A 65,482-nucleotide genomic window follows, 5' to 3' on the forward strand; every position below is an offset into this window, starting at 1 on the left:
CCAAAATGTCCGCCGCTTTGAACGAAGCCCCGGCGTCCGTTGCATCCGCGCCGGCACTACCGCGCGTTGTAGGCGAAACGTAACAGACCGCCCCGCCGGGGGAAGGAGATCCCGATGGTCAGGGGACTGCATCCGCTGTCCGGAGGGATGTCGCTCGATGATGCTCATAACCGAAGTTGGGCGTCCTTTGGCGTTTCTTGAGCGCAGCGCACAGAGAAGGCCTCGTTCTCACGTTCAGGTGCACACAGGACACTGCAAAGTGACTTCGGGAGAGTTGACATTTTTGTTCGCGCTTCCGGCAAGCGTTAGAACCACGCCTGAAAGTCAACCGCTCAGTCAGCAAGCACGGCACAACCCTCACTAAGCCCTGCCAGGCTCTTTCCCCTTTTATACTGCTGCCTAGTTCCTTACAGTAGTTTAGCAGCACTCAGAACGCGTCCACAAATCGGAAAAATTGCACTAGAAAGCACATCATCACTTTGAAACACTACACAAAAGCAATAGGTTAAAAATCCTGCCTCAGGAAGAAAAACATCAGTAACAAGCAATTTTGAGGCTGATTCCCACGTTAGGGGCTTCGACTTAAGCCATCGGCGTTACCGTTGAGACTCCCCTTTTTGTAACGCGCCTCAAAGGAATATTGTTGCAAAGCGAGGCTCCAGCGCAGGAGGCGGCCATTTTTGGGAGAGATGGTCTGCAGCCATTGGAGAGGGCAGTGATCCGTTTCAATGATAAACCTCGAGCCGGCTAGGTAACATGACAATTTCTGAACGGCCCACACGATACACGCACACTCTTTCTCGGTGGCGCTATACGCCTGCTCACGACTCGTCAGCTTACGACTAGCATACAGGACGGGGTATTCTACTTCTCCATTTTCCCGTTGGCACAGTACAACGCCCATGCCTCGCTCACTAGCATCACACTGAACAACGAACCCTTTTGTGTAGTCGGGCGATCGTAGCACAGGCTGGCTTGTTAGGGCGCTCTTTAGGGCGCTAAAAGCTCTTTCCTTTGTCTCATCCCAGACGACTGTTTGCGGCTCTGTCTTTCTTAGAGCATCCGTTAGGGGAGCCGCGATATCAGAGTACCTGGGGATGTACCTCTGATAGTAGCCGGCGACACCTAAGAACGACCGAATATCGGTCTTCGTGCGCGGTTGCGGCAAGTCTCGCACAGCGGCCACCTTTATTTCAGAGGGGCGGCGACGACCCCGACCAATCACGTGTCCGAGGTAGACAACCTCGGCCTGTGCTAACTGGCACTTGGGAGCCTTGACTGTCAAGCCCGCATTGCGCAGGCGGGTTAGCACTGCCCGCAAGTGCGCCATATGCTCAGGCCAGGATGCGGAGAATATCGCTACGTCGTCTAGATACGGTAAAGCGAATTCTTGCTGTCCCGGCAACACTTTATCCATGAGGCTTGAAAAGCAGTATGGCGCGTTCTTCAAACCAAAACTCAAAACTTTAGGACGGAATGTCCCCATTGGTGAAATAAATGCCGCATACCTACTCGCCTCTTCTGTAAGTGGAACCTGCCAATAACCCCTGACAAGATCTAGGGTGGAAATAAACTGAGCGCTACTCACTCTCTCAAGGCGCTGCTCGATGTTAGGGATCGGATAAATTTGATCCTTAGTGATGGAATTAAGCCTGCGGTAGTCGACGCAAGGACGAGGTTCCTTGCCCGGTACCTCAACTAAAATCAAAGGGGAGGTATAATCACTCTCACCTGCTTCAATAACACCGAGCTGTAGCATTTTCTTTACCTCAGCCTCCATAATATCGCTCTGGCGGGGTGACACCCGGTACGCCTTGGATCGTACTGGCTCTGGGGAGGTAAGTTCTATGTCATGATTAAGGACAGAAGTCCTACCAGGCCTCTCAGAGAACAGACCTTGAAACTCTTGTAAGAGCTGGCGTAGTTCGGTTTTCTGCTCAGGCGACAGCGATGCTTTACTTATTAAGTCACTAATGACTTGATCGGTGTCTTTCCTGTTCGTCACTGAGCCTAGTCCCGGAAGCTCGAGCGGAAGCTCTTCTAACTTTCCCGCATCGGGAATTTCCTCTCCAGTATCTGGTGCCTTTAACGCTACAGGCTCAATTTTATTCCGTTCGGGCGTGCTCTGAATACCAGCTTGCTGCGCCTCTGACCCTTTCTCATCGTTCAACAACGTCGGCCACGCAACTACCGCCTTTGCAGCGAGCTCCCGAACCTTCGATCTGGTTAAGGCCTGAACGCTAGCCTCACCAAACAAAAGCCCCTTTTCGCGCAGGAGGTGATCGGACCTGTTCGAAAATAGGTACGGGTACTGGGGGGGCAGCATAGATGACACTGCGGCCCCCGTCTCAAGTGCTCCGAAAGGTCCTTCAATAAGCACTTTTGCTACCGGCAGAAACACGCTATGAGCTTCCACTGCTTGCTTGATCCATGCGCACTCGCCCGTGAACATATCGGGTTCTACGTAAGAGGGGTGAACTACATCCATTGTAGCTGCGGAATCGCGAAGCACTCGGCACTCTTTCCCGTTCACGAGGAGGTCTCGCATGTAAGGCTCGAGAAGCTTCATGTTCTCGTCAGTGCTGCATAAAGAAAAAAACACGACTTTTGTTTTTGTTTCTGGACACTGCGCCGAAAAGTGACCCGGCTTCTGGCACGTATAACAAACGCGCGCTTGCCTCGTCTCGAACCGCTTTCTGCGTTCGGCTTCGGTTGCCGCCGTCTCCTTACGTTCGGTCGGACACTGCGCCGAAAAGTGACCCGGCTTCTGGCACGTATAACAAACGCGCGCTTGCCTCGTCTCGAACCGCTTTCTGCGTTCGGCTTCGGTTGCCGCCGTCTCCTTACGTTCGGTCGGACTGCTTTCACTCGCATCCGCACTACGTGTATCCCCCTTTGCTCTCATGGGTGTGAACTTCGGCCTCTCAAACTTGGAGCCAAATTCACCCTTTTGACCGTCCTTAGCTCCGCGAGCCCGACGCGTCACAAACTCCTCGGCTAGCTCAGCGGCTCTAGCCACCGTACTAACGTCTGGCCTATCCAAGACCCAGTACCGCACGTTCTCAGGTAACCGACTATAAAACTGTTCTAGCCCGAAACACTGCAGAACTTTCTCGTGGTCACCAAACGCTTTCTCTTCTTTGAGCCACTCCTGCATGTTTGACATAAGCCTGTAGGCAAACTCTGTATATGACTCACTTTTGCCTTTCTCATTTTCCCGAAACTTCCGACGGAACGCCTCCGCTGACAGCCTGTACTTTTTTAGCAGACTCGATTTCACTTTGTCGAAATCCTCTGCCTCCTCTCTCTCCAAGCGAGCGACTACGTCGGCCGCCTCGCCGGGTAACAAAGTGAGCAAGCGCTGTGGCCACGTTTCCCGAGAGAACCCCTGCTTCTCGCACGTTCGCTCAAAGTTAACCAGGAACAAACCAATGTCCTCTCCAAGCTTAAACGGCCGCATCAGGTCAGTCATTTTGAACAATACTCGTTCTCCTGCACCATGTGCCTGACTTCCATTACGAGCGCGTTCCATCTCTAACTCGAGACGCTTCATTTCCAAAGCGTGTTCACGCTCTTCTTTTTCTTTCTGTTCTATAAGTTCGCGCTCATGTCTTTTTGCCCGCTCCTCAATGGTCTCAAGGCAATCCGACAGCTCGTCATCCTCAGCTTCTAACTCAAGAATAGCCCTTAGCAGTTCTGGTTTTCTGAGTTTGTCTGAGACATCCAGACCCAACTCTCTTGCAAGCTCCAGCAATATCGGTTTGCGCAACGACTTCAAATCCATGGCTGCTCTGAATGCTGCTTTCTCTACTGCCTACTATTGTCTTGCCGCAAACTAACCCGGCAGCAACGACAACCACAATTACCAGCTCTGTTTCTAACACTAACAAAAGCCTGGCAAAACTCAGAAGAAGAAAGTCCCGCACTCACCAAACCTCGCAGCCAAGACTTCAGCGCAGTCGTTCCGCTGCAGGCAACCAGTCATCACACAGGGCTCGTTGCGCTGCTCCCGGATGGTCGTTGTGCTGCTCAGCATACATTCAACCGCATCTCTTCGCTGCAGGCCTCCGTTGTCGCGATCTCACCGCTGGCAACCAGTTGTTGGGGTCTCGGTGCTGACGCCCGTTATTGCCAATGGGTTGCAAGCCCCAAGGGTAGCGTTGGCCTGGCGGCCTGGGGCACTGGAAGCATCCGAAGGTCCCGGCAAAGCAAGAGTAGACTGGTAACAGAACAACTTGTTTATTCTAACATAGCAAAAGAGCGGCCGGTCAGGTCGACCGAAGTGGAGAGACGGGAGAGCACGTAACTCAACAGAACAAATCGGAGCCTCTCTCTCGGCGTCCGGGGGCAGCTGCTCTTATACTCTCGGCGTCGTGGGCAAGAAGGAAGGTCACGGGATGAGCCCACGCGACGGCGGAGCACGGAGCCCACGCGACGGCGGAGCACGGAGCCCACGCGACGGCGGAGCACGGAGCCCACGCGACGGCGGAGCACGGAGCCCACGCGACGGCGGAGCACGGCCGAGCTGAGAGACATGTTGAGACGAGTGTAGTGACGCATCGCCAACCCGCCGACGGACAGACCTCCTGGCTCCTCACTTGGGGAGCTCCGCTCCCCGGCTGCCGCGCTTTGACAAGCGTGGGCACACACACACACACACGAAGACACGTGGCACTGAAACACGCCTGGACACGCTTGGCGGGGAGGCGTTGCGGCGGCGTCGAACGGGCCAAAATGTCCGCCGCTTTGAACGAAGCCCCGGCGTCCGTTGCATCCGCGCCGGCACTACCGCGCGTTGTAGGCGAAACGTAACAGTGCGCTGCTGTGACCATAGGATAGTAAGAACTCGAACTAGCCTAAACTTGAGGAGGGAACGGAAGAAACTCGTACATAAGAAGCCGGTCAATGAGTTAGCGGTAAGAGGGAAAATAGAGGAATTCCGGATCCAAATACAGAACAGGTATTAAACCCTAACTCAGGAAGAGGACCTTAGTGTTGAAGATATGAACGACAATCTTATAGGTATCAGTAAGGAATGTGCGATAGAAGACGGTGGTACTTCCATTAAACAGGATGCCAGTAAGCTATCACAGGAGACGCAAGATCTGATCAAGAAACGCCAATGTATGAAAGCCTCTAACCCTACAGCAAGAATAGAGCTGGCAGAACTTTCCAAGCTAATCAACAAGCGTAAGACAGGTGACAAAAGGAAGTATAATATGGATAGAATTGTACATGCTCTCAGGAACGGAGGAAGCCTAAAAGCAGTCAAGAGGAAAGAAGGAATAGGCAAGAATCTGATGTATGCGTTAAGAGACAAAGCCGGCAATATCATTACTTATATGGATGAGATCGTTCAAGTGGGTGAGTAGTTCTATAGAGATTTATACAGTACCAGTGGCACGCACGGCGATAATGGAAGAGAGAATAGTCTAGAGGAATTCGAAATCCCAGAGGTAACGCCGGAAGAAGTAAATAAAACCTTGGGATCTATGCGAAGGGGGAAGGCAGCTGGGGAGGATCAGGTAACAGCAGATTTGTTGAAGGATGGTGGGCAGGTCGTTCTAGAAAAACTGGCCAACCTATACACGCAATGCCTCATGACTTCGAGCGTACCGGAATCTTGGAAGAACGCTAACATAATTCTAATCCATAAGAAAGGGGACGCCAAAGACTTGAAAAATAATAGACCAATCCGCTTACTGTCGCTTGCCTACAAAGTATTTACTAAGGTAATTGCAAATAAAATCAGGAACACCTTAGACTTCCGTCAACCAAAGGACCAGGCAAGATTCCGTAAAAGCTACTCAACAACAGACAACATTCACACTATCAATCAGGTGATAGAGAAATGTGCAGAATATAACCAATCCTTATATATAGCTTTCATTGACCACGAGAAATCGTTTGATTCACTCGAAACCTCAGCTGTCATGGAGGCATTACGGAATCAGGGTGTAGACGAGCGGTATGTAAAAATACTGAAAGATATCTATAGCGGCTCCACAGCCACCGTAGTCCTCCATAAAGAAAGCAACAAAATCCCAATAAAGAAAGGCGTCAGGCAGGGAGATACAATTTCTCCAATGCTATTCACAGCGTGTTTACAGGAGGTATTCAGAGACCTGGATTGGGAAGAATTGGGGATGTGAGTGAATGTTTAATACCTTAGTAACTTACGATTCGCTGATGATATTGCCTTGCTATGTAACCCAGAAGACCAACTGCAATGCATGCTCACTTACCTGGAGAGGCAAAGCCGATGGGTGGGCCAAAAATTAATCTGCAGAAAGCTAAAGTAATGTTTAACAGTCTCGGAAGAGAACAGCACATTACGATAGGTAGCTAGGCACTGGAAGTGATAAGGGTATACATCTACTAAGGGCAGGCAGTGACCGCGGATCCGGATAATGAGTCTGAAATAATCGGAAGAATAAGGATGGGCTGGCGTGCGTTTGACAGACATTCTCAGATCAGGAACAGCAGGTTGCCATTATCCCTCAAGAGAAAAGTGTATAACAGCTGTGTCTTACCAGTACTCACGTATGGGGCAGAAACCTGGAGGCTTACTGTAGTATAGTGTCGCCCCCGGTCAGATCTCTGTGTCATCGTACATGTATGTTTTGTAGTTGTTTAGCTAGATGGCGCACCCCCCTTCTGTCATGTGACGAGCTTGGACCAATCGGGAGGTGTCTTCTGGCGTGTGAAGCCTTTATTAGTAATAAACGGCCGCGGGTCGGCTGAGTCTTCGTTCCGGTTTTCATCGGGAGCAGTTAGCTCCGTATCTCCCTCTCTGCATCGGCACTCACCGCGCGTTCGCTGGGCATGGGCCCCCACTTGCCTGCCGCTGCCGACACAACATCTTTTGGCGACGAGGATGGGATTCCCGCAACGGTTCCGACCGAAACCCCGGGAAACCAAAGAGCTTCGTAAGTGAAGCGTCCCTTCCTGTGTCCGCACGGCAGGCAAACGCCACCGACGCACTTGGCGTCTCGAGGCTTCCGAGCCTAGGCCTTCTCACCCCCCTTGTTCTTCCTTGCCCCATTCCTGCTGCGAGCTCCGGCTTGTTTTCTGCACTGTCTCCTGCACGCTACCGGGCATGGCGTCTTTCACGGCGAACCTTCCCGTTTTTCTGGAATTGCCCGGGCCACCGTTAATTCCATGGCATCGATGGAAAAAAATTTTTCAGGCCCACCTCGAAGCGGCAGGCGGTGGCGCCTGGACGGACGCGCGACGAGCGTCCGCACTCGTCAGCGCTCCAGGGCGTGAGGGACAACGGAAGTACTTTGCAGACAAGGAGCAGGAAGCAGCAAGACAGTTAACCGGCGCAGCGTCAGCGTCAAGCGAAGCAGCAAGGCAGTCGACCGGCGCAGCGTCATCGTCAAGTGATGCGGTCCCGCCAGTGTCAGAGTTCCAGAAACTCTTGCAGCGGCTTGACCGGCTGTTCGCCGCGTCAACAAATGTTCTGGCGGAGAGGCACGAATTCACCAGTCGAAGGCAGTTCGAGGGGGAAGGATTCCTGGAATTCGTGACTGCATTGAAGGAGAAGGCGGTACAGTGCAACTTCGGCACAGCCTACAACGAGCGCGTCCGAGACAAAATTATACATGGGGTAGCGAACGTCAGCGTTCGCGAAAAGTTGCTGGCCCATGGCGAAACCTTGTCCCTGGACAAGGCAGAAGCAATTGGACGTGCTCTAGAAGCCCTGCATCGAGCGAACCGCTCGTTCGACTCCGCAAAAATACAAAGAATTGAGGCAGCTGAACTTGGCGCTCCGTCGACGAGCCAAGATGGCCGACTTCTTCCGGGGAGCCGCCAAGATGGCCGACGTAGTCCGGGAGGCCATGAAGATGGCCGACGTCTTCCGGGAGGCCGCCCAGATGATCGACATTTTCCGCGAGGCTTCTCCGGGACCCGCAATGAAGCACAGGATGCGAAGGACACTAATTTCGACCGTAGTTCATGCGACCAGTGTGGCAGCACGAAGCATATTGCAACGTACAGGAATTGTCCCGCAAGGAACCGGCGGTGCAACGCCTGCCACGCGTTGGGCCATTTTGCATCAGTATGCCGAAAAACCCGTACTGTTCAGCACGTCTCTTCCGCAGAGACGCGGTCTTCGTCAACTTCCGCAGGACAGCCGTCCGCGTCTGTCTTGACGGTGAGCACTTTGGAAACTAAAAAGGATTTACAAGTCCCGGTCGTGGTTAGCGACGTCGCCATGCGGCTGCTCGTGGACACAGGAGCGTCTGTTTCATTGATGACGGCCGAGGATTTGGGAAAGCACTTTGGTCGACAGCACAGACTGTCAAAAACAGCAGTGGACTTGAGGAATTTGTCCAAGCAACGCATCGACATTCAAGGCCTTTTCCAAGCCACTGTCGAGTTTCTTCAAAGGTCGTGCTCAGTCACGTTCCATGTAACGTCTACAGGAACATCACTGCTGGGTCTTGACGCCATCCAGCGGTTGGGGATACAAATCGACGGTACGTGTGCTGACATGCTGCCTGGCTACGCTTCCTCCAGTACAGAGCCCCACAGGTGTGCCTCCGGGTTTTGATCACCTCTTCAGTGGCGAGTTGGGACTCGTCAAAAAGTTCGTGCATCGAATACATCGGCGGCAAGGTATGAAACCAGTATCTTCAAAGTTGCGCAGACTACCCCTGGCTCTCCGTGACCAGGTGACAAATGAACTGCGACGTCTCGAGGACTGCGACATCATCGAGCACGTCGAGGCTTCTGAATGGGTGTCTCCACTCGTCGTGGTGCGCAAAAAGGATGAAGCCATCCGGCTCTGTGTAGACCTACGGGAACCGAATAAGGCAATTGTCATTGATGGGTATCCTTTGCCGCACGTAGAAGAGTTATCGCAAATGTTTCATGGTGCCACATATTTTTCTAAGCTGGATCTAGCATCTGCTTACCACCAGCTGTTACTGGAAGAAGGTAGTAGAGATCTCACTACATTCATAACTCATGAAGGCTTATTCAGGTTCAAGCGCGTCTGTTTTGGCTTGGCATCCGCACCAGCAGTGTTTCAGAAAATGATGTCACAAATCTTGCAGAGTTGTAAGAATGTTGTCTGTTACCTTGATGACAGTTTGGTATGGGGTCGGACAAAACCTGAGCATGATGCTAACTTAAGAGAAGTCTTGCTTTGCATTTCAAACAGTGGTATGAAACTGAATGAAAAATGTGTCTTCTCTGTGAGAGAACTGACCTTTCTAGGCCATAAAATTTCAGCTGAAGGCATTTCGCCTACAGAGAGCAAGGTAAAAGCAATCCTGAATGCGCCTGCTCCTACAGATATTAGGTCATTGCAATCCTTCTTAGGATTAGCTGGTTACTATGCCAAGTTCATTGATCATTATGCAGAACTTGTAGAACCGCTTCGCCTCATGCTCAGGCAAGGGCAAAATTTTGCTTGGTCTGATGATGCACAACGTAGCTTCAATCAGCTGAAAGCTCGTCTTACATGTTCCCCTGTCATTAAGATTTTCAACCCTGAATTGCCTGTGGTAGTCACGACTGATGCATCTGATGTTGGTGTTGGTGCTGTGTTACAGCAACCGTATGGTTCCAAGCTAGAAACTGTAGCTTTTGCATCTAGAACTTTGTCTGTAGCTGAACCAAAGTATTCTGTAGGTGAGCGTGAAGCGCTAGCATGTCTGTTCGCATGTGAAAATGGCATGTTTACCTCTGGGGTAGACGGTTCACTCTTCGAACTGACCATCAAACAGTAGTTGCATTACTGCCCGCTGGCGACTCAGGTCGTCGACCTCTTCGCATTTCAAGATGGTCAGCCAGGCTCCTGTATTACAACTTTCATATTGAATATTGCAAAGGATCAGAAAACCTAGTAGCTGATGCCTTGTCTAGACTTCCAGTAAAGGATTCGCAGAATGTAGTTCAGGAGGGAGAAATAGTATCCTTAGTCACATCGGTCGTTGACAAGGAAACAGTGCAACTTGCAACGAGTACAGATGAGACGCTTCAGAAGGTCAGTAAATGCCTAGCAGAAGGTTGGCCTTCTAAGAAAAACATAGACAATGCTTTAATAGCTTACTTTCATGTAAATGAAGAATTGTCCTTTGTAGATGGATTACTCATGCGTGGTGATCGTGTCGTAATACCCAGTGTTCTAATACCGACATTTCTACAGCTTGCACATGAAAATCATCAGGGCATAGTACGTACTAAGCAGCTTCGTGAACGCTATTGGTGGCCCCAGATGGATAGCACTGTTGAACAGTATGTAAAGCATTGTCATGTATGTAAGCTGGTAGACAAGTCTGCAAAGCCTCATGTAGCTCCATTGCAGCCAGTCGAATGGCCAAACGGGCCTTGGCAGAAATTGGGAATGGACATCATTGGCGCACTAAACACGTCCTACCCTAGGTATCTAGTCACTCTAGTTGATTACTACTGAAAGTGGTCAGAAGCACTTGGTACTAATTCCATCTCCACAGATGATGTCATTAAGCTTCTTGACTGGGCTTTCAGCCGTGAAGGGTTGCCAGACTCTATAGTTACAGACAATGGTCCGCAGTTTGTCTCAAAACAATTCCAAGATTACCTAAAGGAAAAGGGAATCGCTCATTTTTTCTCCTCCAACTATTATCCTCAGGGAAATGGTCAAATAGAAAGGTTCAACCGAGTCATTAAGGAACACCTGCAGGTAGCAAGGCTTGAAGGTCGAGATGCTTCGAAAAGCATTTCAGAATTCTTGGGTTCTTATAGGATTACGCCACATGCTACAACGGGTCTCTCCCCAGCTTTCCTACTTTATGGTCGTCAACCCCGTTCAAAGATAGATATTAGCAAATTCAGGTTGCATAAGCACATACCGGTTCAGGACAGTTTTCTTCCTCAAGTTCGTGAGAGAGTCTCGCGGAAACAGCAGCAAACTAAACAGTATGCAGACAAACGTAGAGGTGCTCAGGCAACTCGTATCAAGGTGGGAGACACCGTCAAAGTAAAACTTGCCAAGAAAGGATTCTTTAAGTACAGTAAACCTCGTACAGTTAAGGCCCAGGTAGGACCATCCTCTTTTGTACTCAGTGATGGGAAGACGTGGAATGCGTCTAAGTTAACCACAGTAGTAGATACTTCAATACATTGTACATTGTCCACAACTGATAAAGATTTTTTGTACTTGTATTCAAACCTGGATAGTCATTCCGATGACTCATCTGTCGTGACATTGTCCTTTCATAGGCATCAGTTAAGTAGTGCGTCTGACTGTATCACTTCCGAGTCTACACAGTCAGCAATCGTTCCGGATTCTGTGGGGGAATCGGTAGCATCCCAGGACTTGTTGGGACGTCGAGAGGAGCTTCCTGGGCAACCCTCTCCAGTTTTGAGCGATAACCACATTCAATTGTCCAACCAGGAGGAGGGAAATAGTAGTGGGACGACTGGGTCTTCGAAGTCGACCGATACGCGTCGCAACCCCCAAAGTTCTTCTGAGGTACGCATGCGTCCTCATCGTGTCAAAAAACGGCCTCCGTGGCTCGATGATTATGTTTCTTGAATGTAGAGCGTTTTGCAGTCTTCGAAATGCCACGGCTAGGGGCCTCACTGTGACATTTAGGAGGCAGTTCACATTTTTTCGTTCACACAGGTAAAATGTGTTCCTTGTTGCGGTGCAGTGAGTTTTGTGCCGTGTTCCTTGTCGGACTTTCAGTGACTGCCTGTGTTTTGGTGCCCAAGACTGGTGCGCGTGTATGTGAACTTGGGCGGGGACAGACTGAATTTGTTGTGGACTTAAGTGCGTGCTTTGTGTGCGACTGGTGCGCGTGTGTGAACGTGGGGGGAACGAACTGAAATTGCCCTTGCACTTAAGTGCGCGTCTTGTGTGCACGTTTCACTGTATGCTGGCTTTGTTTTCAGGGGGGGATGATGTAGTATAGTGTCGCCCCCGGTCAGATCTATGTGTCATCGTACATGTATGTATTGTAGTTGTTTAGCTAGATGGCGCACCCCCCTTCTGTCATGTGATGAACTTGGACCAATCGGGAGGTGTCATCTGGCGTGTGAAGCCTTTATTAGTAATAAACGGCCGCGGGTCGGCTGAGTCTTCGTTCCGGTTTTCATCGGGAGCAGTTAGCTCCGAGTCTCCTTCACTGCGTCGGCGCTCGACGCGCGTTCGTTGGCCGGGGGCACCCGCTTGCCTGCCGCTGCCGACACAACACTTACGAAAAGGGTTATTTTTATATTCAAGACGACGCAACGAGCTATGGAAAGACGAATGATAGGTGTAACGTTAAGGGATAGGAAAAGAGCAGATTGGGTGAGCGAAACAACGCGAGTCAATGACGCCTTAGTTGAAATCAAGAAAAAGAAATGGGCATGGGCAGGACATGTAATGATGAGGGAAGATAACCGATGGTGATTAATGGTTACGGACTGGATTCCAAGGGAAGGGAAGCGTAGCAGGGGGCGGCAGGAGGTTAGGTGGGCGGATGACATTAAGAAGTTTCCAGTGACAACATGGCCACAATTAGTACATGACCTGGGTAGTTGGACAAGTATGGGACAGGCGTTTGCGCGGCAGTGGGCGTAACCAGGCTGAGGATGAGGATGATGATGATGATGCGCTTCTCGCCCCAACGAACACAAGACCCGAGAAAATTGTCTTTCCTAAAGGAGCCACTTTAGCTTGCGTTGTTGATTCTGAGCCTCTCTATTTCGTTCCCCTTAAGGCGGCTCCCCCTTAAATCACTCATGCTGGACATTCTCCCTCTACCTCCGCTCTTGCAGCCGTAATCAGCCCCGACTTGACCCCTTCGCAGACGCAACAGTTACCCACTTTGTTGAAAAGGCATGCAACTTCAGTCGACGCCCTTTCTTCGACATTGGGTCAGACTTCCGTCACAACGCATCGCATTCAGACAAACGGCAGATCCATCGTACGTCGCCAGCCATATTGGGGGTCTCTATCCGAGCGCAGGATTATTGAGGAAAACATCGTCGACATGCGGCAACGTGAGATAATCCGCCCTTCTGCTAGCCCTTTTTCGTCTCCCGTCGTTTTGGCCCGAAATAAAGATAGCTCCGTGCGATTTTGTGTCGAAAACCGAGCGCTCAACAAGATTACGGGCAAGGATGTATACCCTATGCCTCGCATTGACGATGCCCTCCATTCTCTGCAAGGTGCCGAATACTTCTATAGCCTTGATCTGCGTTCAGGTTACTGACTAATTCAGATCCACGAAGACGACAAAGAAAAGACAGCGTTTGCAACCCCAGATGGCCTTTACAAGTTCAACACTATGCCCTTCAGCCTCTACAATGCGCCCGCAACGTTTGAGCGCATGATCGACACTGTTCTGCACGGCCTGAAGTGGAAAACATGCTTGTGCTATCAGGACGATATCGTTATTTTCTTTTCGACATTTTCCCAGCACCTGCATAGTCTACACGAGGTTCTCACATGCCTCGCTAACGCAGGTCTTCAGCTCAACATCAAAAAGTGCCGTTTTGCAAGCAGTACTGTCAAGGTACGTGTTAGGTCACATTGTGAGCAAGGATGGTGCTCAACCTGATCCTGACAAAATTTCGTCGGTGCTTTGCTTTCCGCGACCAGAAAAGAGCAAATAGAACTACGCAGTTTCCTTGGCATCGCTTCCTATTTTTGCCGATTTATACGCGACTTCGCCTCTATAGATGCTCATTTACACAACCTACTTTGTTCTGGTGCTCCCTTCGTGTGGTCATCGGAATGGGAATCCGCCTTTGACCAGTTGAAGGGTGCCCTCACATCTGAACCAGCCCTGTGTTATTTTGATGAGGTTGCACACACAATCTTGCACATGGACGCTAGAAGCCATGGAATTAGTGCTGTTTTTCTCCAGCGAGACACCTCTTTGTGTGAGAGAGTCGTTGCATAGGCAAGCCGCGTACTCGCACCTTCCGAGAAGAACCATACAATCACCGAGCAGGAATGACTAGCTGTCGTATGGTCGTTCCAGAAGTTTTGCCCTTATCTCCACGGCCGTCATTTTACCATTGTTACGGACCATCAAGCCTTATGTTGGCTCTCCACACTCAAGAACTTGTCAGGACGTCTTGGTCGCTGGATTCTTCAGCAGCAAGAATATGACTTTGAGATCACCTATAAGTCTGGTAAAAAGCACCAAGACGCAGACACTCTTTCTCGCTGCCTGCTTCCTACAGCAGCGCTCACCAATGACTCCGAATCCACCTTCAGGGACGGAATCCCTGACGACTCTTCAACGGCGATTTTGTCCTTTGCACTCTTGACGATCTCACCTTGGACTACCACGAATCATTTTCGTCTCAACAACTCGCCGATTCGTACTGTCGACGTATTCTAGACCACCTTCGTGGATCTTCGCGCACGCCTAACGCCAGGATCCGTAGAAAGCTGACACAATTCAAGCTACAAGACACCGTGCTGTACCGCCACATTCATTGTACTGACCGACAACGCTGGGTGCCCATACTGCCTCGCTGCATACGTGCTAAGTGTCCTTCAGGCCTTTCATGACAATTTGACTGCTGGCCACTTTGGCATTCAGAAAACTTAGGACCGCATTAGAAGTCGCTTCTACTGGCCTGGCCTGTCTACCAGTATGGCGATATACGTTTCTTCCTGCGCCATTTGTCAGCGTCGAAAGCGGCCAACATCAGCTCCTTCCTGGCAGCTACTACCGGTCTCGTGTCCTACAGAACCGTTCGAGGTTGTGGGCATTGATCCCTAGGGCCACTCTTCGTCACTCCCGCCGGCAGTCGATGGATACTTACAGCCGCCGACCACCTCACCTTCATTCTTAAAGCCATGATCCTGCGTCGCGGCACCCCTCGTGTCCTTCTGAGTGACTGCAGAAAGACATTTCTTTCAGAACTGTTAAGCAAAGTTCTCCGAGACTCTGGCACAACTCACAAGACTACTTCAGGTTACCGACCTCAGACCAATGGCCTGACTGAGCGGTTTCATCGTACGCTTTCTGACATGATAGCTGCCAATATTCAACCAGATCAGAGAAATTGGGGTGCAGTTTTGCCATTCCTCACCTTCGCGTATAACACCACCGTTCAACGCACAACCGGTTACTTGCCATTCTACCGTTTTTAAGGCCATTCGCCCAGTTACTTTCTGGACGTTTCTTTCTGCCCCTGCCAGTCCATATCCATCTTGCGAAGAATATGGTTCCCGCCTTGACCATTGTCGCTAGCATGCCCACTTCAACACCGAAGCCAGACAACAGGACCGCAAGGATCATTATGACGCATCTCATCGCTTAGTTTTCTACCAGGCCGGCAATGAAGTGCTGCTCTGGACACCCGTTCACATTCCAGGGTTGTGTGAGAAGTTTGAGTCCCGCTTTATTGGCTCATACATGGTCCTGGAAATGATTTCTCCCTTTAATTATCGTGTGACCCCCGCTGTTGCCGTTCTACCGAAGTGGTCTACGTTTCTCGTATGAAGCCCTTCACGCGGCGTTTCCCTTACCTTAAGGCTGCGTCCAGAATGGCAGCTCTTGCGCGGAGGAAGTTAGTGTGGGCATTTATTGTGCACTTCTTTATCATCTGTACATTATTATCGCCATGTGTGTGCATTTCTTCATCGTGCGTGTAGTCACATCATCATAGTGGACTGCGCCCATGGTTCTTCACCGTGTCTCTCAGGCTCAATCAAGGTCGGCCCGTACTGTGACTGACGTACGGGCCGACTGCGATATATATATATATATATATATATATATATATATATATATATATATATATATATATATATATATATATATATATATATATATATATATATATATATATATATATATATTTACGGGGATGTTGCGAGTATAGAACGACTATACTTACAATATATATAGGATGAATCAGTAGTCAAGATGGCAGACCACCAACAAGACGCAAAAGCCAGCGTCTCCGTTCTTCCTGTCTCTCCTTTCATCCTTCCGTAACAGGACCCCCGGGTGGCAAAGCGCTGTCTCGGTGCATGGTAGGCGAAGAATTGCAAGCTAAGTATGGCCTAAGCAATACTATAGAAATGCCAGCTAAGTTGGGCTAGAGCTTTAGCTCTGGCCCAACTCCGACGCGGCCTATTCAAGTACATGTAAAACGCAAGAACGTTTGTATGCGATAACCCTTGGACCAATTTTAATTAAATTTGTTGCATTTGACAGAGAAAGTTAAATTCTAGTGCTTTTTGGAAGCGGAATTTCGATTCAGCGCTTGAGTTTTGTTACTAAGAGTTTCAAATATTTGACCGTATGAAAAAAAATAGAAGCACGAAGTTTACAAATTCATAGCTCGCCATCAAAAACAGATATCGCGGTTCTGTAAACGGCATCCATTAGATCATTCATAGCGAACAAATTCCTAATGTCATTTTACGTTTTATGTGAATTTGTTACGTTGGTTACAAGGGTTTTGCAAGACTTCTATTTGCTTACTATTAAATTTTTTTTATATTCACGTGTCACATATTGATTTTGTCCGCTTTGGATGTACTATTAGATGCAATTCAATGAATGGTATTATCGTTTTTAGTTGTTCAGTTACAAAGTTCTAAACTTGATAGTTTCGTTTTCTGAAATTTTTTTATTTTTGCCATTTTTTAATAAAAATTTACGACCTAACTGAATAATTAGAAACCAACAGTCACTAGATTTTAAGTTTTTCTTTTTAATGCAACAAACCTCGTCAAATTTGGTGCAGTGGTTGCAGAGAAAAACGAATTCTCCTTTTGCATGTATTTAGATAGGAGCACTTGAGCTAAAGCTTCCTCTTAAGCCGCGATACGTGCACGACGTCAACAGGCGTCTGATTTGAGGATGCATTTAAGTGTAGCGAAGAAATCTCGTAATTTACATCGTTAACTTCGCGTAGGACTTCATAAGGCCCTGTGTAGCGAGAAAGAAGCTTCTGGGAGATGCCAACCCGACGACATGGTGACCAAAGCAGCACCCAAGCACCTGGGGCTAACTGAACATCGCGATGGCAGCGGTCGTAACGCTGTTTTTGTATATGGTGCGAGGCTAATAAACGAGATCGGGCGACTTGGCTTGCCATGTGAGTGTGATCTATTACTTCACGAGCGTACTCAGTTGCAACACGTGGCAAAGCAAGGAGGATGGTGTAAAACGGCAGTGTGGGGTCGCGACCATACGAGAGATGACAGGGTGAATACCCTGCGGTGTGATGTCGAGACGAGTCATACGCAAACGTCACGTAAGCCAGCGTGGCATCTAAGTCGCGGTGGTCGTTGGAGACGTACATCGACAGCATCTCTGTGATTGTTAGGTTGAGACGTTCCGCAAGACCGTTCGTTTGTGGGTGGTAGGCGGTGCACAGATTGTGCTCAGCGGCACAAGAGCGGAGGCGGTCGTCGACAACTCGAGATAAGAACGAGCGGCCGCGATCTGTGAGTAACTGTCGAGGTGCACCGTGGTGGACAATGACGTCGTGGAGGAAACGCCACGCAACTTGTCGGCAGCGCCTTTGTTATCGTGTAGCGTGTAGCGTGTCGCGTAATCCGTAGCGAGAGCGATCCACGTGTTCCCTCTAGTCATTGTCGGAAAAGAGCCGAGCAGGTCGAGGCCTAAGCGAGAGAACGGTTCAGAGGGAACTTCAATTGGATGGAGTCGTCCGACATGTTCCAGGGTAGGTTTCTTCCGGAGCTGACACAATTCGCAAGTTGCGACATAACGACGCACAGAGCGGTAGAGACCCGGTAAGAAGAACCGGCGTCGTACGCAGTCACATGTACGCAAAACTTCAAGCTGTCCCACCGTTGGTGCATCGTGAAGTTGTTCGAGGACGACGCATCGCAGATGACGAGGAAGGACAAGGAGCAACTCAGGGCCGTTAGGGTTGATATTGCGGTGGTAGAGGATGCCGCCATACAGCACGAACATGCGGCATGTGCCGTCGGTGCCACCAGATTGCACTCCGGCGATGATGGACTGTAAAAATTCGTCGCGTTGTTGTTCAGCGCGCATGTCAGTCATGTCAGTCAAAGCCATCACGCTGGTCACCTGGTCATTCGAAACAGGGTCGGGAGCATCCACGAGGTAACGCGACAGGTGGTCAGCGTACTTGTGGAGGCGTCCAGTCTTGTCAGCATCATCATCATCTTCAACATCAGCCTGGTTATGCCCACTGCAGGGCAAAGGCCTCTCCCATACTTCTCCAACTACCCCGGTCATGTACTAATTGTGGCCATGTTGTCCTGCAAACTTCCTAATCTCATCCGCCCACCTAACTTTCTGCCGCCCTCTGCTACGCTTTCCTTCCCTTGGAATCCATTCCGTAGCTTTCAATGACCATCGGTTATCTACCCTCCTCATTACATGTCCTGCCCATACCCATTTCTTTTCCTTGATTTCAACTAAGATATCGTTAACTCGCGTTTGTTCCCTCACCCAATCTGCTCTTTTCTGGTCCCTTACCGTTATACCAATCATTCTTCTTTCCATAGCTCGTTGCGTCGTCCTCAATTTAAGTAGAACCCTTTTCGTAGGCCTCCAGGTTTCTGCCCCGTACGTGAGTACTGGTAAGACACAGCTGTTATAAACTTTTCTCTTGAGGGATAATGGCAATCTGCTGCTCATGATCTGAGAATGCCTCCCAAACGCACCACAGCCCATTCTTGTTCTTCTGATTATTTCAGTGTTATGATCAGGATCCGCAGTCACTACCCGTCCTAAGTAGATGTATTCCCTTACCACTTCCAGTGCCTCACTACCTATTGTAAACTGCTGTTCCCTTCGGACACTGTTAAACATTACTTTAGTTTTCTGCAGATTAATTTTTAGACCCACCCTTCGGCTTTGCCTCTCCAGGTCAGTGAGCATGCATTGCAGTTGGTCCCCTGAGTTACTAAGCAAGGCAATATCATCAGCGAATCGCTAGTTACTAAGGTATTCTCCATTAACTCTTATCCCCAATTCTTTCCAATCCAAGTCTCTGAATACCTCCTGTAAAAACGCTGTGAATAGCATCGGAGAGATCGTATCTCCCTGCCTGACACCTTTCTTTATAGGGATTTTGTTGCTTTCTTTATGGAGGACTACAGTGGCTGTGGAGCCGCTATATATATCTTTCAGTATTTTTACATACCGCTCGTCTACATCCTGATTCCGTAATGCCTCCATGACAGCTGAGGTTTCGAGTGAATCAAACGATTTCTCGTGGTCAATGAAAGCTATATATAAGGATTGGTTATATTCCGCACATTTTTCTATCACCTGATTGATAGTGTGAATATGGTCTATTCTTGAGTAGCCTTTACGGAATCCTGCCTGGTCCTTTAGTTGACGGAAGTCTAAGGGGTTCCTGATTCTATTTGCAATTACCTTAGTAATACTTTGTAGGCAACGGACAGTAAAGTGATCGGTCTATAATTTTTCAAGTCTTTGGCGTCCCCTTTCTTATGGATTAGGAGTATGTTAGCGTTTTTCCAAGATTCCGGTACGCTCGAAGTCATGAGGCATTGCGTATATAGAGTGGCCAGTTTCTCTAGAACAATCTGCCCACCATCCTTCAAAAAATCTGCTGTTACCTGATTCTCCCCAGCTGCCTTCCCCCTTTGCATAGCTCCCAAGGCTTTCTTTACTTCTTCCGGTGTTACCTGTGGGATTTGGAATTCCTCTAGACTATTCTCTCTTCCATTATCGTCGTGGGTGCCACGGGTACTGTATAAATCTCTATAGAGCTCCTCAGCCACTTGAACTATCTCATTCATAATAGTAATGATATTGCCGGCTTTGTCTCTTAACGCATACATCTGATTCTTACCAATTCCTAGTTTCTTCTTCACTGCTTTGAGGCTTCCTCCGTTCCTGAGAGCATGTACAATTCTATCCATATTATACTTCCTTATGTCAGCTGTCTTACGCTTGTTGATTAACTTCGAAAGTTCTGCCAGTTCTATTCTGGCTGTAGGTTTAGAGGCTTTCATACATTGGCGTTTCTTGATCAGATGTTTCGTCTCCTGCGATAGCTTACTGGTATCCTGTCTAACGGAGTTACCACCGACTTCTATTGCACACTCCTTAATGATGCCCACAAGATTGCCGTTCATTGCTTCAACACGAAGGTCCTCTTCTTGAGTTAAAGCCGAATACTTGTTCTGTAGCTTGATCTGGAATTACTCTATTTTCCCTCTTACCGCTAACTCATTGATCGACTTCTTATCTACCAGTTGCTTCCGTTTCCTCCTCAGGTCTAGGCTAATTCGAGTTCTTACCATCCTATGGTCACTGCAGCGCACCTTGCTGAGCACGTCCACATCTTGTATGATGCCAGGGTTAGCGCAGAGTATGAAATCTATTTATTTCTAGTCTCGCCGTTCGGGCTCCTCCACGTCTACTTTCGGCTATCTCGCTTGCGGAAGAAGGTATTCATTATTCGCATATTATTTTGTACCGCATACTCTACTAATAACTATCCCCTGCTATTCCTAGTGCCTATGCCATATTCCCCTACTGCCTTGTCTCCAGCCGGCTTCTTGCCTACCTTGGGATTGAAGTAGCCCATCAGTATACTGTATTTTGTTTTGACTTTACCCATCGCCGATTCCACGTCTTCGTAGAAGCTTTCGACTTCCTGGTCATCATGACTGGATGTAGCGGCATAGACCTGTACAACCTTCATTTTGTACCTCTTATTAAGTTTCACAACAAGACCTGCCACTCTCTCGTTAATGATATAGAATTCCTGCATCTTACCAACTATAACCTAATTAATCAGGAATCCGAATCCTAGTTCTCGTCTCTCCGCTAAGCCCCGGTAGCACAGGACGTGCCCGCTTTTTAGCACTGTATATGCTTCTTTTGGCCTCCCACCTTCACTGAGCCCTATCATATCCCATTTACTGCCATCTAATTCCTCCAATAGCACTGCTAGACTCGCCTCTCTAGATAGCGTTCTAGCGTTAAACGTTGCCAGGTTCATATTCCAATGGCGGCCTGCCCGAAGCCAGGGATTCTTAGCACCCTCTGCAGCGTCGCAGGTCTGACCGCCACCGTGGTCAGTTGCTTCGCAGCTGCTGGAGACTGAGGGCCGGGGTTTGATTTTTGTGTTCATATAGGAGGTTGTCGCCAAGTACTGCACCAGGGTGGCCAATCCTGCTCTGGTAAGGGAGTGCGTTACCGGTTCTGGTCACCGGGATCAGGCCACACTCCAGGCCTGTTTATGGAATTTTATCAAAAGGGGAATTTTTTTTTTGAATATGGTGGAAAATTGCGCGGCACCGGGATTCGAACCACGGACATCTTGCACGCGAGGCGGGTGTTCTACCTCTACGCCACCGCCGCACCTTCCAGTCTTGTAATGGAGACTAAATGAAAATTCCTGGAGGCGCAAAGCCCAGCGACCAAGCCGTCCAGTCGGGTCCCGAAGGGAAGACAGCCAGCAGAATTGGTGGTGGTCCGTAACGACCGAAAACGTGCGGTCGTACAAATATGGCCGGAACTTGGTGACAGCCCAAACTAAAGCCAATCGGTGATGGAGTAATTTCTCTCCGCAGGTCACACCAGGTGGCTGGCGTAAGCTATCACGTACTCGGTATCATGCTGTTGTTGGGCGAGAACAGCGCCGATGCCGTAACTGCTTCACTTAGTGTGGACTTTGGTCGGTGCAGACGGATCACAGTGGGCAAGTATGAGAGGGGTGGTCAGAAACCCGATGAGAGCAGCGAACGCGTGAGCCTGTTCCGGGCCCCAAGAGAATGGCGTGTTCTTCTTTAGGGGATCTGTCAAAGGCCGAGCAACGTCGGCGAAGTTTTTGACGAAACGGCGAAAGTAAGAGCACAAGCCGACGAAGCAGCGCACGTCAGAAGCAGAACGTGGCAGACGGAAACTGCGTACAGCACGAACTTTTTGCGGATCTGGTTGGCCATCGGATGCGTATACGAGGTGTCCCAACACGGTGATCTGATGGCGCCCGAACTGAAACTTTGTGGAGTTCAGTTGAATGCCCGCTTTTCGGAAGGCCGAAAGAATTGCAGTGAGCCGGGTAAGGTGGCTGCCGAACGTGGGAGAAAAACAATGACATCGTCAAAGTAACAAAGACAGGTGGCCCATTTGTAGCCTCACAAAAGTGAGTCCATCATACGTTCAAATGTCGCAGGAAAATGCATAGGCCAAAGGACATGATTTTGAACTGATATAAATCATCCCACGTGATGAAGGCCGTCTTCTCGCGCTTCATTTGATCTACTGAAATCTACCAGCAGCCGGATGGAAGATCGATGGACGAGAAGTATTTAGCTCCGTGCAAGCAGTCCAAGGCGTCATCGATGCGTGGTAGTGGGTAGACGTCTTGTCGTGTGAAGCTTAGAACGACAGAAAGCTGAGCTAGTTGGTAAAGATTCATTATGCAAAAGGGGGTGAGGCGTGCAGAAGGGACACAAGAGTAGGAAAGTGGAAAACACGAATGCCGACTATCAACTGAAGGAAGCACTGAGGCGAAAAAAGAAAGAAGACACTAAACTCACCTGCGCAAACTCTGGTATGGTATCACCACGTGTCAGTCGGGTACATGTGCCGTTCTACGTGAGAGATAACAGGCATAGCAGGCATAAAAATGAAGTTACGCGTCTTATGATAGAGGCATGGCATATCTAGAATGGTGGAAGTGCGTGCGTGAGTCAGCCTTCAATTACTTTACGTAAGGGAGAGATTAAGTGCCTTAACAGTTATCTCTCACGTAGACCGGCACATGTACCCGATTGACACATGGTGATACCATTCCAGAGCTTGCGCAGATGAGTTTTGTGTCTTATTTCTTTTTTCTCCTAGGTGCTCCCTTTAGTTGATAGTCAGCGTTCGTGTTGTCCACTTCTCTACTCTTGTGTCCTGTCTGCACGCCTCACCCCCTTTTTGCATAATAGTTTAGTGTGATTTTATTTAAGGGGCGATAATCGACGCAACAATGCAAGGTAACATTTGTTTTTTTCATAAGGGCAACAGGAGGACCCTTTGGTAGCATTTTGTCCACTTCTGATTGGATGACTCGACGTTCAGCATGCGATACACGATGGGAACGCCGACGAATAGGATTCGTGTCTCTAGTGTTTATACGGTGCTGAACAAGAGATGTTTGGCCTAAAGGCCCGTCGCCAAAATCAAAGATGTCACTGTACGAGTCAAGCAGGAGACGTATGTACGTGGGCTGTGCAGAGGTGAGGTCAGTTGCAATCATTTTTGCGAAGTCATCCGTTAAGGAACCAGAGCTGGGAGTTGCAAGTGGTGATAATAAACCACTCTCGGCATTCAGATCCTCGATATTAAATTCGGAACCACTAGAAACACTGGCCAAAAACATGCCGGCTGGAATCACTTGAGGGCACAAGCTTATATTGAGAAGCGGTAGAACGACGTCGTTATTAGTAACAGAGACTAGTGTATGTGGAACGGCAACGTTCTTGTTCAAAAGCACGTCGATGATGGGGCGAAACACACCGTCAGGAACCTGTGGCTGGGCGGTCAAAGCGACGTAAGTAACTGCCTCGGGTAACAGACGCATATCGTGAAGCCAGCACAAGTGCGGTGGGGTGGTTCTCGAAGCATCGGCGAGTTGAGGCAGTTCTAACTGAAGAACGCTGGCGCAATCTTTCCTAAGCCCTGTACGGCCTCACGAAGGCGGAGGAGCGTTTGCTCCTTCGCTTCTATACTAAAACACTGTTGTGCCCGGCAGTCCTAAAACATTTCGACCCTGCGTGCACAGGGAAGTGCCGGCACTGTGAGGAAAAATCTTCGGACATTTTGCACATGGTGTGGGCATGCCAGTCAACCCCGCACCTTCCCCCTATACCTAACCCTACCCGGGAGGGCAGGGAGGCGGCTCTGCTCGGCTGCTCCGACCTGGCGAGCCAGATGGCCCTGGTCGGCCGTGTCCGAATCGCGGCTACAGCCAATGGGCTACTGTAATGAGGAGCCCACCTGGTCTTAATAAGGAACGGCCCCTTAAGGACTGCTGCACCCGCTCTCTATCGATACTTCGACCAATAAAGTTTTTCAGTCAGTCAGTCAGTCAGTCGATGAGAGCAGAATGAAGGGATAAAAATTCCAATTCAAGGATAACGTTGTGAGGGCACTTGTCGATCATGGCAAAGAGAACAGAAGTAGGGCGGCCGGCTATACTTAAACGGGCAATACACATTCCAAGAACAACCAAAAGCCGCCGTCCTCCACACGAAGCACTGGGGCAGCCGCTGTGGTGAGGACCTTTTTTAAACGTCTGCATAGGTTAGCGCTGTTTACAGACACTTGGGCTCCAGGGTCGACGAGTGCTTGGACAGGTACGCCGCCTATTTTAGCGTCAATTACACTTCTCCTCGTGGGCACAGACCGAGGATTTGCTGCAGTAGTCGGCAATGCAGCACCACCTCGGAGGGCTGCATTTCCTAGTTTTCCGAAACGATGCGGCCAAAAGCCAAAGGGGACGAAAGGCGACAAGGCAGCGGCGAACGGGAAGATGGTCGACGTGTTTGCGGTGAACGAGACTGGTGTCCGTGCGGCGATGGTGAGCGGCTGGACCACCTGTTCCGAGCAGAGTTGGCGGCACCGTTAGACTCGGCGGTGGGCAATACATTGCGGGAATTTCTATCAAAACGGCTCGGGTGCGTCGGCCTTCGAGGTGTTGAGAGCCACGAGTTGCGACAGTATCGGGCGACATGACCAATGCGGCGATAGGTGAAACATATCGGCTGGTCGCCCGCAGTTCTCCACTCAGTCGGGTTGCGATAACGAGGAGAGAAGCGTCGAGGTGGAGCGAAAATAGTAGAAGAGCGTTCGTTAGCTCTGGTATAGGCGACAGCACACACAGACTGCAAACCAATGTTTTCAAGTTCCTGGCGAACGACGGTTTGTACGAGGGGAACTGAAAACGTGGTAGCATCAGAGCTACGCGAACAGAAAGTTCCGGGCGCCATCGCATCCAGTTCACGTCTAACGGTTCGCATCACGTCCTCTCATGGCGACGCATGCTGCTGTGCAGGTTGATCTTCACACGTCTACGTTGTGGCAGTATTGGGAAGTCTAGCGAATGGTTGCTAGACGCGTTGGCTTTTGGCCTGCTCGAATTGTCGGTACTCTATAATGACTGCGTCAACTGTAGAGCTGCTCTTAGCACATGAGCAGATTAAACGCGTCGTCAGCAATGCCTTTAAGCACATTTATGCCCCACCTTCTCAGCTTCTGTCATGTCGTGATAAGGTTGACGACAAAGTGCCAGCACGTCCTGGATGTACGAGACATAGGACTCCATGGGGGATTGGGCATGCGAGGCCAGTTCCTGCTATGCGGCAATATTATGACCGGCCGGTTTGCCAAACAACTCTGTCATTTTCTCTGTGCATTGGTCCCATCAGGTTAGGCCCTCTTCGTGGTTTTCGTACCACACCTTTGCCATGCCTCTTAGGTAGAACAACAGGTTGGTTAGCACGAGCGTAGGGTCCCATCTGTTGATTCCACTCACGCGTTCGTACATGGCCTCCCACTCTTCAACGTCGGCGCCATCGGTCCCGCAGGAAGTTCCAGGATCCTTGGGTTGCACAACGACAACCAAAGGTGACGGTGGCGTAGCATGCGACGGTGACGTAGGAGGCGGCAACGACGTTGATCCTGAGGGCTCACCGTCATTCATGGTGCGGACGGTAATGCCACGTCCCCTGCGGAGCTCAGTTTCCAGCCGTGGTACTTCGCACCTCTCACCAATATGTTACGGGGACGTTGCGAGTGTAGAACGACGATGTTTAGAATATATATGTATATATATATATATATATATATATATATATATATATACATATATATATATATATATATATATATATATATATATATATATATATATATATATATATATATATATATATATATATAAACGAGAAGGAAGGGGGTTAACCGAGGGGCTCGATTTTTATTAGTCATATCATAAGAAGCCAACAAACCCTGACACCAAGGTCAACATAGGGCAAATTACTTGTGCTTAATAAATTAAATAAAGAAACGATAAGTTAAAGGTAAATAAAGTGGATGAAAAAACAACTTGCCGCAGGTGGGAACGGAACCGAAGAAGCGAAGGTTGTGAGTTCGGTTCCCACCTGCGGCAAGTTGTTTTTTCATCCACTTTATATACCTTTAACTTATCGTTTCTTTATTTAGCTTATTAAGCACAAGTAATTTCCCCTATGTTGTCCTTGGTGTCAGTGTTTGTTGGCTTCTTAGGATATATATATATATATATATATGTATATATACCACTGGTATGATTTTTTAAAGAAGTATTCAAGCTATTAAACTGGGAAGGCTTAGGAGTAAGGATCGACGGCAAATATCTCAGCAACCTTCGATTCGACGATGACATTGTTCTATTCCACAACAATGCAGACGAGTTACAATAATTGATAGAGGACCTTCACAGAGAGAGTGTAAGAGTGGGGTTGAAGATTAATATACACAAGAACAAAGGTAATGATGAATAGCTGGTCAAAGGAACAAAAGTTCAGGATCGCCAGTCAGCCTCTAGAGTATGTGAAGGAGTACGTTTAACTAGGTGAATTGGTCACAGGGTATACCCTGATCATGGGAAGGATATTGATAGAAGAACAAAAACGGGTTATATTGCATAGGACAGACATTGTTAGCTCTTGACTGGAAGCTTGCCATTATCATTGGAAAGGAAGGTGTACTATCAGTGCATTTTACCAGTGCTGACTTATGGGACAGAAACTTGGAGGCTGACAAAGAAGCATGAGAACAAGTTAAGGACCATCCATTGAGCCATGGAACGAACATTGCTAGGCATAACGTTAAGAAACAGAAAGAGAGCGGTTTGGATCAGCGAGCAAAGGGGTATAAACGATATTCTAATTGACATCAAGAGAAAAAATGGAGCTGGGCAGGTCATGTAATGCGCCAGTTAGTTAACCGATGGACAATTGGGGTTACAGAATGGGTACCAAGAGAAGGCAAACGCAGTCGAGGACGGCAAAAGAATAGGTGGAGCGACGAAATTAGGAAATTCTGGAGCGCTAGTTGGAATTCGTTGGCGCAGGACAAGGGTAATTGGAGATCGCAGGGAGAGGCCTTCGTCCTTGCAGTGGCCATAAAACAGGATGATGATGAGGATGATGACGATGATGATGGGTATATACTTTTATAGTGAATAATGTGTAAAAAGGAAACGCATATACTCTGGGAAGTCTGGAAAGGAACTCCTGATACTGGGTTCGATGTGTGCCGTACAAGCGCTTCGCTACATGGGTAAATGTGGTTCTACGTGAAAGTCGGTTTCCTCAAGTTTCATAGGCCACAGAAGTTGTGTTCGCGGCATATACTTTTCGTTTACTTCACTGGCGCTGAAGAAACCCAACTTCAAGCAGTGTAATGAAGCCGACGTTCTCTAGAGTTAAACAAATTTTTTTCGGTGTTCTGAAAACAAAGATATTATTTCGTGTCATTTATTACATGCCCATATTTAGTCAAGCACTTTGAAAAAAGTGGGCATTTTGGAAACGTTTTTCTTTTTCACAAATACCTCGGAAGGTAAAGGGTTAAAAATATGTGAACTCAAAGGAAATTAGTCTATCTAAAACACAGCGCATGAGTTGCATATATGACAGCCTCAGGCACCACTAAACCATTATATGTTATGGTTTGCACACATACCTACTTACGAAGCTAGACAAAATTCATGCGTCTTTTGTGCAACACAGTAGTCAAGAAGCCCAACTAAACGAAGGAAAATGAACTGCTAACCTAAGCAAACTAAGCTAAACCTTCACCAATTCACGAACAGGTAGCTTCACGGTAAAGTGGCTCAAGGAACAGTATGCTGTGCCACCATTCTTAGTCGAACAAGGGTGGTGACCATCATGTGCTGTTCCGCAGGGAAATGCATGCAGCAGTACGACAATACCTGTTTTCCTGTTTTTGATAACGCCACATTAACCTGTTATGAGCAATAAATCATTAACCGAAAAAAATTGAAGATATAATTGCCACGCGCAAGGCACTACTCTTAATAAAATGGCCTGCAGCGCTTTGTGAAATGGGTATCAAGTTGACCTTCCGAGGGAGGGCCTTGGTTCTCCTCAGAAAATAAAGCCCTCCACCCCCCCCGGGCCCCCTATGACTTTAAGCACTGGCAGTTCTCCGTTAAAGGGATCACGGCATCTACACGTACCCTGTTGTTAGCTTGGCGAAGTGCGTTCAATGCCACTGCAGTACGGTAAAAAGTGCTTTCGCATGCGAAGGCGAAACCGATTTGTCGTGACTGAAATAAAAACGCGCCATCACCTCAGCAGTTTTAACGTTTCAATGTCGAAGGTCGAAAATTTCCTAGGCTCGGACAAATTTCAATTTTCTCCTAAACAAGGCTTAAAAAAATTCCGTAGAGTTCACAGCATTGTGCCCAACCATAGTTATACATCAAGGAAAATTCGAAAAATATTGTCCACCTTTATTTTTGGCCACCGAAAGGATGTCTCTACAAGCCAGTCCAACTAAATATTGAGTTAAAACCTAATTAGCGTAGTAATTATTAGCAACTGGTTTGTTGGGCTACTGACACGCTGAAAACATAACTCAAGCGTATAAAAACACAACTAATGATGTTAGGCTAAGCTTCTGACGTCTAAAATGGCCATTTAAGGCATGGAATTCGGCGTAGCTGATACGGTACGTTGGCCGTTACACGGTTAAAACAACCAGCACAGGTGTCTCCTCCATGGTCCGCCTCCAAGCAGCTTCCGCGCCCCGAGTTACAGAAAGATTAGTAATGGACAATGAGTAGCCCCTCCTTCCTTCTCTGGCTCAAACGATCCCTAGTCCTAACTGCACTTCACGAAGTTGGCGAGACGCTATGCATTTGAGTTGAATGACATGCATGCGGAAATGTGGAGGCCATAAGTGCTTGCGCTTAGAAACAGGGCCGTGGAGTGGGCCACTACACAACTGTGTGTACAGCTAATGTTCTTGATCAACCTTATTGCCACTACAGGTGCAAAATTGGACGCTTTATTGTTTAAAGACTGAACACGATAAATGAAACATTGAGGCTCAATAATCTAATACAACGAAGTATAATACATTGCTCTCGAATATCAGCGTCTAACGAATATTGATGCTTATAATGAACGGCGGTTACAACGAAGGTTTTTTAGGATACGACATTGTTATCGAGAGGTTTGACTAAGTACTAACCAGTGCATGGCCAGCACTACTGCCATGCATCAACTGTTATTTGATGTCACACTAACAAGCCTGCTTCGTACGGTGCGAATTGTCTTCAATTCCAGCCGCTGCGGCCGCAGGCACTAGGCGTTACATCGTATTACTAATCCTGCAAAAGACTATAAAGCTTTCACACAACACTGAATAAGACCGACTTGTCTATGACGCACCTTTTTCAAAATTATTTCATTGCTGCCAAAGATGCCGCAGAATGACGACTCTGGGGGAGGGCCATTTTCACTTGGTGCCTAGAATGCAAGAGATCACAGAATAGAATAATGCACAGTTATAAATTATTGATTCTGGAACTGAATGTGCTTGTTACAAGCTGCATACTGACTGCATTCAATCATTCAAGAAGGATGATCTCTAATTTTTTTCAAGGTTTTGTCGTTATAGTTTTACTAAAAATGCTCTGTGAACCAGATAAATAATGTTGGTCTTAAAGGTGTTCTATGCTGCTTGGCAAACACGAGTGCGAACACTTGCCATTCATGTGCGCATTTACCCATAATTCGTTAGATTTGATTAGTGGTTTTGGTGCACACGTTATTAACCAAAAAACTGAAGCCCGCAATCAGCAGCAAGACTCTCCTACTTAGTATAAATGCCGAAACTAACCCAATGTTTCGTGTTGCATGTTCCCAAAATGTGCTGTGAATATTTACATTGATACTCCACAAAACTCTGTCCCACATTGTTCCTAGGAAATGCACATATGAAAGCGATACACTGATTAGTTCGAATAATCCGATAGCATTCAACAATTCGGTAATCCGACAGCGTACAGATTTTTATAGAAATGCTTGCCAGGGCTGCGCTCTACTCTGCAAACGGTCGCGAAATGTTACACGTCAGTGATAGTTGTACTGTCCATCTGTGTTTGAACTATGTCAGCATTACCGAGTACGCCCCTTTGCCGAGTAAAAAAACCTGCTGTCACTGGGCTCATGAAATAACAAAATAGGAAAGTTCACCACATACGATGTAATAATTTAGCCCATGGTCAACATTGTTGTCGAGTATATGACTAGTAAAATCATTTAGGGTGTCCGACTATTGGATAATTTCGAATAACGAATCGAATATTCACTATTTGCAAATGCGAATATTTTTCGAATCTGTTCTAATATTTGAAAGCGTACACTACGCCCATATAAACGGAAAATTGGACCGAAAATACGGTAAATTTTAACCCCCGCGGGCACAATGCAGACATAAACCTGAGAACGCGCGTAGTGGAGCAGGCTAGGTCACTTATGTCGCCATACTTTACAGGTTGTACAGCGATCATTCGCACTCACTGAAAAGCCCTCTCCATGCGAAGAAACTACCTGTTTGCTTCTAATGCTCCATTTGCGTTTTAATAACAACCGTACATAACGCATCATATAATGACAGAAACTTGCTAACTTTAACAACACTGGCATGTGAACATGGTCTTCTTTAGCGAGGTGTTGGCACTTTTTCGTATCGGGTTTCCTGTTTCCAGCCTATTTCGTGGGTTGATCCTGAAGATACTGCAGTGTAAAAATGTGACTAAGCTTATGATGATGACGATTACGAACCACTTTGTTCTGAGGGTCACGCTGATGATTATTACAATGGCAATGATGCCGGTGATCATAATTGATGCAAAAAAAATCAGATGGCGATTCACCCTTTACATGGCACCGATCAAAGGTTGTCGCTAGACCATGGCTCTCATCATAAATTATGAGCACATTATCTTTAAACAACTAGCAGTTTTTCCTGAGCTTCATGGTTTTCTCAACCCCTGGCAGCATGGACTTCGTAAATGGCTTTAAACCACTACTCAGCTTTTAGAAACCATTCAGGATTTCGCAATTATTCTTGATGAGCAAGGGCAAATTCATATTATTTTTCTAGATTTAGAAAAAGCATTTGGCCGGGTATCACACACTAAATTCATGATAAAATTGAAACTTATACTTAAAAAATCAGTCGCTTCTATCTTGGATTCAAGCATGCCTTACTTCGAGATGGCAAACTATTAACATAGACGGAACACATTCACCTTCAGGGCCTGTACTATCCGGAATCCCACAGGGCTCAGTGCTTGGGCTCTTATTTTTCTTAATGTTCATCAATGATATTGCACAGGAACTGCCAACTAAAAAAAAATTGCTTGCTGACGATTGCGTTTTATATAAAGAAATCCGTAGTCCTACTGACCAATCGCTGTTAAGTGCCTCGCTGTCTACAATGCAGTCATGGTGCAGCACATGGCAAATGAAAGTAAATGCGCAAAAAACGGTAGCAATGACCGTGACGCGGAAACGACACCCTTAAACAATCAGTATTCGATCGATAGCCAATTTTAGACGGCGTGACAAGCTATAAATATTCGGACGTAGTTAGCAGCTCGGACTTAAAGTGGAATGAGCACGTGGCATACATAGAAAAGAAAGCCATGCAGAAACTTGGTTACTTCAGGGGTTGCTTCACCCCGTGAGATAAAGATACTAGCTTACAAAACTTTCGTCCACCTGATTCTCGAGTATGGGTCCGTCGTCTGGGATCAACATAGCGATATTAACATAAAAAAGGTGGAAAAAATTAAGAGAAAGGCGATAAGATTTCTATTGAATTCCCTTTAGCCGATAGGCATCACCAATTGATATGCTCGAAACAGCAGAACTAGTTACCCTACAAAAACGGAGATATAAAGAACGATTAAAGTACATGTATCTGCTCTATCATGGAAAATTAGGCATCGACAAAGACATGTATACCGAGCCTCTCGCTCTTCGATCAACTCGGTATATCCGCTCTAAGCAGCTTAAAGATTACTACTGCAAAACAAAAGCGTTTAGAAATTCATATTTTCCCTGAACCTTCAGGGAATCGAATGTACTTCTTGCTGCGGTGGTTGCTTGCGACACCGATAAATCATTCTTAAAACTGCTTAAAGAAATTGTATAAATGAGCGGGGTAAATCAGTGCCCTCCTTTCCTTTTTTCACACCTTTGTTTCTTTTTTTTCGGCCTCTCCTTCCACGTAACTGAACGCACGTACTTTGCGATGCGTTTGCCACTGCTACACATTTTTATACATGCTACTACGTTTTGTTTGATAGGATATATGTTCTGAAGTCGTTTGCCACGCTTTGTATATATATTCTTTTTTTGTTTTTCTGTCTCTTAAGTGTTCGTCAACTTAGCGCCAAGAGCACTTTACACTTTCTTCTTCTGGAATCGTTGTACATTGTTAGCTCTAAATGCTACGTTTTCGAAAATGACACGCTGTTCACATTTTCAAATTCAGTGCTATTTCATTTTGCTCACGCTTCACACCTTGTACTCAATTATTGTTCGTCATGTATATAACCCCTTCTGCTTAAGGCCTCTAATCAGAGGCTGGCAGTAATCTTTTAATAAACAAACAAATAAATAAATAAATAAATAATACGGTTAATACAGCAAATTTTCACCAACGCCTGACCTAGGAAGACAGCGGCTTTCATGAACTTTAACTAGAGGCTGAAACGAATTCAAGCATTTTTACAGTCTTGCCACGCACCTTCAACAAATTTAACTCACTTATCGCGGAACTTGTAGCTAGTGATAGTAATGAGAATTTTCGCGATGCAGTAACTCATATAAAGAAATAAGAATTCGTACAAACTGGCGTTAACTGCTTTCCATGCTGCTTATGTTATGATGCGTCACGATGCAGCGCTTAACTTCAAGCAAGATTGGGCAACGTGCGCACTACCACAACTAATGCGTGCAGCGTAACATCATTTTTCCGTGTTGTTTCTTCCGTAGTCCACTCCCATCTCCATGCTGAAGTGCAAGAAGATAAATTAACCGAATAGACATAGCTCACCCCTGTCACTATTATCTCAACAATGAGGCTACCTAAGTGACCGTGAACAAGAGTATTTCTACAGCAAGGTGGCTCTTTAAAATACCGGAAGAAATGACGAAATTATCAAGAGATACGATTTCATTTTGCGGAAATGAGTCCGGTTGCTAAAATATGCGCACTGACGCCAAGTATTGCACATAAAATGAGTTGTACACAGCTAACCTCTGCGTCAACCGCGTCAGTATTATCCAGGATGTCGTCGTTCTCAACGGGAAGTGTGCCTTCACATGGTTCCTAGAATGCAGAAAAGACAATCCACCAGTAATTGCAAGATTTATACCAGCAAAAACATAGTTTGTCTACTGTCACCAAGCATAAACAGCAATTACCTCATGAGACGTGCAACCACTGAACAGACCCTGAATGATAGGCCCGGTTCGATCATAAAACAAAAACAAAAAGACAATCTAGCAGTTATTTTGGTGTCTCGTAACAACCAATCTTGCCTATGCTATAATATAGTGGTGCCAAGTAAATATGTATGGTCGCAGCATACGTTGATAACTGTTATACATATGCATAAGCGACGCACTATGAACAGATAACCTCTGGCGCAATCCTTGATTATCTGCATAGCCCACATTGTCACAACAATCAGTGGAAACAGTACCCTGACTAGGTTACTAACATGCGAAAAAATTCACAATCACTTTAGGATATGCCAAAGAATGTGAAGGCGAAAGCCTGCGCACTCAAAAGGCATCTGCTAAATTACTTGACAGTCTCATTGGAATGCGTTGTTAAAAGAGAAAAGAAGCCACCATGAACGGCAATACTTATTCCAGCAAAAGCAATGTTTGCTTACTGTCACCAAAGATAAACACAGGTAATTACCTCATCAGATGTGGTACGCCTGAACGACAGCTGCAAGGGAGGACTGCGTTCATCCTGCGATGCAAAAGACGATCCATCATTAATCGTGTTTTATCGCAACAACCAATCTTGTGTATGGTGTTCCGGGTGAAAAGAGACCATACAGACGCAGGTACCGGGTGTCCGGAAATTATATTTTGACAGGGCCCGCTCGACGAGGCGGGAGCGGGACCAAACACCACTGGCCCTCGTTTTCATAACCACCGATTCCATTGCTCGTGCACCGTCAGCCTACTGGGAGCGTCGTCATCGTCTTTTGTGATCGGATCCCTGTGGCACATAGTAGTGCGCTACAGGGCCCCCCACCCCCTCCCTTGTAGCGAGGAAGCCGTGACCTGAATGGATGGCGAAGAGCATATGGTGATAGTGCGAAACGCACGCGGCCAGTAGGACTGGCCTGGTCGGGAATGAATGTGGTAGCAGAAGTAGCTAAAGCGTCGGAGTCCAAACAAGCAGGCTTCAGACGGCCGACAGAAACCGTGTCTTCCCAGCCATTGATGAACAATAGAAAGTTTTTAGGTGCACGCTTGAGTACTTTGAACGGACCACAATACGGGGGCCGTAAGGGAGCACGCACAGCATCGTGGCACACAAGTACGTGCGGGCAGCTCTGCGAGCAGTTAGGCCAGGGTTGACGTATACCCGGCGGGAAGAACGTCGTTGTCGGGGAGGAACGACCGTACGCATAGCGCTGCGTAGATGGTAGGCATGGTCGGAACCGCCAGTGGGTACGATGGGCGAGTTGCCGAATAATTCGCCAGGGACTCGATGAGTTGTGCCAAACGTAAGCTCGGCGGCGCTGGAGGCAGATTCACTGCGAAAAGCGGTGCGCATGCCATGCATACCAAAAGGAAAGCGGTCGATGCATGGTAAAGGAAAAGTCAAATTCATGAGTGAAGCCTTCAGTGGGCGGTGAAAAAGTTCGATGATCCCATTGGATATCGGGTGAAAATAGCTAGTCTTGATATTGGCACCGACATCCGCGTCGCTGCTGATAGCCAACGGCGAGCAACGAGCGACCACTCCGCCCCCCCCCCCTTCCCCAATGTCATTGACGCAGAGGAGCCGAGAGAGATTGCTGAACAATGTTGAGGCGAATTGACGGCCCCGCTTAGTCCTAATGGTGGAATAGTGGCTCATCAAGAGTATGATGAGTGCTCGAGCTATCGATTTGGCCGTTATGCCCAGGAGGGGCATCGCTTCAGGCCACCAGGTGAACCTGTCAATGCAGGTTAACAGGTAGCGATGTATCCCGCAGGGAAGAAGGGCGCTAACAATATCGATGTGCAGATGGCTGAAGCGAGCGTCCGTGGATGGAAATGTGCCAAGAGGTGTCACAGTATAACGATGCACTTTAGAATGTTTGCAGTTGAAGCATGCGTGTGACCAGCGACGGACGTCTGCGCTGATACTGAGCCACACATAACGAGAAGTGACGAGTCGCAGTGTCGTGCGAATGACAGGATGAATGGAGGGCATCAAAGACGGGCCGTTGGTATGGGCGAGGCACGTAAGGACGAGGACGTCCGGTTGACGTATCATAAACGAGGGGCACGTCACAGTGAGGAAGCAAGATATATTTAAACAGCAGAGAGGTGCCGCTCGTATGAAGCAGCTGGAGCTCGGCGTCGACACTCTGGGTGGTAGCCACGGTCGTGAAGTGGATGACCGGTCAGCCGTGGTCCGTTGCATGGATGGCGGTGAGAGAAAGTGCGTCGGCAACGGCATTGGATTTTCCACTGACGTCACGAATGTCGCTGGTGTACTCAGAAATGTAGGCGAGCAGTCTGATTTCGCGGGGAGCGTAGGGGGTGCTGCTGGACACTAGGGCGCGTCAGTGGTTTATCGCCAGTGAAAAATGAAATGTGAAAAGCGCTTCACATCAAAACATATGGCAAGCAGCTCTCGGCCAAACGTGCTGTAGCGGCGCTCAGGGGGCGCAAGCGTCTTGGAAAAGAAGGCGATGGGCTCCCAAGCACCAGCAACGAACTGCTGCAAGACTGCGTTGACAGCGGTGTCCGATGCGTGAACTATGACAGAGGTTGAGGTGTCGCATGTGGGTGGACGAGGAGCGTCGCGCTGGCAACGGCTTCTTTGATGCCTCTAAACACACGGTCGAGTGTAGTGAGGCGGCAGTGTAGCAGTGTAGCGGCGGTGTAGTGTAGCGAGTGTTCCAGGCCGCGGGAGGATTCTGTGTCTTGAGGTCAGAGGGAAGTTCGTGGAGAGGCTGCGGTATATTGGCGCAGCGAGGAATGAAGCGGCGGTAATAGCTTGCGAGGCCAAGAAATTCGGGCAGTTGCATGGTGGTGGACGCTGAAGAAACTCACGGATGGCTGTGACGCGGGTCGAGAGTGGACGAAAGCTGTGTGCGTTGATGCAACGGCCAAGAAAATCCAACTCCGTAACAGCGAACTCGGTCTTCGGACCGTTAACAAAAAGATCAAGCTTGCCCAGTCTTGAACACTTGACGTAGATGAAGCTTGTGAGCTTCGGCGGTGGTGCTGTAGACGAGGATGCCAAGATAGGCAATGGCGCACGTCAAGCCACGTAATACCTGGTAAACAAAACGCTGAATGGTGTGGGCCGCATTACGAAGACCAAATGGCATGTGCAGGTATTCGAACAGGCCGAAGGGTCTTATAATGACGGCCTCCGGAGCATCTGAGGGCTCCACAAGAACATGGTTTTAGGCTTTCACCAAGTCGACCTTGCTAAAAATGGTGCAGCCGTACAGTGCTGACGTAAAATGCTGAAAGCGAGGTATTGCACCAGCCCGGGGCAGTGAGAGCACGGCAATCGCTGCAGGGGCGCCAGTCACCGGCCTTCTTAGGCACCATATGGAGTGGCGAGGCCCAAAGACTGGAGGAGGGATGCATGAAGACAAGATCAAGCATGTGCTCAAACTCCTCTTTGCGGACAGCTAGATGATCCGGCGCGAAAAGACGAACCCGAGCAAACATGGTAGAGCCAGTTGTGACGATATCATGTGTCACGCTGTGAGCGACCGAGGACTGAAAGGAGAGGGGTTGGAAGACGGTCCGGGAACTTGACAAGGACGACTGACCAAGGGTCGGGAACGGCCATGTGGGCCTGGACAAGCTGGAGTGGTGGAGTGTGACAGGAAGCGCCTTGGACGGTTAAGTTCGTCTCGGCGTCCAAGGCGCGGCTGCACCGCACGTCGACGACGAGCTTGTAGGGCAAAAGAAAGTCGCCTCCGATGATGGTTTGGCGCATGGCCGCGATGACAAAGTTCCAGCGATACGTACGGCTGAGGCCGATGTCAAGAGTCACCGATTTTTGGGCGTAGGTCCGCATGGTCGATGCTTTGACCGCGGTGAGAGGAGGTGAGTCGGAAGGATGGCGGCGCTCAGCCAACGTAGGAGGAAGGATGAAGATCTCGGCGCCAGTGTCGACGAGATAGCGGCCTTTGGTGACACGGTCGGTGACGTGGAAAAGACAACTGGACGTGGGGCAGGGAACAGCGGTCGCTGTCCGTGTTCGTCCCAACTGTTTTCAGCATAGGAGGAGGGCTGGCGGCACTGGTTTGCGCGAGAGCCGCAGCGACAGTGGTACCAGAAAACCGTAATGCGAGGAGGAGAACGGTGTTCAGAGTGACCGGGGCTGGGGCGGCGAGGTTGTGACGAAGAACGCGGTTATCGTGTTCGGATGGCAGCGACCTCAGCAGTCAATTGCGCTACTTGCCTTGTGAGCTCCTCGTTAGCTTTGAGGAGATGCTCATAGCTGTCGTCAGCGGTTTCGCCATGGGACGGAGAGTCAGGAGAGCGATGGGCTGTGGCAACGGAGAGAAAACCGACATCCATAATCTTGTCGGCCAACTGCGCCATATATTTCAGTGTCGAGGATGAAGGCACGGTCAGGATCATGTGCACCTGTGGTGGAAGGCGCTGCAGAAAAAGTTCCCGGAGAAGTGCGCTGTCGGTTGGAGGAGCCAGCTCTCCAGCCAAGATTTGCATGCGACGCAATAAGTCGGTAGGTTTGCGGTCGCCGAGCTCCTCCAATGTAAGAAGTTGCTGTAATCAATGCTGCTCAGTTTCTTTCGTGCGCTGGGTGAATGTCGCCTTAAGGTGGTCATAGGGGCATTCGACGGGTGGGCAGCGTAGAAGATCGCGAAAAATTACAGCAGTATGAGGTGGAAGCGCTCCAACGACGTGATCGAACATAGTCAACTACGAACTGAGGCGGTTGCGACGGAACAAGGATTCGATGGTAATGAATGAAAGTTCCGAGTCCGACGACCAGAACTCCGGGAGCTTGAGAGCGGAGACCTCGGGATCGCTGGGCGGTAGCGCTGACGGCAGTACTTGATTGGGATAATCCGAGGCCATGACTTACTTCATAGAAGGCTAACAGCAAAGACAGCAGGTCTCGAACTCCTTGCGGCAGAAGGTCCAGCGAAGCGGCGGAGTCACCAATTTGTAGGTGAAGAAAAACCCCACAGAAAAACCGCTGGTGCCTGGTGTCCACAAATTATATTTTAACAGAGCCGACTTATACAGGTGGGAGCGGGACCAATCGCCACTGACCTTCGTTTTCGTAACCGCTGATTCCACTGCTCGCGCAACGTCAGCGTGCTGGGCATGTCGTCATCATCTTTTGTGATCGGATCACAGTGGCACGTAGCAGTGCACTACAGTGTATTATACTGCTACAATGTAAAAAAGTGCGGTGGCTACAATCGTTGATAAAAAGTATATAACTGACATTACCACACTATAATCAGCTCACCTCTGTCTTAAGAATGTCAACATCACCCACGATGACATCGCGGTCAGCGAGAATAGTGTCTTTGCTTGGTTCCTAACATGAAAAAGAAACAATCCGCCGGGAATGGCATTACTTACTAGAAAAAATGTAGTTTGCTTACTTTAGCTTACACATCTAAGTATCTTATGAAAATGGCTGCTATAGAACATGGGCTGAAAGGGAGGACTGCTTTGAAAAAATGTAGAAAATATTCCACCAGGAAGGGTCTTATCTCCCAGCAACAACCATTTTTCCTATGCTGAAATATGGTTTTGACAAGTAAAAGCCAAGTAAAGACAACACAAACAGATGATCTGGTCAAGGGCACTCGAATTAAGGTTGGATGAAGGGCACGAAACAGCACAGAGTTGTTACCTTACATTACAGAAAGAAATGTGGTTTCCACTTTTGTTCAGAAATGTTATACATAAGTGACGTATGCTAAAAACGCCTCCCCTCTGCCTTCATCACGTCAGCATTATCCACAGTGCTACAGTACTTAGCAAGAAGAGTGCCTTCACTGGGTTATTAAATTGCAAGAAAGCCAATCCCCCGGAAAAGGCGCGGTTTGCCCATGGTGACAATACATCGCCAAACATTGACCCAGCTAATTATCTCATCCCAGGTTCTGATACAGAACAACATACAGAACGATACCTAAATGGGGAAACATGCTTGACACGTGGTGTTGTCTCGTGCTAGCAACCACTCTTGCCAATGCGTTACTATAACGCTTCCAAGTACATATCGAGTAACGGCAGCACGCAGAAGTGTTTTAAGCGAGGCAAGTTGGTTTAGCACTCAACACAGCGAACGGCGCGGACGACGGGACAATCGAAATGGACAGCCCCATGTCTACACTCTCCCACAAAATATTGCGGAGCACACGAGTGCGCGGCGATCCCCTTCTAGCGGCCCACCTCTGGTGTCGAGACCAACACCTGCGCGCATGCGCGTCCCTCCGAGACTGCAAGCGTGCTTGTTTCCGCGCTTCCTCCTTGCGCGCCGGCATACGCGCCGGCGATATTCTAACGTAGCCGCGAGGTGCCCTTCTTGCGATTGGCGCTGTGGCGCCTTCAACGAGCAAAGTTATGCGAAGCGTCAGCCTGCGCGCACCACTGCGGCAGCTTTTAGTCTAGTCACGAGCACGTACGCGTAGGGCCCGGTGGCCAACGCAACAAGCAATTTTTTTTTCTGCGCTGCGCCTTCTCGAGGACGATCTTCATTGTTTCTTTCTTTTTACGAACGGGGCGTCCCCCGCAGAAGAGGGTGGCAGCAAACGCGCTCTATAGAAGGAGACAGGCAAGTCGAAAATGAACTCTTGATTTCAGTTGTGTATAAACGAAGTTTTGCTCGTCGAAGCCGCCACAGCGCCAATCGCAAGGGGGACACCTCGCGACTGCGCTCTGTTATCGCCGGCGCGCAAGGAGGAAGCGCGGAAACAGCTTGCAGTCTCGGAGGGACGCGCATGCGCGCAGGTGTCGGTCTCGACACCAGGGGGGCGCTGCTAGGAGGGGAGAAGCGCCGTTTTGCCACGCGCTCGCACGCTTCCCAATATTTTGTGGGGGAGCGTACATGCCCTGTACATTTAACTTGGCCTGTATATACGCTGTTTTTCGTGTTCAACAACACACAAGCCCCATCTCTTTTACATTTCCCAGCAAATATATTTTTATATTATTGGATATCCCTTTCTTAAACCAATCAGCTCATGATAACAGGGCTTTGTTGAAAAAAAGGTAACATTACTAGCATCACTAGCCAGTGAACACATCGCGTCAATTAATACTTGAACTTGAACTTGCTTCTTCATTATGATCCCCTAATCTTGCTTATTTAACCACTATGCTCTAATCAGTCCACAATGGAGCCGCTCGATTTATCTCACAATATTGCAACTACAGCGGAAGCATTACGCAAACTAAAAATATTTTTCAATTCTTTCTTTGAACACTTGTGATGATGTAGCACTCTTCTCGCTGTCTCACAAGTACGTTCACGGACGAAGGCCATCACCTATGACTCTGGCTAAAAGAATAGTCCGTGTGTCTCCAAGCGACAGCAAACAACATTACTTTTGTTCTGACCAGCTACGTGGCATTTTTATATATTTAAACTCTAGGTAAAAATAGCTGGGATACCCTGTATAAATCGGGTAACAGACTTTCACCACTAAAGTACAGACCCATTTTCTTAACTAGCATTCGCTGCAATGTAATGGATCATATATTATACCCGCAACCATTTACCATTCTTGAAAGTAATGCCTTTTTCACATTGTCACAACATGGATTTCGGCGCTCGTTTTCCTTTGAAACGCAACTTCTTTTCACGCCTTCGCTGCATGCTCTACTATACCAGGGTTCCCGTGCTGATTGTACTTTTCTTGATTTTTTCATGGCAGTTGACAAAGTATATCAAACATTACTAATGTATAAGCTGGCCTTGCTTAATTTGGATCTTAATCTACTGCTATGCCTGGAGTGTTTTTTTACTAATCGCGTTCAGTGTGTTACTATAAACGACCACGATTCACCACGATATGAGGTAACATCCGGTGTTCCTCATGGTTCTGTTTTAGTTCCATTGCTTTTTAAATTTATGTTGATGACTTACCTAACCAAGTGTCTCCATTAATGCATTTATATGCAGACGAGTGCGTTTTTTTACCGCGAAGTCCGTGACCTCAGTGACGAGCAGGTCTTACAAGCCTACCTTAATTTTGTCGCAATTTGGTGTAAAACTTGGAAAATGGAACATAACCTTAGCCAGTGTAAAATAATGCGCGTTTCCCGTCAGAACATTTGTCCCTCCGTCTTACAACTTAAACAATATTTCACTAGAGACAGTATCTACCTATAAGTACTTAGGAGTTCTCATATCTGCTACTCTGACTTGGATACCCCACATTCACTCGATAATCTCTAATTCTAACCGCACGTTAGGGTTTCTCTGGCGCAACTTCTGTAAAGCCCCTGTCCCTCTAAGAATACTCGCATATCATCATCATTTATCATCATTTATTTTCCTTAAGGACTCCTGTCGGGGTATTACATAAGGGGGGGTTACAGAAGATAAGGATAGAAACAAAGATATGGTTACAATTTCTTACAAGACTCAGCCTGTGGATTCGCATTAAAACAAACAAACAACAACAGCAAAAAAGCCAAGAGGCACGCTGAATAGAATGCAAGAGCAAATCAGCAAAACAGTCACAATGCGAGACGGCAATCGCAAAAGAATGAAGGCACAGTACGGTCATTATAAGGTTAGGGTTTAAGGTGATCAGTAAGCAGCTGCTTGAAGATAATGGGGTTGCGCTCATTGACAACTCTATCTGGTAAATTGTTCCACTCTATAATGGCGCTAGGCAAAAACGATTGATTAAAAGAAAACGTTGAACCATGCAAGCGCTGGATGCTGCAAGAGTTAAAAAGGCGACGAGATGTACGGGTTGGTGGGATTAGAAGCCTTCCATGCAGTTCGGGGAAGTTATAATAAAGTCGCTGCAAAAGGCACAGTTTCGCAATTTTCCGACGCAACACCAATGGTTCGAGTCCTAGAGATGATTTAATCGCACTGACACTTTCTTCACGGCTGTACCTGGAAGTGATGAATCTAGCGGCACGATTTTGTATTGATTCTAACATATTAATTAAGTAAGCTTGGTGCGGGCTCCAAATAGCTGAGGCGTATTCAAGTTTACTTCGAATAAAAGTTTCATAAGCTAGTTTTCTTGTGGATGAGGGACACAGCGCAAGGGTACGTCTGACGTAACCAAGTGATTTATTAGTTTCGGTAGCCAATTTTGTTATATGGTCGCACCAGGTCAACTTGCTATTAATAGTAATACCGAGATAACGATACGATTCAACGGTGGATAGGGCTGTCGAGTTTAAAAAGTACGAGTGATTCTTGTTAGAGTGTTTACGGGATACCTGCATAACTTTACATTTGGAGATGTTAAGTTTCATTAAAGAGTTGGAACACCAGGTTTCTAATGAATGTAAGTCTTTTTGGAGCGTTGCATGGTCGGCTGGGTCTGTAATGCGACGGTAGATTACGCAGTCATCTGCAAAAAGTCGGATATTTGATGATATGCCGTTGGGAAGGTCGTTTATGAAGATGAGAAAGAGTAGGGGGCCGAGGACGGACCCCTGTGGTACTCCGGAGATGACGCTAGCAGTGGCTGAGCAATGATTTCCGATAGTTGTGTACTGGAATCGATTAGTAAGAAAGCAACGGATCCATGACAGTGCGAGAGGGTCGAGACCGAGGCATGAAAGTTTGGCCAAAAGCCGCTGATGGGGAACACAGTCAAATGCTTTGGCGAAGTCTAGATATATGACGTCAGTTTGAAGTGATGAGTCTAAATTCAGGTGAAGTTCAGTAATAAATTCAAAAAGCTGTGTATCGCATGACAAACCAGGCCGGAAACCATGCTGATTGTGAAAAAAGAAGGAATGATTACCGAGGTGACATGCTATTTGCGAATATATTATATGTTCTAGGAGTTTACAGGGAATACTCGTTAGGGAAATGGGGCGATAGTTGGAAGGATCAGAGTGGCTGCCTGACTTATATACCGGTACCACTTTACTAATCTTCCAGTCATTTGGAAGTGAACTATCAGTAATGGACTGGGTAAAAATTATTTGTAATATTAGACTAGAAATTGCTTTCGTACCTTTTAGTATCTTAGCAGTGATGTTATCTGGCCCGGGGGCACTAGAAATCTTTAGGTTATCAATAAGTTTCATAATGCCTTGAGAAGTAATTGTAATGGGAAACATGAGGGGAAAACTGTGGCTGGGCAAATCAAAGTCCTTCAGTGCAGGCTCACGAGTGAAAACAGAAGAAAAATATGAGTTCATTACGTCTGACCGCTGATCATGCGGCACGTTTGAACCGTCAGGATAAGTCAAGGAAATGTTATTGGATCTATTGTTTGGTTTCAGAATATTCCAAAATTTTCTGGGGTTGACACGTATGATGTTAGACAAATCGTGGTGGAAGAACTTCTTTTTGGATTGTTTCAAAGTGCTAGTATATTTGCGCAGGCATTTGAAGTACTTGTCCCACTTTGAACAAGATTTAGAGCGTTTCGCATCACGGAACAGACGTTTTTTCCTTCCCGACAGCCTCCGAAGTGTGTTAGAAAACCAGGGTTTTCTAACACACTTGTTCCATCAAAACTGGAATACGCAGCTTCAATCTGGTACCCTTACCAAGGTAATCTATCTCAAACATTTGAACTTTTCCAGAATAACGCAACTCGCTTTATCCTTTCAAATTACAACCGCACAGCCAGCGTAACACTAATGAAAAATAGCTTATTATTGGCATCGCTGCCATTACGGCGAAAGGCTTTCTGTCTCTGCCTTTTCCATAAAATTTACAATCACACGTCTTTGAGAAACCAGCTCATTTCAACACCAACCTATTATTCGCCTCTGGTTGAGCACAAAAATAAAGTCGGCTGCATTCACTGCAATACGAAGACGTTATCTTATTTTTTCTCATTGACACTTTTAATCTAATTAAACTATTTGAGAAGTTGAATAATTAGTTAAGACTAATTATCCAATTAGGTGGAATGAAAATAATATAATTAATCTCCAAGCGACTGCAAAGTAACGGAGCATATATTATACTCGCAACTATTTACCTTTCGTGAAAGGAAAGCTGATACGGTACGTTGGCCGTTACACGGTTAAAACAACCAGCACAAGTGTCTCCTCCATGGTCCGCCTCCAAGCAGCTTCCGCGCCCCGAGTTACAGAAAGATTAGTAGTGGACCATGAGTAGCCCCTCCTTCCTTCTCTGGCTCCAACGATCCCTAGTCCTAACTGCACTTCACGAAGTTGGCGAGACGCTATGCATTTGAGTTGAATGACACGCATGCGGAAATGTGGAGGCCATAGGTGCTTGCGCTTAGAAACAGGGCCGTGGAGTGGGCCACTACACAACTGTGTGTACAGCTAATGTTCTTGTTCAACCTTATTGCCACTACAGGTGCAAAATTTTACGCTTTATTGTTTAAAGACTGAACACGATAAATGAAACATTGAGGCTCAATAATCTAATACAACGAAGTATATTACATTGCTCTCGAATATCAGCGTCTAACGAATATTGATGCTTATAATGAACGGCGGTTACAACGAAGGTTTTTTAGGATACGACATTGTTATCGAGAGGTTTGACTAAGTACTAACCAGTGCATGGCCAGCACTACTGCCGTGCATCAACTGTTATTTGATGTCACACTAACAAGCCTGCTTCGTACGGTGCGAATTGTCTTCAATTCCAGCCGCTGCGGCCGCAGGCACTAGGCGTTACATCGTATTACTAATCCTGCAAAGGCTATAAAGCTTTCACACAACACTGAATAAGACCGACTTGTCTATGACGCACCTTTTTCAAAATTATTTCATTGCTGCCAAAGATGCCGCAGAATGACGACTCTGGGGGAGGGCCATTTTCACTTGGTGCCTAGAATGCAAGAGATCACAGAATAGAATAATGCACAGTTATAAATTATTGATTCTGGAACTGAATGTGCTTGTTACAAGCTGCATACTGACTGCATTCAATCATTCAAGAAGGATGATCTCTAATTTTTTTCAAGGTTTTGTCGTTATAGTTTTACTAAAAATGCTCTGTGAACCAGATAAATAATGTTGGTCTTAAAGGTGTTCTATGCTGCTTGGCAAACACGAGTGCGAACACTTGCCATTCATGTGCGCATTTACCCATAATTCGTTAGATTTGATTAGTGGTTTTGGTGCACACGTTATTAACCAAAAAACTGAAGCCCGCAATCAGCAGCAAGACTCTCCTACTTAGTATAAATGCCGAAACTAACCCAATGTTTCGTGTTGCATGTTCCCAAAATGTGCTGTGAATATTTACATTGATACTCCACAAAACTCTGTCCCACATTGTTCCTAGGAAATGCACATATGAAAGCGATACACTGATTAGTTCGAATAATCCGATAGCATTCAACAATTCGGTAATCCGACAGCGTACAGATTTTTATAGAAATGCTTGCCAGGGCTGCGCTCTACTCTGCAAACGGTCGCGAAATGTTACACGTCAGTGATAGTTGTACTGCCCACCTGTGTTTGAACTATGTCAGCATTACCGAGTACGCCCCTTTGCCGAGTAAAAAAACCTGCCGTCACTGGGCTCATGAAATAACAAAATAAGACAGTTCACCACATACGATGTAATAACTTAGCCCATGGTCAACATTGTTGTCGAGTATATGACAAGTAAAATCATTTAGGGTGTCCGACTATTGGATAATTTCGAATAACGAATCGAATATTCACTATTTGCAAATGCGAATATTTTTCGAATCTGTTCTAATATTTGAAAGCGTACACTACGCCCATATAAACGGAAAATTGGACCGAAAATACGGTAAATTTTAACCCCCGCGGGCACAATGCAGACATAAACCTGAGAACGCGCGTAGTGGAGCAGGCTAGGTCACTTATGTCGCCATACTTTACAGGTTGTACAGCGATCACTCGCACTCACTGAAAAGCCCTCTGCATGCGAAGAAACTACCTGTTTCCTTCTAATGCTCCATTTGCGCTTTAATAACAACCGTTCATAACGCATCATATAATGACAGAAACTTGCTAACTTTAACAACACTGGCATGTGAACATGGTCTTCTTTAGCGAGGGCTTGGCACTTTTTCGTATCGCGTTTCCTGTTTCCAGCCTATTTCGTGGGCTGATCTTGAAGATACTGCAGTGTAAAAATGTGACTAAGCTTATGGTGATGACGATTACGAACCAATTTATTCTGAGGGTCACGCTGATGATTATTACAATGGCAATGATGCCGGTGATCATAATTGATGAAAAAAAAGTCAGATGGCGATTCACCCTTTACATGGCACCGATCAAAGGTTGTCGCTCCACCATGGCTCTCATCATAAATTATGAGCACATTATCTTTAAACACCTAACAGTTTTTCCTGAGCTTCATGGTTTTCTCGACCCCAGGCAGCATGGACTTCGTAAATGGCTTTAAACCACTACTCAGCTTTTAGAAACCATTCAGGATTTCGCAACTATTCTTGATGAGCAAGGGCAAATTGATATTATTTTTCTAGATTTAGAAAAAGCATTTGGCCGGGTATCACACGCTAAATTCATGATGAAATTGAAACCTATACTTAAAAAATGAGTCGCTTCTGTCTTGGATTCAAGCATGCCTTACTTCGAGATGGCAAACTGTAAACATAGACGGAACACATTCACGTTCAGGGCCTGTACTATCCGGAATCCCACAGGGCTCAGTGCTTGGGCCCTTATTTTTCTTAATGTTCATCAATGATATTGCACAGGAACTGCCAACTAAAATAAAATTGCTTGCTGACGATTGCGTTTTATATCAAGAAATCCGTAGCCCTGCTGACCAATCGCTGTTAAGTGCCTCGCTGTCTACAATGCAGTCATGGTGCAGCACGCGGCAAATGAAAGTAAATGCGCAAAAAACTGTAGCAATGACCGTGACGCGGAAACGACACCCTTAAACAATCAGTATTCGATCGATAGTCAATTTTAGACGGCGTGACAAGCTATAAATATTCGGACGTAGTTAGCAGCTCGGACTTAAAGTGGAATGAGCACGTGGCATACATAGAAAAGAAAGCCATGCAGAAACTTGGTTACTTCAGGGGTTGCTTCACCCCGTGAGATAAAGCTACTAGCTTACAAAACTTTCGTCCACCCGATTCTCGAGTATGGGTCCGTCGTCTGGGATCAACATAGCAATATTAACATAATAAAGGTGGAAAAAATTAAGAGAAAGGCGATAAGATTTCTATTGAATTCCCTTTAGCCGATATGCATCACCAAGTGATATGCTCGAAACAGCAGAACTAGTTACCCTACAAAAACGGAGATATAAAGAACGATTAAAGTACATGTATCTGCTCTATTATGGAAAATTAGGCATCGACAAAGACATGTATACCGAGCCTCTCGCTCTTCGATCAACTCGGTATATCCGCGCTAAGCAGCTTGAAGATTACTACTGCAAAACGAAAGCGTTTATAAATTCATATTTTCCCTGAACCTTTAGGGAATCGAATGTACTTCTTGCTGCGGTGGTTGCTTGCAACACCAATAAATCATTCTTAAAACTGCTTAAAGAAATTGTATAAATGAGCGGGGTACATCAGTGCCCTCCTTTCCTTTTTTCGCACCTTTGTTTCTTTTTTTTCGGCCTGTCCTTCCACGTAACTGAACGCACGTGCTTTGCGATGCGTTTGCCACTGCTACACATTTTTATACACGCTACTACGTTATGTTTGATAGGATATATGTTCTGAAGTCGTTTGCCACGCTTTGTATACATATATTCTTTTTTTGTTTTTCTGTCTCTTAAGTGTTCGTCAACTTAGCGCCAAGAGCACTTTACACTTTCTTCTTCTGGAATCGTTGTACATTGTTAGCTCTAAATGCTACGTTTTTGAAAATGACACGCTGTTCACATTTTCAAATTCAGTGCTATTTCATTTTGCTCACGTTTCACACCTTGTACTCAATTATTGTTCGTCATGTATATAACCACTTCTGCTTAAGGCCTCTAATCAGAGGCTGGCAGTAATCTTTTAATAAACAAATAAATAAATAAATAAATAAATAAATAGGTTAATACAGCAAATTTTCACCAACGCCTGACCTAGGAAGACAGCGGCTTTCATGAACTTTAACTAGAGGCTGAAACGTATTCAAGCATTTTTACAGTCTTGCCACGTACATTCAACAAATTTAACTCACTTATCGCGGAACTTGTAGCTAGTGATAGTAATGAGAATTTTCGCGATGCAGTAACTCATATAAAGAAATAAGAATTCATACAAACTGGCGTTAACTGCTTTCTATGCTGCTTATGTCATGATGCGTCACGATGCAGCGCTTAACTTCAAGCAAGATTGGGTAACGTGCGCACTACCACAACTAATGCGTGCAGCGTAACATCATTTTTCCGTGTTGTTTCTTCCGTAGTCCACTCCCATCTCCATTCTGAAGTGCAAGAAGATAAATTAACCGAATATACATAGCTCACCCCTGTCACGATTATCTCAACAATGAGGCTACCTAAGGGACCGTGAACAAGAGTATTTCTACAACAAGGTGGCTCTTTAAAATACCGGAAGAAATGACGAAATCATCAAGAGATACGATTTCATTTTGCGGAAATGAGTCCGGTTGCTAAAATATGCGCACTGACGCCAAGTATTGCACATAAAATGAGTTGTACACAGCTAACCTCTGCGTCAACCGCGTCAGTATTATCCAGGATGTCGTCGTTCTCAACGGGAAGTGTGCCTTCACATGGTTCCTAGAATGCAGAAAAGACAATCCACCAGTAATTGCAAGACTTATACCAGCAAAAACATTGTTTGTCTACTGTCACCAAGCATAAACAGCAATTACCTCATGAGACGTGCAACCACTGAACAGACCCTGAATGATAGGCCCGGTTCGATCATGAACCAAAAACAAAAAAGACAATCTAGCAGTTATTTTGGTATCTCGTAACAACCAATCTTGCCTATGCTATAATATAGTGGTGCCAAGTAAATATGTATGGTCGCAGCATGCGTTGATAACTGTTATACATATGCATAAGCGACGCGCTATGAACAGATAACCTCTGGCGCAATCCTTGATTATCTGCATAGCCCACATTGTCACAACAATCAGTGGAAACAGTACCCTGACTAGGTTACTAACATGCGAAAAAATTGACAATCACTTTAGGATATGCCAAAGAGTGTGAAGGCGAAAGCCTGCGCACTCAAGAGGCATCTGCTAAATTACTTGACAGTCTCATTGGAATGCGTTGTTAAAAGAGAAAAGAAGCCACCATGAACGGCAATACTTATTCCAGCAAAAGCAACGTTTGCTTACTGTCACCAAAGATAAACACAGGTAATTACCTCATCAGATGTGGTACGCCTGAACGACAGCTGCAAGGGAGGACTGCGTTCATCCTGCGATGCAAAAGACGATCCATCATTAATCGTGTTTTATCGCAACAACCAATCTTGTGTATGGTGTTCCGGGTGAAAAGAGACCATACAGACGCAGGTACCGGGTGTCCGGAAATTATATTTTGACAGGGCCCGCTCGACGAGGCGGGAGCGGGACCAAACACCACTGGCCCTCGTTTTCATAACCGCCGATTCCATTGCTCGTGCACCGTCAGCGTACTGGGAGCGTCGTCATCGTCTTTTGTGATCGGATCCCTGTGGCACATAGTAGTGCGCTACAGGGCCCCCCTTGTAGCGAGGAAGCCGTGAGCTGAATGGATGGCGAAGAGCAGATGGTGATAGTGCGAAACGCACGCGGCCAGTAGGACTGGCCTGGTCGGGTATGAATGTGGTAGCAGAAGTAGCTGAAGCGTCAGAGTCCAAACAAGCAGGCTTCAGACGGCCGACAGAAACCGTGTCTTCCCAGCCATTGATGAACAATAAAAAAGTTTTTAGGTGCACGCTTGAGTACTTTGAACGGACCACGATACGGGGGCCGTAAGGGAGCACGCACAGCATCGTGGCACACAAGGACGTGCGGGCAGCTCTGCGGGCAGTTAGGCCAGGGTTGACGTATACCCGGCGGGAAGAACGTCGTTGTCGGGGAGGAATGACCGTACGCATAGCGCTGCGTAGATGATAGGCATGGTCGGAACCGCCAGTGGGTACGATGGGCGAGTTGCCGAAGAATTCGCCAGGGACTCGATGAGTTGTGCCAAACGTAAGCTCGGCGGCGCTGGAGGCAGATTCACTGCGAAAAGCTGTGCGCATGCCAAGCATAACAAAAGGAAGGCGGTCGATGCATGGTAAAGGAAAAGTCAAATTCATGAGTGAAGCCTTCAGCTGGCGGTGAAAAAGTTCGATGATCCCATTGGATATCGGGTGAAAATAGCTAGTCTTGATATTGGCACCGACATCCGCGTCGCTGCTGATAGCCAACGGCGAGCAACGAGCGACCACTCCGGCCCCCCCCTTCCCCAATGTCATTGACACAGAGAAGCCGAGAGAGATTGGTGAACAATGTTGAGGCGAATTGACGGCCCCGCTTAGTCCTAATGGTGGAATAGTGGCTCATCAAGAGTATGATGAGTGCTCGAGCTATCGATTTTGCCGTTATGTCCAGGAGGGGCATCGCTTCAGGCCACCTGGTGAACCTGTCAATGCAGGTTAACAGGTAGCGATGTATCCCGCAGGGAAGAAGGGCGCTAACAATATCGACGTGCAGATGGCTGAAGCGAGCGTCCGGGGATGGAAATGTGCCAAGAGGTGTCACAGTATAACGATGCACTTTAGAATGTTTGCAGTTGAAGCACGCGTGTGACCAGCGACGGACGTCTGCGCTGATAATGTGCCACACATAACGAGAAGTGACGAGTCGCAGTGTCGTGCGAATGACAGGATGAGCCAATGAATGGAGGGCATCAAAGACGGCCCGTCTTTGATGCACATAAGGACGAGGATGTCCGATTGACGTATCATAAACGAGGGGCACGTCACAGTGAGGAAGCAAGATATCTTTAAACAGCAGAGAGGTGCCGCTCGTATGAAGCAGCTGGAGCTCGGCGTCGACACTCTGGGTGGTAGCCACGGTCGTGAAGTGGATGACCGGTCAGCCGTGGTCCGTTGCATGGATGGGGGTGAGAGAAAGTGCGTCGGCAACGGCATTGGATTTTCCACTGACGTCACGAATGTCGCTGGTGTATTCAGAAATGTAGGCGAGCAGTCTGATTTCGCAGGGAGCGTAGGAGGTGCTGCTGGACACTAGGGCGCGTCAGTGGTTTATGGCCAGTGAAAAATGAAATGTGAAAAGCGCTTCACATCAAAATATATGGCAAGCAGCTCTCAGCCAAACGTGCTGTAGCGGCGCTCAGGGGGCGCAAGCTTCTTGGAAAAGAAGGCGATGGGCTGCCAAGCACCAGCAACGAACTGCTGCAAGACTGCGTTGACAGCGGTGTCCGATGCGTCAACTATGACAGAGGTTGAGGCGTCGCATATGGGTGGACGAGGAGCGTCGCGCTGGCAACGGCTTCTTTGATGCCTCTAAACACACGGTCGAGTGTAGTGAGGCGGCAGTGTAGCAGTGTAGCGGCGGTGTAGTGTAGCGAGTGTTCCAGGCCACGGGAGGATTCTGTGTCTTGAGGTCCGAGGGAAGGTCGTGGAGAGGCTGCGGTATATTGGCGCAGCGAGGAATGAAGTGGCGGTAATAGCTTGCGAGGCCAAGAAATTCGGGCAGTTGCATGGTGGTGGACGCTGAAGAAACTCACGGATGGCTGTGACGCGGGTCGAGAGTGGACGAAAGCTATGTGCGTTGATGGGATGGCCAAGGAAATCCAACTCCGTAACACCGAACTCGGTCTTCGGACCGTTAACAAAAAGATCAAGCTTGCCCAGTCTTGAACACTTGACGTAGATGAAGCTTGTGAGCTTCGGCGGTGGTGCTGTAGACGAGGATGTCAAGATAGGCAATGGCGCACGTCAAGCCACGTAATACCTGGTAAACAAAACGCTGAAAGGTGTGGGCCGCATTACGAAGACCAAAAGGCATGTGCAGGTATTCGAACAGGCCGAAGGGTCTTATAATGACGGCCTTCGGAGCATCTGAGGGCTCCACAGAAACATGGTTTTAGGCTTTCACCAAGTCGACCTTGCTAAAAATGGTGCAGCCGTACAGTGCTGACGTAAAATGCTGAAAGCGAGGTATTGCACCAGTCCGGGGCAGTGAGAGCACGGCAATCGCCGCAGGGGCGCCAGTCACCGGTCTTGTTAGGCACCATATGGAGTGGCGAGGCCCAAAGACTGGAGGGGGGACGCATGAAGACAAGGTCAAGCATGTGCTCAAACTCCTCTTTGCGGACAGCTAGATGATCCGGCGCGAAAAGACGAGCCCGAGCAAACATGGTAGAGCCAGTTGTGACGATATCATGTGTCACGGTGTGAGCGACCGAGGACTGAAAGGAGAGGGGTTGGAAGACGGTCCGGGAACTTGGCAAGGACGACTGACCAAGGGTCTGGAACGGCCACGTGCGCCTGGACAAGCTGGAGCGGTGGAGTGCGACAGGAAGCGCCTTGGACGGTTAAGTTCGTCTCGGCGTCCAAGGCGCGGCTGCACCGCACGTCGACGACGAGCTTGTAGGGCAAAAGAAAGTCGCCTCCGATGATGGCTTGGCGCACGGCCGCGATGACAAAGTTCCAGCGATACGTACGGCTGAGGCCGATGTCAAGAATCACCAATTTTTGGGCGTAGGTCCGCATGGTCGATGCTTTGACCGCGGTGAGAGGAGGTGAGTCGGAAGGATGGCGGCGCTCAGCCAACGTAGGAGGAAGGACGAAGATCTCGGCGCCAGTGTCGACGAGATAGCGGCCTTTGGTGACACGGTCGGTGACGCGGAAAAGACGACTGGACGTGGGGCAGGGAACAGCGGTCACTGTCCGTGTTCGGCCCAAGTGTTTTCAGCATAGGAGGAGGGCTGGCGGCACTGGTTTGCGCGAGAGCCGCAGCGACAGGGGTACCAGAAAACCGTAATGGGAGGAGGAGAACGTGGTTCAGAGTGACCGGGGCTGGGGCGGCGAGGTCGTGACGAAGAACGCGGTTATCGTGTTCGGATGGCAGCGACCTCAGCTGTCAATTGCGCTGCTTGCATTGTGAGCTCCTCGTTAGCTTTGAGGAGATGCTCATAGCTGTCGTCAGCGGTTTCGCCATGGGACGGAGAGTCAGGAGAGCGATGGGCTGTGGCAACGGAGAGAAAACCGACATCCATAATCTTGTCGGCCAACTGCGCCATATATTTCAGTGTCGACGATGAAGGCACGGTCAGGATCATGTGCACCAGTGGTGGAAGGCGCTGCAGAAAAAGTTCCCGGAGAAGTGCGCTGTCGGTTGGAGGAGCCAGCTCTCCAGCCAGGATTTGCATGCGACGCAATAAGTCGGTAGGTTTGCGGTCGCCGAGCTCCTCCAATGTAAGAAGTTGCTGTAATCAATGCTGCTCCGTTTCTTTCGTGCGCTGGGTGAATGTCGCCTTAAGGTGGTCATAGGGGCATTCGACGGGTGGGCAGCGTAGAAGATCGCGAAAAATTGCAGCAGTATGAGGTGGAAGCGCTCTAACGACGTGATCGAACATAGTCAACTATGAACTGAGGCGGTTGTGACGGAACAAGGATTCGAAGGTAATGAATCAAAGTTCCGAGTCCAACGACTCCGGTAGCTTGAGAGCGGAGACCTCGGGATCGCTGGGCGGTAGCGCTGACGGCAGTACTTGATTGGGATAATCCGAGGCCATGACTTACTTGATAGAAGGCTAACAGCAAAGACAGCAGGTCTCGAACTCCTTGGGGCAGAAGGTCCAGCGAAGCGGCGGAGTCACCAATTTGTAGGTGAAGAAAAACCCCACAGAAAAACCGCTGGTGCCTGGTGTGCACAAATTATATTTTAACAGAGCCGACTCATACAGGTGGGAGCGGGACCAATCGCCACTGACCTTCGTTTTCGTAACCGCTGATTCCACTGCTCGTGCAACGTCAGCGTGCTGGGCATGTCGTCATCATCTTTTGTGATCGGATCACAGTGGCACGTAGCAGTGCACTACAGTGTATTATACTGCTACAATGTAAAAAAGTGCGGTTGCTACATTCGTTGATAAAAAGTATATAACTGACATTAACACACTATAATCAGCTCACCTCTGTCTTAAGAATGTCAACATCACCCACGATGACATCGCGGTCAGCGAGAATAGTGTCTTTGCTTGGTTCCTAACATGAAAAAGAAACAATCCGCCGGGAATGGCATTTCTTACTAGAAAAAATGTAGTTTGTTTACTTTAGCTTACAAATCTAAGTATCTTATGAAAATGGCTGCTATAGAACATGGGCTGAAAGGGAGGACTGCTTTGAAAAAATGTAGAAAATATTCCACCAGGAAGGGTCTTATCTCCCAGCAACAACCCTTTTTCCTATGCTGAAATATGGTTTTGACAAGTAAAAGCCAAGTAAAGACAACACAAACAGATGATCTCGTCAAGGACACTCGAATTAAGGTTTGATGAAGGCCACGAAACAGCACAGAGTTGTTATCTTACATTACAGAAAGAAATGTGCTTTCCACGTTTGTTCAGAAATGTTATACATAAGTGACGTATGCTAAAAACGCCTCCCCTCTACCTTCATCACGTCAGCATTATCCACAGTGCTACAGTACTTAGCAAGAAGAGTGCCTTCACTGGGTTATTAAATTGCAAGAAAGCCAATCCCCCGGAAAAGGCGCGGTTTGCCCATGGTGACAATACATCGCGAAACATTGACCCAGCTAATTATCTCATCCCAGGTTCTGATACAGAACAACATACAGAACGATACCTAAATGGGGAAACATGCTTGACACGTGGTGTTGTCTCGTGCTAGCAACCACTCTTGCCCATGCGTTACTATAACGCTTCCAAGTACATATCAAGTAACGGCAGCACGCAGAAGTGTTTTAAGCGAGGCAAGTTGGTTTAGCACTCAACACAGCGAACGGCGCGGACGACGGGACAATCGAAATGGACAGCCCCATGTCTACACTCTCCCACAAAATATTGCGGAGCACACGAGTGCGCGGCGATCCCCTTCTAGCGGCCCACCTCTGGTGTCGAGACCAACACCTGCGCGCATGCGCGTCCCTCCGAGACTGCAAGCGTGCTTGTTTCCGCGCTTCCTCCTTGCGCGCCGGCATACGCGCCGGCGATATTCTAACGTAGCCGCGAGGTGCCCTTCTTGCGATTGGCGCTGTGGCGCCTTCAACGAGCAAAGTTATGCGAAGCGTCAGCCTGCGCGCACCACTGCGGCAGCTTTTAGTCTAGTCACGAGCACGTACGCGTAGGGCCCGGTGGCCAACGCAACAAGCAATTTTTTTTTCTGCGCTGCGCCTTCTCGAGGACGATCTTCATTGTTTCTTTCTTTTTACGAACGGGGCGTCCCCCGCAGAAGAGGGTGGCAGCAAACGCGCTCTATAGAAGGAGACAGGCAAGTCGAAAATGAACTCTTGATTTCAGTTGTGTATAAACGAAGTTTTGCTCGTCGAAGCCGCCACAGCGCCAATCGCAAGGGGGACACCTCGCGGCTGCGCTCTGTTATCGCCGGCGCGCAAGGAGGAAGCGCGGAAACAGCTTGCAGTCTCGGAGGGACGCGCATGCGCGCAGGTGTCGGTCTCGACACCAGGGGGGCGCTGCTAGGAGGGGAGAAGCGCCGTTTTGCCACGCGCTCGCACGCTTCCCAATATTTTGTGGGGGAGCGTACATGCCCCGTACATTTAACTTGGCCTGTATATACGCTGTTTTTCGTGTTCAACAACACACAAGCCCCATCTCTTTTACATTTCCCAGCAAATATATTTTTATATTATTGGATATCCCTTTCTTAAACCAATCAGCTCATGATAACAGGGCTTTGTTGAAAAAAAGGTAACATTACTAGCATCACTAGCCAGTGAACACATCGCGTCAATTAATACTTGAACTTGAACTTGCTTCTTCATTATGATCCCCTAATCTTGCTTATTTAACCACTATGCTCTAATCAGTCCACAATGGAGCCGCTCGATTTATCTCACAATATTGCAACTACAGCGGAAGCATTACGCAAACTAAAAATATTTTTCAATTCTTTCTTTGAACACTTGTGATGATGTAGCACTCTTCTCGCTGTCTCACAAGTACGTTCACGGACGAAGGCCATCACCTATGACTCTGGCTAAAAGAATAGTCTGTGTGTCTCCAAGCGACAGCAAACAACATTACTTTTGTTCTGACCAGCTACGTGGCATTTTTATATATTTAAACTCTAGGTAAAAATAGCTGGGATACCCTGTATAAATCGGGTAACAGACTTTCACCACTAAAGTACAGACCCATTTTCTTAACTAGCATTCGCTGCAATGTAATGGATCATATATTATACCCGCAACCATTTACCATTCTTGAAAGTAATGCCTTTTTCACATTGTCACAACATGGATTTCGGCGCTCGTTTTCCTTTGAAACGCAACTTCTTTTCACGCCTTCGCTGCATGCTCTACTATACCAGGGTTCCCGTGCTGATTGTACTTTTCTTGATTTTTTCATGGCAGTTGACAAAGTATATCAAACATTACTAATGTATAAGCTGGCCTTGCTTAATTTGGATCTTAATCTACTGCTATGCCTGGAGTGTTTTTTTACTAATCGCGTTCAGTGTGTTACTATAAACGACCACGATTCACCACGATATGAGGTAACATCCGGTGTTCCTCATGGTTCTGTTTTAGTTCCATTGCTTTTTAAATTTATGTTGATGACTTACCTAACCAAGTGTCTCCATTAATGCATTTATATGCAGACGAGTGCGTTTTTTTACCGCGAAGTCCGTGACCTCAGTGACGAGCAGGTCTTACAAGCCTACCTTAATTTTGTCGCAATTTGGTGTAAAACTTGGAAAATGGAACATAACCTTAGCCAGTGTAAAATAATGCGCGTTTCACGTCAGAACATTTGTCCCTCCGTCTTACAACTTCAACAATATTTCACTAGAGACAGTATCTGCCTATAAGTACTTAGGAGTTCTCATATCTGCTACTCTGACTTGGATACCCCACATTCACTCGATAATCTCTAATTCTAACCGCACGTTAGGGTTTCTCTGGCGCAACTTCTGTAAAGCCCCTGTCCCTCTAAGAATACTCGCATATAAGACACTTGTTCCATCAAAACTGGAATACGCAGCTTCAATCTGGTACCCTTACCAAGGTAATCTATCTCAAACATTTGAACTTTTCCAGAATAACGCAACTCGCTTTATCCTTTCAAATTACAACCGCACAGCCAGCGTAACACTAATGAAAAATAGCTTATTATTGGCATCGCTGCCATTACGGCGAAATGCTTTCTGTCTCTGCGTTTTCCATAAAATTTACAATCACACGTCTTTGAGAGACCAGCTCATTTCAACACCAACCTATTATTCGCCTCTGGTGGAGCACAAAAATAAAGTCGGCTGCATCCACTGCAATACGAAGACGTTATCTTATTTTTTCTCATTGACACTTTTAATCTAATTAAACAATTGGAGAAGTTGAATAATTAGTTAAGACTAATTATCCAATTAGGTGGAATGAAAATAATATAATTGATCTCCAAGCGACGGCAAAGTAACGGAGCATATATTATACTCGCAACTATCTACCTTTCGTGAAAGTAATGGCTTTTTCACATCATCACGGCATGGATGTCGGCGCTCGTTTTCGATCACAACGTCACGCGCAACTCACAATGTCACCAACAACTAAAGACTGGAACCTCCTGCCGGCTCTATCACCTGCCAGCTCTATTGCATCTATCATCGATAGTGAGCTTTTTCGCACATGCTTATTTGATAATTTTTCTTGTGATACTAACGCCTGGTATTTTTTTTTCTTGTTCTAGTACGTATCATATACCTGTGCAGTAAAGGTATACATGTTTGCGTGATGCACTTTCACTGGGCATCTCACATTATGTACGCATCTGGCATATTGTTAACCACTGGTGTTTCTCTTTTTTTTTTCATAGTTTTTCATTCTGGTTTACTAGATACATACTTGTTTAATGTCAGGCCATTTTTACTGTTTGTTACAATTAATGTTTTTGAGTGTTCCTGTATTTCTTAACACTTGCACATTGTTGCCAATCTTTTTCTTTCTTTATTAAATATTCATTTTTCAATTGTAACTTAACTCCCCTTTTTTGAAACTTCGGTGATTGAGGGTATTTATAATAAATAGATAAATAAATAAATAAATAAATAAATAATTCCAGCATATCACACTTCAACTGCCATCTATTGAATGAGGTTGGAATACGAGCAGTGACACCACTGGTACCCTATTATGCAGGAAAACTCACGAAACGGTCCTGAGTTATGACTTTAAATTGCAGAGGAATGAAGTATGGTTACTACATTTGCTGATGATCGTTATAGATTATAGAGGTACTACAAGCAGGTCACCTCTGTCTTAAGTCAACCATATCAGTGTTACACACGACGCCGCTGTGTTCTGCGTAAAGACCATCTTCATTCCTTTCTTATAACGCAAAAAAGCACATTCCACCAGGTATGGTATTATCTTTTTTTATCAATCTTTTCTACGTTGAGATGCAGTCTTTCCAAGTAAATTCCAAGTAAAGAAAATAAGTATATACTCTTTTACAGTTATCTCGTAGAAGATATTGAATCGTGGTGGAATGGCAACACTGCTACTACTGGTATTTTATAACGCAAAAAGAGGTTTATTGGGCGGGCGGGAGTTATGATTTAAAAGTGCAGGCGGAGGGCCCTCACTGGGTTTTCAAGCTGCATAAGAGATAATCCACCAGGGATTGTGTTGCCTCAGTAAAGACGAAGTTTCCGTACTCTCACAAAAAAGACATCTGAAAACCTCATCAAAGCTTCCACTGAACAACGGCTGAATGGGAGGACTGCTTTCATCCTAAACCGCAATATACGATCTAAAGCCTATAGGGTTGTCTCGTAGTAGCAACTAATCTTACATATGCTGAACTATAATGTAGCCATGTAAGTGCCAGGTAAAGACAATGCGCACATGACACTTCTTCTGTAAGCATCTCGTTCAAAATACTACTGAAATATATTTGAATAGTTGCACATGTACTACCTGTTTTTTTTTTTTTAATATGCAGAAAAATAATGAAATCGACCATAGTTGTATACATTTGCAGAAAGGAGTATAGTTGCTAAATCCTTTGATGAAAGTTACACTTACGTGAGATACTAAAAATAGCTCACCTTTGTGTCAACCATTTCAGTATTTCCCACGTTGATACCGCCCTCAGTGGGAAGGGTGCCTTCACGGGGCACCTAAATTGTAGAAGAGACAGTGCCTCACAGATGGCGTTATTTGCCGACGGTAACAATAAACTTTGCCCACTATCGCCAAACACAGACGTGGCTAATTATTCCATCAAAGAACAAGGGCTCAAAATGGAGGACAGCTTCTATCTCAGAAAATACTGAAGACAATCAATGACGTATGGCGTTGTTGCCTAGTAACAACCAATCTTGCATGTGCTGTGCTAGACTGTCACGCCCCCCCCTTCCCCCCCCCCCCCAAAAAAAAAGGATGCCATGTGGAGACAACAAACATAAATGCTCATTGCCGGGCAAGTTGGTTTACGCTCAGTATGGGGAATCGTGCTGACGATGGCACCATGGAAACGGAGCACGCATACGTGTATGTCTTCTGTAATTTTACTGGCCATCTCTGCACTGTTTCTCGTGATGTCTAGCACGCACAGCTCCCTCCTTTCATCGATAAACTAAACACAATCATGGGGTTTTGCGTGCCAAAACAACAATGTCATTACGAGGCGCGCCGTATACCGTTGGACTCCGGATTAATTTTCACCACCTGGGGTGCTTTAACCTGCACGCAATACACGGTACGCGAGCGGCTTTTTTTTATCCCTTTTTTTTGTGTGCATTTTGGTCCCATCCAAATGCGGCCGCCGTGGCAGGGATTCGATCCCGCGACCTCGTGCTTAAAAGCGCATCGCCGAAGCCACTAAGCAACCATGGTGGATGCCCTTCTTTGATAATTATTATCAAATATACTATTGAATGAGTCATACTGGATAATACACGGCGCACACATTTGCCCGTTCTGGTTATTTATGTGCGCTGTTTATGTCTGACATGAGACATTACCAACTCACCCAAGTCGAAATTTTGCGGCAATTTATACACTGAGAATTGAAAAGAGTGCTAGCAACGTTTGGACCGTTTCGCGATTTTTCTTGCATGTTTAACATAGGAGCGGTGCCATGTTAAATTGCAAGAATGATCATGAAACGGTACACATTATTCATTTTAAATTCCAAAATTAAGCACGGTTGGCATACATTTACTGATGTACATTAGCGAAGTACAGCAAAAGCTCACTTCTCTGTGAACAGTGTCAACACTACATGCGATGCCATCGTGTTCTGCGAAAAGAACATGTTTATTCCGTTCCTGCAAAGTAACATAGAGAGTCCTCCAGGAAGGGCGTCATTTATCGTACTAAAAATAAAGGTTACCTACAGTCACGAAATCTAGAGACAGGCAATAACCACATCAAAGGTGCCACTGACTAAAAGCCGAATGAAAAACTGCATCATCCATAAAATGCCAAATATAATCCATCAGGTACGATGTTGTCTCCATGTAACCACCAATCTTGCGTGTGCTGAAATGTAGTCGTACCAAGTAAATGTAAAGCAACGAGAATGCACATATGCAACCTTTTATAAAGATCTCATCAAATATATCGGTGTTTGAATGGGTACATTGATGCCATTGGTATTATATAATGCGGGAAATTCTATGAAGCGGCCGAGAGATAAGCTTTCAAGTGATGGGAACATGGTCGGTACAGTCGATAAATGTTATCCATATAAGTTACGCAGTAAAATCAGCTCGCCTTTGCGTCGATCTTGTCTGCAATATACACTGTGCCACAGTGCGCAGCGGTTAGTGGGCCTTCGCTGGGTTCCTCAATAGCAAGAGAGAGAATCCACCGGGAGTTTGGGTTTTTATCCTTGTAGAAACGAAGTTCGCATGGTGTCACCAAGCACAGATGACGCTAATTATCTGACAAAAGGCACTGCTACTGAACAAGGGCTGAATGGGGGGGGGGGGGGGAGGGTACTGCTGTCATGCTAAATGCTTAAGACAATCCACCAGGTACACTGTCATTTTGCATTTACAACCAATCTTGCCTACGCCTAACTATAGTGGCACCAAGTAAATGCCAAGGAAAGGCAATGCACCTCAGCGCGCCTCTTTCATAATCATCTCACCGAGGAAACTATACTTAATGGCGGTTCTATAGGAATACTGCTGCCACTGGTATTTAAAAATGCAAAACAAGATTTAAAATAACTAACATTTCGGGGTTCTACATGCGAAAACCACAATTGGGATCATGAGGCAGGCGGTAGTGGGAGGGCCCAGATTATCTTTGACCACGTGAGGTTCTTTAGCAGGGCACCCAATGCACCGCACGCAGCGTTATGGCGGACGCCGCGGTCGGGATCGAACTGACCACCTAGAAATCACAGCGCAACGCCACAGCCATAGGGGGTCACCGCGGCGAGTACAGAAAAAAAGTATAAAACCCTCCAGAGATATGATATTAAATTGGATAAAAAGGTATGCTAGCTACATTTGCCCGATAATCGCTGTACACAAGGGACGCAGTGTAAATTACAGCTCACCTCTGCCTCAATAATGTGCGCTTTTCCCACAGCGCCACAACGCTAAGCGGAAACATTGCTTTACTGGGCTCCTACATTTACAAAAGAGGCAGTGCATCGGGACAGGCCTAATTTACCCAAGCGAAAAGAAAAAGAAAGAAAAAAGTACAAACTGTCGTCAAACGTAGACATGGCTGATTATCTCATCAAATGTGCCGCTAATGAAGAATGATTGAATGGAAGCACTGCATTCATCGTAAAATAAAAAATTATCTACCAAGCCTGGTGTTGAGATGTCTTGCAAATGATATGCCAAGCAAATATACATAGCAAATCTCTCTCATAATTACCCCATCAAAGATACTATTGAATGAGGGTTTAGCGTAAACAATTATACTTTTGGCATTTAAAAATGCAGAAAAGTATATGAACCGGCCCAGCGTTACAATCGACTTTAATTTGTAGAAAGTACTATGGTAGGTATATATTTGCCCATACATAATTGATGTGCTATAGATAGCGTACCTTTTCTTCGTCATGGCATACGATGTCATCGGGCTGAGTGCAAAGGACACTTTCAGTCGGTTCCTATAACGCAAAGAGACAATTGACTGAAAATCGGATTGCTTACCCTAGTCAAAAAAAGTCAGTTTCACACGAAAGACGAAGCATCGATTGCCATTTCAAATTATTACAGCTATACAAACTAAGGAGAGCTGTTCTATCGGCCGCATAAACATGTAAATATTCCTTTACTAAATAAATTTCGAAGCATGGTGTCACGCACGCATAGGCAAGCAAGAACCCATCTCGCTCGATGACCGCGGAAGCTTCCTGCCAAAACGCTGGCGTGAGGAAGAGCGACAGCAGCAGTTAGCGCATTGCCCTTCGTGCTGCCTCTCACTTCAACGCGAACTAAGCGGCGAGAGCACAGCGCCCACGAAGTCATCAGCCTTAATTAAGCGCCTAGACCCACCGCAGATCGCTTTCAAGATGGTGCCCGCGTCGCCGCGCTCAGCCGCGCCATATGCGGCCGCCGCCGGAGTAGAATGCCCAACTTCTGCCTTGCGCGCGACGGTGTATGGCGCGCTTTCTCCCGAATCTTACTCCCGTGCGCAGACGAGATCGAGACACCATTCTTCTCAGCTCACTTTCGCAAGCTTTCACTCGCACCCTCAACATACTGCGCCCGGCCGCGATGTTACCACACTTGAACTTTATATGGAACATCCCAGCGACGGCGACGACGATGGTGGAAATACGCCTAGAGTGTCGATATATTTGCGCAGTAAAATGAATTCAGCCTAGTGCCGCCAAAATAGACATATGTCACCCCTTTCAAAACTATTTCATCAAAGGTGCTTTATTTATTTATTTATTTATTTATTTATTTATTTAATTATTTATTTATTTATTAACGTACCTACATTCGCCCCGAGGCATTCTTGTAGTGGGGTGTTATACATGAGCAAACGCAAAAAGTGCCAAGCACGGCATAGAAAATGTTTGGCGTGGTTACAGCAGTGGGCAAAGATTACAGTGGAACCAGCAGGTGACAGCGGCACACTCAATGAAAACAAATGAACACATGTTGCACTCATGCGCAAATGCTGCCAAAGCGCAGCAGAAAACATTTCATTAGGGGTGGTGACAACAGTGTCGGGAAGGGCGTTTCACTCTTTAATAGTTTAGGCAAAAAATGACGCTTGGAAAGCGGGCGTACGGCATGAATATTCGCTAATTTTATTACTGTGGTCCCTTCGTCGCCTACGTACGTGGGGGGCTGAAGGTACACATGTCGGTTTATTGCCATCTCTTCACGCACAATCTGTTTCACAAATAAACACCTAGAAAAGGTGCGCCGGAGTTTTAGAGTGTCCCACGAGACGAGACAGTGTGCTTTAGACCTCTAACGCTAACATCACGACAATACTTGTTAGTAACAAACCGCACAGCACAATTCTGCATTGCCTCCAATTTGTCCAAATTTTAGTGTTCGGGTCCCAGACCACTGCAGCGTACTCTAGAATTGACCGAACATTAGAAAAGTACAGAAGTTTTTTGACATCTTGAGGGCCTTTTTTGAAACTCCTTTTACTGACATTAAGAACACGTCCGGCTTTTAAGGTGATGTAGTCGACATGTTTATTCCACGAAATATCGAAAGAAAGAACACCAAGATATCTTGCCTGATCTACTTTTTCGGTTAAAACGTTGTCTAAACTCTAGTTGTGGAGAATGTAAGCGCGCTTTCTGCTAAAGTTAATATAACTAAATTTACTGGGATTGAGGTTCGTGTGCCACTTACGGCACCAAGCAACTATTCGGTCAAGGTCACCCTGCAGGGACAAAGCATTAACGTGACTGTCTATGCCACTATAAACCACGCAATCGTCCGCGTATAACCGTATTTTCGATGTAATATTCGAGGTGATATCATTGATGTATATGAGGAATAAAAGCGGTCCTAAAACAGACCCTTGTGGTATCCCCGAAGTGACAGCAGCATGTTTTGATTCATAGCCGCTTATAACCACCTTTTGTGAGCGACCCGACACATAATGCTGCACCCAGTGAAGCACTGAATCTGGGAGGCCAAGGTAAGACATCTTAAGGAGTAAGACAGTATGGGGAACAGTATGGAAGTCTTGTTTAAAGTCTAATAAAATGCAGTGCACTTGCTTTCCAGCGTCAAATGACGAAAAAATATCATGGGAAAATTCAAGCCGCTGCGTGACACACAAAAAGCCCGCACGGAATCCATGCTGGGCCCTGTCGAAGAAGTTGTTCTCCGCTAAATGGTGAAAAATGGCCGAGTATAACACATATTCCAGTGTTTTGCAACACACACTAGTAAGAGATATGGGTCTGTAATTTTGTGCATGCTTACGGGTACCTGCTTTATGAACTGGTGTGACATTTGCAGTCTTCCAGTCCCAAGGAAGTTCACCGCAACTGAGGGACAATCTAAACAAAGGGACAAGGTACTTAGAAATACCGGATGCACATGTTTTGGGGACATAGGACGGCATGAGGTCAGGTCCAGTAGCGGAGTTTGTCTATAGGTTACGCAGAAGTTTATGCACGCCTTCATAGGACACTGAGATTTCGGGCATTTCCTGGTTAAAGTTATGATCGGGCAAAGCATGGACGCCCTTAAGAGGTGCAGAAAATACTGACTTAAAGTAGTTATTGAAATGATTAGCATTCTGAATGTCATCAATGATGTCACCCTGGGGATCAGATATTGTCGGTATTGAAACTTCCTCTTTGCCATTTGACTTAACAAAGTTCCACATCTCTTTGGGACATTGTTTGAGCTTGTTTCCCAATGATGAAATAAACACGAATAATTTGCTACCTTAATGTTTAGCCTAATTTCTTTTCCTAAGGTATCGAGAGTGCAGAAT

At 46.9% G+C, this 65,482-nt stretch overlaps 1 protein-coding gene across 1 annotated transcript; it reads right to left on the minus strand.

Annotated features, from left to right (window-relative positions):
- Positions 1-24,253: 24,253 nt before the first annotated feature.
- LOC129385945 (uncharacterized) lies at positions 24,254-59,826 on the minus strand. The gene is made up of 9 exons (XM_072289441.1): positions 59,626-59,826; positions 54,514-54,585; positions 49,744-49,797; positions 49,071-49,142; positions 45,183-45,260; positions 33,963-34,016; positions 33,291-33,362; positions 29,405-29,482; positions 24,254-24,304 (listed from the first exon to the last, which is right to left on the minus strand). The coding sequence occupies exons 1-9, from the start codon at positions 59,638-59,640 to the stop codon at positions 24,254-24,256; spliced, it is 546 nt and encodes a 181-aa protein (XP_072145542.1). The 5' UTR covers positions 59,641-59,826.
- Positions 59,827-65,482: the final 5,656 nt, after the last annotated feature.

Source organism: Dermacentor andersoni, chromosome 7 (assembly GCF_023375885.2).
Source record: "Dermacentor andersoni chromosome 7, qqDerAnde1_hic_scaffold, whole genome shotgun sequence".
Lineage (NCBI taxonomy): Eukaryota > Metazoa > Arthropoda > Arachnida > Ixodida > Ixodidae > Dermacentor > Dermacentor andersoni.

What these genes read in the sequence shown, in the direction of transcription:
- LOC129385945 (XM_072289441.1), bottom strand. An exon ending in GGCGTACCACATCTGATGAG is followed by an intron (nt 49,143 to 49,743) that starts GTAATTACCTGT and finishes TCTGCATTCTAG; the next exon opens with GAACCATGTGAAGGCACACT. An exon ending in ATGAAATAATTTTGAAAAAG is followed by an intron (nt 24,305 to 29,404) that starts GTGCGTCATAGA and finishes ACGCTAAAATAG; the next exon opens with GCGGCGTACCTGTCCAAGCA.